The sequence below is a fragment of the Daucus carota genome, chromosome 1 (assembly GCF_001625215.2).
Source record: "Daucus carota subsp. sativus chromosome 1, DH1 v3.0, whole genome shotgun sequence".
NCBI lineage: Eukaryota > Viridiplantae > Streptophyta > Magnoliopsida > Apiales > Apiaceae > Daucus > Daucus carota.
This window is the reverse complement of record NC_030381.2, coordinates 16,470,845-16,542,933: the sequence shown is the minus strand read 5'-3', so window position 1 is coordinate 16,542,933 and position 72,089 is coordinate 16,470,845. Positions and strand designations below refer to the sequence as shown.

Genomic DNA, 72,089 nt, shown 5'->3' with positions numbered 1-72,089 from the left:
GACAAGAGATTTACCTCGATTCACCCTAGAACGAACAACAGGTTGCTGGGATAGTTGAGATTGTTGGGAAGATGATGAATCTGCCATTGAAATGCTTGGCACGGATGCTTGAGAGCCCAGAAAAGCCTTGAAGAAGATGAAGATTCAACGGAAACTGGGGAAAACCTTGAATATCGGCCAGAAACTGGAAAAATTTTAAGGATTGCCGGAGAAACACCTTAAAACTCGCCGAAAATCTAGAGAGAACTAGAGAGTGTTTGGAAAGTGTTTGGAATTGAGAACTTGTGAAATGTTTGGGTGAAATGAGAAATGAAACTCTCAGTCACTTGATTTATAGAAACTCATAACCGGTTCATTTGCCGGTAAACCCTAGGGTTCACAGCCTACAGTCGGTAAAATGGGCTTTGGGCCGGTTGAAAAGCCTTGACATAGGCGGGAATCCCATGAATTTAAAAAGACGAACCCATTCTAGAAGGATCTCCAGAATTCTGGGAGACATTTGAAAAATTAAAGGAAAAATAAACTATATAGGCCTGACCAGTTATAGACTAAGGCCCACAACATATAACACTACATTGCTACTAAAAACACGTCCTCTACGCATGGTACGCACCACGTCTCCTTGGAACATTCACTTACTGAGCAAAAATATCATTTATTATAAAAATAAATGATAATTTCAGCAAAATAAAATGACTATGTATCCTTGGCAAGGAAGCATCAACTTCATCAGCCTGTGACAGGCTAAACATAACCACGCCCAGGGGACATGTCTCCTAGGCGTTGTAGAAAACATGCCTCCTTGGCGTGGCATAGCACGCCAAGGGAGCATCAAGTTGATCAGCCTTGACAGGCCTAATACAACCACGCCCAGGAGACATGTCTCCTCAGCGTGGTACAAAACATGCCTCCTTGGCGTGGCAAAGCACGCCAAGGAAGCATCAATTTGATCAGCCTTGACAGGCTTAATACAACCACGCCCAGGAGACATGTCTCTTCGGCGTGGTACCAAACATGCCTCCTTGGCGTGGCAAAGCACGCCAAGGAAGCATCGAGCGAACAAGCCAAGACTGGCTTAGTACAACCACCCCCAGGAGACATGTCTCCTAGGCGTGGTAGGTTACACGCCAAGGAGACCCCTCGCAGCGGGAGGATAATTTAGATGATTAAAGAATTATTTAATTCTTTAATTATATTCTGAAAATTCCAAAAATTGGGATAATATGTGGGAAAGTCCCAACAATTTGGGAAAAGACAGGAAATTGAGATTTAATTCTCAAAAAGTATTTTGAAAATTATTTAAAGACTCGAAAGATTCTGGAAAATTGGAATTAAATCACAAAAATTCTGATAAAATAGAATTAAGCCTAAAAAAAGGGGAACGCCCGAGAACATTATCTTGGTGAGAAATTCGATAAAATACACGATGTACGGTACAAAAACCTCTATAAACTTTCGATAAATTGCTACGATATTTGTCGAAAGTTGGGGGGCAAATGATAGGGATTGGATTAATTAAGTATTACGACCCGATCCAATAAAAGCTCGAGCAACTGATTTAACCATGTGAAATCTTGCTTTGGCCGAATAACGGTCCAAACCAGATATATATGGGTCGTGAGGTAGACTCTGATGGGCTCGAGGCCCGTATGAAGGTCCAGCTACGAAGTTAAGTCCTATGATACGACTGACTCTCGTGGATAAATGTCCTAGAGTTCTAGATGCGCACTAACGCCCGAAGATAAAAGTTCTATCTTATCTATTGCTCCGAAGCGTACTTCGATACGAAGTCTAGTACGTAGAATCATACTTCCACCCGACTTCTGACTCTAGAGTGCCTATATAAATGGCTCTATCCCTCATAACTAGAACTACGTTTAGACTTGATTCTTCTCCGAGCAGAATATACGTAGGCATCTCGCGCACCGAGAGCAGTCTAAAGCACGAAGCTCACATCCTCATTTTCTATTCCATAACACATATACATATACATATATATAGACAAACAAACACAAGTTATATAAGGACCACTATTTCATTGGAGACCCCGGAGACCATACATGTAATGCAAGCAAATCATGTTTTACATATTAATATAATTTACAATATTCTGCTCGCAAAATATATATAGTATTATAGTTCTTTAATCATAAAATCATCTTTGCTAGAAAGGTTCCCATAAAACTCAATCCTCTCTCTTTACACACACACACAAAAAAAGTTTTATGGGAACCACAGTTTCTTTGAGACCATGTACGTTTTAAAAATAAAATATTAAAAAATGCATTCTTTCACTAAATATATTATATAAAGATCACCATCTCATTGGAATCCCATAAAAACCATGTATATTCTATGAGTGAAACATATTTTGTTACGTGTAAAGTAGCATCTGTAGAACAATACGTTTACAATATTCTACTTGCAAAACTTATATTATTTTCAAGATACTTAATGAAATAGTTGTGTTTCTAGCATATCTTTTTTAATATAATACATTTTATAATGTTTTAACATAGGAATTATAAGGTCTCCATGATCTTCGATGAAATTAAATAGTGTTTTCCACAGAACTAAACTCTCTCTCTCTCTCTCTCTCTATATGTATGTATGTATGTATGTATATGTATATATGTATGTATTATTCTTATACTTATAATATTTTGTAATGAGTTAGAAATTATTAATTATAGTTTAATGTTTTATTAAACGAATTAAGGAAATCATAAAGTGGGAAGAATTAAGCACGTGGTATCTGGGATACATCTGTCTGAAGGTTGGAGCAAAATTTGAGCGTTGCAAATCCCTCACAAAATAAGAATTTTTCTGTGGAGGTTCTGCAGAAATACTATGCCAGTCAGGTACTTAATTAGAGGCAGAGGAATCGTAGTTCCAATCTATTGTCCGATGTGCACTGGAGATGTCGAACACCTCTTGCATTTGTTCTTTGATTGCGACTTCGCCAAAGCATGTTGGCAGAATGTGGGATTGAACTTTGATATGTGGTCAGTAGAAAATGCAGCTGAGTGGTTACTTGAGAAGTTGAGCACTGAATCCAGTGAGGTTTTGACAAAGATTGCAACAGTCTTATGGGGAGTCTGGTTTGCGAGAAACAAAAAGATATTTGAAGAAAGAACCATGACACCAGCTATTATCATGGAGTGGAGCAGAAAACAGGTCCAAGAGTGGAAAGAAGCAAACAAGAAAAACCATACAACTTCAGGACACAACTCATCTGGTTCACAGCAGGAAAGCAGATGGACACCTCCCAGTCTGGGTTCATTCAAGGTAAATGTCGATGTTGTAGTAAAGGAAGGCCAAGACTCTTTTGCAGTTGGTATGGCTCTCAGAAATAGTCATGGCCAATTCTTAGCAGGGAGAGTAATGCGATTTGCAGGCAGCACACATGTAGTGGAGGCAGAAATGGTAGGTATTGTGGAGGCTCTCATGGATAAACCAACTTCCAGTGACAACAGTAACCATTGAAAGTGATTCTCAACTTTGTGTCAACGCAATAAAAGGAAACAACATAAATCTGCTCGAGTTTGGTAATCTGGTGCAGCAATGTAAATTCATGATTCATAGTAGAGGTGGGGTGTTGGTAGATTTTGTTAGAAAACAAGCTAACAGGGTGGCACATAAGATTGGCAAAATCCCTTGTCAGTTCAATTGCTTCTTGGATTTTATGTCTTTTCCAGCTTTTTTGTTGGAGACGATTATGTCGGATAGTTTGATGAATGAATGAAGATCATCTTTTGCTTCAAAAAAAAGCATGTGGAAGCATATGGAGAATTTATTGGAAATTATTAATTATAGTTTAATGTCCTTATCTATTTCTCGATTTATTAAATGAATATTCAAAAAACTGTACGTCAAACAACACAAGATGAAAACAAACCATTTGTCTTATAGATGAACCCGTACAAACTTTCTCTACCAAGGTTTGCACAAACCTTAGCAGCTGCGTCGTAATTATAAACTCTATATATAACTCACCGTACAAACCGTATTCTTGAGCAGGGGTGTATCCATTGTTATGGTAGTGGGGGCAGATGACATCACTGAACTTATTATTTTTTAAAAATTTATATATAATTTTTTTCTCTAAAAAATTATAGTATTGTATTTTAATTTGACCCCACTAATAAAAATAATTTTAGTACTATATTTAATTTTGACCCCGATAGTTACAAAATTAAACTTAAATGTGACCATTATTGAGAACTTATAAAGATAAAATTATGTTTATATATTGATTGAATTTCAAGATTTAAGAATTATGTAAGGTTCAACATAATATTTTCTTACAAAAAGTATAAAGGAATGTACCGGAGGGGTTGAATTTTGCTTACTAGGCAAAACAAAAACCTTAGTCACTTGTTTATTCAGTTTGATAAATACTTTGTGAGAAATAGGGGAACAAAGAAAGAATATAAATAATACACTAATACTAGATATAGAAAAATATTTTATCAAAAAAAATCCTACTCCAAATTTAGCAACTAATCAAACAAAGAGAAATCAAGAAGAGGTTGGTGAACTTTTTAACATGGTGACAAATGTGGTAAACGTGGTTGGTGCTTCTTGTAAACGGCGAGATGCTCTGTTCAAACGACATGTTGTTCATATAGCTCAAGCATTAAAAGTTGGGGAACTTACAAACGAAAATGGATTTAATCGGGAAACAACTCTCACAAGACTAGGAGATACTCATTGGAGCTCACATTGTGGTACACTTATTTCATTAATTACAATGTTTGAGTCTTTTGTCGATGTTCTTGATAACATTGTTTATGATGACCTAAATTCTAAGCAAAGGGTTGAAGTTTCCACCTAGCTTGAATTTCATGAAAATAGTTCTTGGCATTATAAATGAATTATCAATTACCTTACAAAAAAAAGATCAAGATATTATAAATGCTATGAGATTCGTTACCTTATCCAAATAAAGGCAACTGATTTTGAGAGATGACGGTTGGGATGATCTGTTAGGTGAAATGTTGAAGATATGTGATGATATAAGAATTTAGAATCAGAATTTAGAATTAGATTTCATCTGGAGATCAGAGTTTAATAATCATATTACAAACTATGATATTCATTGCATGTATAAATAGAATGCCAAGTACTACTCTTAACTCCTGACTAAGGAGGTATAGAGTTGATACCTTAGTTGTTCCTACAAAAAGTTATAAGATGGTTAGGATTTCCACAGTTGTGGCATTTCTTCCTAGGAGCATAAGTAATAGGCATATAGTTATTGCTTTTATTAACGCCTTCTATGTTTTTCCTAGGTTCATTAACCTTGTCTACTTTCTTTATCTCCTTCAGCTTATGCTTAAGATGTTTATGAGATATTAAGCCAATATTTACTATTTTGATTTCATCTTGTTTTAGTTTGTCAGAGTTTAAATTTTCTTTAATCTCCAATTTGGAGCCATCCTTCTTTTCAGAGTTTGGCTTACCAGATTTTGGCACAAAGCTTATATGATTAATCATGGACTTTACAGCCCTTTCAATAACTTTTGGTTTAGCTATCTCATCTTCTTTCTTATCATTCTTTTCAGGTTTCTTTTTATCAGAGTAACCTAAACCCTCTCTCTCCAATAACCACTCTCCAAGATATTCTGAGTAGTCTTTATAAAATTAGTCCAAGTTTTAATAATATCTCTTTCTTAGCAACATCTGATTCAAGATAAGCATGCTTTTTCAATAATTCAGTTTTAACAAGTATATCATTATCTCTCTCTTTCTGAACTTTTTAGATTTGAACTAATTGAAGATAATCATTTCTCTTTTTAAGATCTAGACCTTCAGCTTTTAGTCTCTCATTCTCTAAAGTCTGATCCCTGTAGCTAACATATATTTTTAAGAAATAAACTTAACTTAACAATATCCTCAGTACCAAAACCAAGAGTAGAGTGAGGTACCTTTATCTCAATAGCTTCAGAGCTACTATCAGCATTTGCCATTAAGGCATAGTTCACCTAATCTTCAGAGTCTGAAGTGTCAGCTCAATCTTTCTTCTTTGTTATGTAGGCTTGGATTTTATCAGCTTTCCCTTTCTTGCACTTAGGTGCAAAGTATCCCTTCTCACCACAATTGTAGCATTTGACTTTGGGCTTGTCCACTTTTACAAATCTGCCTTCTTTACCCTCATCTTTTCTAAAACACTTTTTATTAGAGTTTTCATTTCTCTTTGAGAACTTCTTCCCTTTCCTGAAGTTCTGATAAGCCATCTTCTTGAAGCTTTTTACCATCAGGGCTGTGAGATTCATCATTTTAGAATCACTATCATCAGTGTCTTAAGAATTTTCAGAGTTTGAGTCATTATCAAAGTTTGATGACTCATTGTCATATTTTAAAATAAGACCCTTTCCTTTGGAATGGCTTTTCTTTACTACAGCTTTTGTAGGAACCTTTTCTTCGGCCTTTATAGCAATTGACTTAGATTTTCCACCATGTCTCTTGTTTCTTTGCTCCATCTCAAGTTTATGTGTGTTAAGCATGCCATATATTTCATCAAGAGACATTTCTTCCAAGTCCCACTTCTCACGAAGAGCCAACAGAAATTTCAGATTGGAGTCTTCAAGATCATACTCCTTATCTACTAATGACATATCATTCAGAAAACTTTAGGAATATATCACATAGATCCGCCAGAGACTCATCAGATTTTGAGTCAAAGTGCTCATACTCTTGAGTGAGTACTGTTTTCCTGTACTTTTTGATGGTTTTGGTTCCTTGACATCTGACTTCTATAGCATCCCAGATGTTCTTAGCAGTTTTGCATCCAATGACCCTGTTAGACATAATATTGTCAAGAGCACTATATAATAAATGCCTTACCTTGGCATCCTTGCTAATGGAGGAGATATCTTCGAGAGTATAATCCAAATAGCATCAAATATGTAACATAATATATCATGATTTTTTACTTGAACAAAATTGTATGAGAGTGATAAATTGATGGTCTATTGTACCCAAATAGCATTGTTCGCGGTTTTGTTAAGAGATGTCTAAAGTTCTATATAAGTCAATTATTTCTTTGGGAAAATACTAGAAAAAAGTGATCCATGGGAGTCCCAATATTCAAATGTAAAATACATACTAGAATTATTTGACCAACAAACCAAGTTTGGGGTTATAACAATGTATTTGTTATGCCATCAAGAAGACTATGCTTGGTTGAGAGAAATTTTTTACCTCATGCATCACTTAAGGCACCTAATGATTGCTATTAATTTTTTCTTGATTTCTTTTTAAGCACGAAGACTTGGAACATAGGCGTAAATTAACGTTGGCATATAATTGTAATATTCAGGTGACAAAAAAGAACAAACTGTCGATGCTCCTTATACCTCTTGCAGCATTTTGATCCAATGCGCAAGGGAAGTACTGTATCGATCACATGTCATCTTTTAGTCTAAAATATTAGTTTTCTTGGTGGACAAATTTGACGTTATTTAAAATAATCTCAGTCCTCACATATTATTTCTCTCTCCTCTCCCAGACCCTAGAGTTGCGCTGAATGGATCACCCGTATCTTCATCCTGAAAGAACAACTGATATGATTCCCTGCCATCCAAAGGATTTCGTCAATAAACACTATCTCCAAGGCCCGGTCTCTTTATTAATGTTGAAATGTGTACTATGTTAATATATGCAATTATATATATATTTTTACTTGACATTGAGGTAAATTAACTTTATTCCATGTTTTTCATTGGATGTGAGAACTAATAATTAAAAGAAACCATTTTATTTATTTTTAAATAGCACCATGCATTATGTTATTTTGAAATTTGAGAACGATAAGTATATTATTACTAATATTTCTTTGCAGGGTTCAATACAAAAATTGGAAAAAATATTAACATTATATATAAAATTACTCTCTTGTGGTGGAGAAAATAGGGACCATGCATGTATGTTGAAGGAGGATTCACTTGGCAAGTTGTGGTCAACCATTCTTTTCCTCTTTTTCTTGTCACAAATGAAAGATTTCATTAATTTAAACGGTCTTTTGATATAATACGTCGGAATTCCTGGTGGACATCCCCACCCTCCATATACCATCAGTTATAGAACTACTATATCTCTTTCTAAATAGTGAGATATATTGTTTGTAGATAATTTTACAAATCGAAGAAGAACATCCTTGTTCTTTAGTTCACCTAAGTATATTTTACATTCCTCAACAATCATGCTTACGACATAATTTTTTTGCTCTAAGTGGCCTAAACTATTAATAATCAGTCAACAACTTCCGGAACAACTTTGTTAATTTTGCATCTTGATAAAGACACAATAAGATCCCCATGATGATTACTTGCTACCAGAGCAAAACTATAACAGTTGCTCAACCTTTCTAAATTAGTACATTTGTCACAATTATTTTCAAACATCTAAAAAGATTTTAACAATCAAATCATATATTTTTTGGCTATTAAACGTTTGAATTAATGGTTATACATTTGAAAGACATGACAAAATAATATTCTATTAGAAACAATACTTAGAAAAAAATAACTGAAATATAGTTAGAGTTTTATTCTCTTATTTATCCACATAATATAAAAATAGTTAAAAATAACTGGAACATAGTTAGAGTTGTATTCTCCTTTTTATCAGCATAATATATATATACATATGTATGTATGTATGTATGTTCATATCAAGAAAATGAAACAATTGAACCATGGCAAGAGCATGCCTAGACCTCGCACGGGCTACAAAGATAGTTTAAAAAATGCAAATAGAATTGTGTCATAACTAAAATTTGAAATTTTAAATAAGTTTATAAGTAGAGTGAGCCGAAATGGAATCCCAAATGATGTGATGCAAGAATGTAACCAAAGAAGCACATAGGATTGCAAAACACAAAAAGAAACACTGCTTCATGTAAAAGTCAAGCAATATATGAGCCTAAGAGAGCTCACATGATGTTTACAGATATTTATATATGTTTTAAGAAAGTTTATAAATATTTCCTGGACTTTTACTTTCTTATCTTTTACGATTATTATTTTTTATATAGGATTTGTACTTTATTTTTTTACTTATTCATATGGTTAAGAAAGATTATAGTTCCCGGTCATATCTCAAGTGGTGACACACACAGCCGGTGATCAACTACAAATCAAATCTTAAATAAAAATTAAAAACCAATGCAATTTACGGATATTCACTTTAAAAATTAGTGATTTATGTTGCAGATTTAGTGATATTGTAGCTGAGTTTTTAATTTGAAGAATAGGGGAGTTTGTAGTAGGATAAGACTCTCTGTGTGTGTCGATATAATTAAATAGAATTCTTTTTAGAAAAATTTAGAGTTATATATCTATTATATGAATCTCATTAAATTTTTGTGAGATATTTATTTGTCAAAAAAACGAAATGTGAATGACAAAATATTGCACCTATATATTATTACATATTACATAGTAGTTTCTCAAATTATCTATCTAGCTAAATTGATAACGAAAAGATTAAATAAGATTTTATTTTTGAATAAAAAATATATCATAATAATATATGCCTCTCTCACACACACACACATATAAGCATATGTATAACGCAAATCTATCCTAAGTCTATTTAGTATAGATTTTAAAAATCAAATAATCTATGAATTTTAATATAGACGGTAGGTTATTTGATTTTATGAATTTTAACATATTATAGTTAATTTTAATTTAAACTGGAGTTGAGAAAAGTCTCGAAGAATTGATAGCAAATTTTCAATATTAAAACACAATCTCTTAAAATCTCAAGGATCGTAAGAAGAATTTTTTAAGATATAGATTATACTAATAAATTTGACTAAATTCATTGTGTTATAAAATCCATCCAAGAAATTCATTCCTCTATTAAATTTTAATTGATTTTAAATAATTCAAATCGAATATCACCATATATTAAGTAGGGAAAAAAACGTGTTCCGGGCGATGAAGAAGCTGATGTACTTCATTATTTTAATTTAATTCAGGTTTTGAATATTAAAAAATACGAAAAATTAGTATGAAAACAAATAAAATCCAAAACAAGAATATATCAAACAATATATTTGTGCAATCCCTAATGTATGAGTAAGTTGAATCTGATTTGCGGTTGTGGTAATAAACCCATTCCTCATCCTCGCAATTGCTCCTGATGCTTGAGTTAATTGCTTGTCCTGCATAATTTACATAAGCCAATGTGCCATAACTAAACAAAGTCCCAAGCTCAACAGGATGATCCTCCATCTCATCTGATTCTACTGAAAATCAAATTATGAACACTGAAAATATAAGAATTCCAATAAGCTCCCCAGCAGACTCAACCGCAAATCGAACGTCTACAATTAGAGGGAATTTCCATAAGCGAAATCGTGCCTTTTTTGATGTAGGTTTCTTACACAGAAAAATTATGTGTCAATATGAAATACTCTCCATTATACTAATATATCAGCTCAAAAGAAAATGACAGCATACATTAATACATAAATCCTTGAAGAGATAACTCTCGAGTGAGCCAGAATCGAAGCCAAAACCAGGATCAACAAAACCTATTAGTACAATAGATTGATCACCACTTTTCAGTACTTAAAACTTATTAAAAACACTAAGTGTGTAAATTGCAAATTCATGTTACAATAATTGAGCCGCAAAGAAACCTGTAATTCCAAATAAAGTGTGATAAGTAGCATCAATTCATTCAAGAAAACCTGATAATTAATTTGAGAATATTTTAACTGACTAATTTTAATCACAAACAAAAATCAGTAGAAAGCTTAAAAAATAAGAAAATAGGATAGAAGGATCAAAAGTTTTTACGGAGAGATTTGTGAAAAAAAAAAATGACAAGGATGGGGATTGAATCATTTTACTCAAATTGGTGGGTTGGAGGTGTATTTTATTAGATGATCAGGAACGGAGTGGAAGAAAGAATGAAATTTATAAATAAATGACTATAAAACAGAGAACAATTTCATTTCATTCCTCGTCAATTTCCTCAGCCCGGCCGAAAACAACAAATATTACTCAAATATAGAGGATTTCATAAAATATTCTGTGAAGCTGTTAACATAAGAACTATCTTGGATGATAGTTCATATTCTTATAAACCACAACAAAACCCATGATCCTTATAAAACCAATATTCTTCATAAATTTCAGGGAATTACATGATAATACACACTTTGAAGCACTTCGGGATTTTAGAAGAACAGGTAACTTAGCGGAAATAAGTTAAGAATTGGAACAACAATCATGGCCGGAGTGACAACATCATTTTGGTACAGTCACCAGTGACATAGAGATCATGATCTTGAAAGTAGCTGTAACGAGTTCAGCTTAATTATCTTGCTGACTCAAAGCACTGAATGCTGGAACATGGCTTTTCTTGAATTCCTGCAATGATCCAAAGCTCTGGATATATGTACACACAATCAATCAATGAAAAAACAAAAAGTCAATCACTAACTTATATATATTTTAATTTTAAACTATAAATAGCCTGAAAATTAGAACAATGAAATGGAGAGATCTCAGAGATGACAAATATATAGATATACTCCCTATGTTTTGAAATATAAGTCGTTTGACTTCTTTGCACGTATTTCTAAGTCTTTTGATCGCATGTTAAGAATCATTATTTTTGAAATTTTCTTTTTTTGAATAAAAATATAAATCATATATTTTTATTAAAAAAAGAAAATTTCAAAAATAATGATTTTTACCATGCGGTCAAAAGATTTAGAAATACGTGCAAAAAAATCAAACGACTTATATTTCAAAACGGAGGGAGTATAAGTTTATACTGGCTTATAGCCCGTGCAAGGCACGAGAGCTTTTTAATTATTTATAAACTTTTTAAATATATTGTAAATGGTGTGGAAAGAATTTAATTTATACATAATAAATTAAAATTTTCAAATAAATAAAATTTGAAATTATGATTTGTTTTTAAGTCAGACTTGTTTCTGTAAAAAAAAAACCCGTCACACATGTTGGATCATCCGACAGTGGCGATGCAGTATAAAATATAATGTCACAGCCATTAATGGATTCAAATAAACTATTGTAATCAATCCATTCCTTTTCTCCTATGTATCATGCCAAAGTATTAAATTTTTTCTATCAATTTTAATATATATTGAGTAGAATATGTGACATCAACTTCCATTAGATTATATATATAAATGTATTTTATATTAGAATTATTATAATATGATTTAAATTTGGCTTACTAATTTTAAAATATATTTGATAAAAATAATTTTGTGACGAGGCGATTTATATGATTTTACAATTAAAACTGGTAGGAAATATTTATTTTGGATTAAAATATCCGACTTATTAATTTTAAAAAAAAACTCCCTCCATCCCAAATTAGATAACCCTTTTGAGAAATTTTTTTATCCCAAAATAGTTGAGCCTCTCTCTTTTCAATGCACATTTATCACCAATCTTCCATCATTACCCTTTCTTATTTATCACTTTGAAAGGCATATGTTCAGCCTATTTGTATTTAAAGAGGTACAACTCAACTCAGATAAGAAAGCTCGGTAAATAGCAAGTCATCGGAATCCGTACGAAGAACGTCAAATGATTTATGGGAATTATATGTCAGATAAATTCCAGGATGCTGCTGCACACCACTGAAAGAAGTTCATTAATATGTTCAAGCCTCAGTGCACAAATAATCTTTTGTGGCACGTCCAGAAGTTCAGAAGATATAAAGTTTCTATGTTACATATTTGATGATGTCACAGGTATCTAACTTGTTTAGTGTGCAGAAGCAAATATCAGAGTTTAGCTGGAAATCAGAGTTTAACGACTGCCAGCTGAATCAGAGTTTAAGCAATGATCAGAGTTTGCAGGCGGCTGATTTTCAGGAGCATATCTGACTAAGTAAGGAAGATAAAGATCAAGAGAGATTGTGCGGATCAGGACAGCAGAAGGATAGCTACTGATTAGATTATTTTAGGAAGCAGATAATTGTAAATCAATCAGTAGATATCATGAAACTGTGTATATAAACACAGCTTAGGGTTTACTCTATATGAGTTATCAATTGAATATCATTCGTGTAACCTAGCAGCTCTTAGTGATAAAATATAAATCACTAAGAGATTATTTGTAAGCTACTGTGATTTGTGAATAAGAGTTTAGTTGAATTATTCTCTTATACTGGTGTTCTGTTTTTGATTGTGTTCACTATATTATCTTATATAGTGAGTTTATTCGGCCTAACAAGTGGTATCAGAGCCAGCTCTGTTGATATACCTACAGTGAGATCTTAATCACACAATCATGTCTGAGAAATCACAAACCAGTAGATATGAGTCACTTAGGGTTCCGATCCTTAAGGCATCTGAGTATCCTATCTGGAAGGTCAGAATGACTATGTTTTTGGAGTCTACAGATCCAGAATACCTGGACAGGATTTATGATGGTCCACACATGCCAACAAAGCTCTCTGTTGCAGTTGGAGATGAACCTCAGAAGATGATTCCCAAAGAGAAGAAAGACTATACTCCTGAGGACATCTTATCAATCAGTAAAGATGCAAAAGTGAAGCACTTGTTGCACAGTGCTCTTGATAATGCTATGTCAAATAGAGTGATTGGCTGTAAAACTGCAAAAGAAATATGGGATGCTTTGGAAGTCAGATGTCAGGGAACCAAAGCCATCAAGAAAAACAGAAGAACCATACTTACTCAAGAGTATGAACACTTTGATGCAAAGTCTGGTGAATCACTGACTGATCTTTATGACAGATTTGTCAAGCTGCTGAATGATCTGTCTCTAGTGGATAAAGAGTATGATTTAGAAGATTCAAATCTCAAATTTTTGCTTGCTCTTCCTGAAAAGTGGGATTTGAAGGTAACCACTATAAGAGACAACCATGACCTTGAAGAGATGTCTCTGGATGACATCTTTGGAAGGTTGAAAACTCATGAACTTGAAATGGAGCAAAGAAGCAAACGACATGGTGGCAAACCCAAACCAGTTGCTCTAAAAGTTCAAGAACAAACAGTTGTGAAAAGCAAAGGAAAAGCTCATGTCAAAAAGTCTGATACTGAGTCATCAAACTCTGATGATGACTCAAACTCTGATATACTGTCAGACTCTGATGACAGTGATACTGAGATGATGCAGCTGGCAGCACTGATGGTAAAAAGCTTCAAGAAGATGGCTTACAAGAACTTCAACAAAGGGAAGAAGTTCTCAAGGAAAGACAGAAACTCTGATAAGAAGGTCTTCAAAAGGAATGAAGGCAAAGAAGAAAAATCTGGAAAATCTGATAAGTCTAAATACACCTGCTTCAATTGTGGAGAGAAAGGACATTTTGCAACTGAGTGCAAGAAAGCTAAGAAAGAAAAGGAACATGCCTTTATCACAAAGAAGGGGAGTTGGGCAGACTCATCAGAATTAGAGGAAGAAGTCAACTATGCCTTGATGGCAAACATGGACAACAACACTGAGACTGTTGAAACTAAGGTACCTCATTCCACTCTTGCTTTTGATACTGAGGATATAACTGAGTTAAGATTGTTTCTTAAAACTCTGAATGTTAGTTATAGAGATCAGACTTTAGAAAATGACAGACTAAAATCTGAGATCTTGGATATTAAGAAAAGGAATGATTATCTTGAAAAGGAACTAGTTCAGATGCTAGAAGTTCAGAAGGAAAGAGATGATTCTATCTTTGTTAAAAATGAACTCTTAAAGAAAAATGCTTCTCTTGAATCAGAACTTGCTAAGGAAAGAGAGATAATCAGAACTTGGACTAACTCAGGGAAGACTACTCAGAATATCTTAGAAAGTGGGAACTGGAAGAAAGGGTTAGGTTACTCTGATAAAAATGAAGCTGAGTCATATAAACAAGAAACCATTAAAATTGAAAAACCTAGGGTAGTTCCAGTAAGATTTGTTGCAGAATCAAAGACTGATATACCTAAACAGGTTAACATTGGTTTGATGACTCAGAAACAACTTAAGCATAAGCTCAAGGAGGTTAAGAAAGAAAACAGGATTAAGGAACCTAGGAAAAATAGGAATGGAAAGGTTGGAATAAACAAAAGCAACAGTTATATGCCTATTCCAAATGCTCCTAGGAAAACTTGTCATAATTGTGGTAATCCTAATCATCTTGCTTCTTTTTGCAGGAAAAATAAGGACATAAATGCTATGTCTCCAAAATCAGAAGTTAAGACTAGGAATACTAGATTTAGACCAGAGAATGCTTGTTTTCATTGTGGTAGTTTATGGCATTCCATTTACACTTGTAAGGAATACCATAGTTTATATTATGATTATTATGAATTAAAACCTTCTTTGAAGAAAAAGATTGATTCTCCTAGTTCAGCATCTGTTAAAAAGTCTGTTAGCACAAACTCTGATTTAAACTCTGATAAATCTTCCGCTGCTAGTGTTAACAAACTTAACAAGAACAAAGGATCCAAGCAAGTCTGGGTCCTTAAAACTAATCATTAGTTGTGTATGTGATTGCAGGGCAACAGGAAGAACATCCTAGTTCTGGACAGTGGATGCTCAGGACATATGACAGGAAATAAAGCCCTGCTATCAGACTTTGTGGAGAAGGCTGGCCCAAATGTTTCTTATGGAGATGGCAACATAGGGAAAACCTTGGGATATGGCAATATCAATCTTGGAAATGTCATCATTCAATCTGTAGCTCTGGTCTCAGGACTTAAGCACAATCTGCTGAGCATAAGTCAAATCTGTGACAGAGGATATCATGTTGATTTCCTGGAGGAACACTGTGAGGTCATTAGTAAAACCACTGGAAAAGTTGTTCTAAAAGGATATAGACATGGGAACATCTATGAAGCCAAGCTATCTTTAAACTCTGAAAGCTCTGCAATCTGTCTACTTGGCAGAGCCAGTATTGAAGAAAGCTGGAACTGGCACAAGAAACTATCTCACCTGAACTTCAATAATATAAATGAGCTTGTGAAGAAAGATCTTGTGAAAGGACTTCCAAAATCAGTTTTTACTCCAGATGGACTCTGTGATTCCTGTCAGAAAGCAAAACAGAGGAAGTCTTCATTTAAAAGTAAAACTGAGTCCTCAATTCTTGAGCCATATCATCTGCTTCATGTTGATCTTTTTGGACCAGTAAATATAATGTCCATTGCAAAGAAGAGATATACTCTGGTCATTGTTGATGAATTTACTAGATATACATGGGTATATTTTCTACACAGCAAGGATGAGACACCATCTTTATTGATTGAGCATGTCAGACAGTTGAACAAAATCTCTAAAGATGCAGTAAAGATCATAAGAAGTGATAATGTCACTGAGTTCAAGAATTTTAAAATGGAGGAGTTCTGTAAAGCAAATGGCATTAAACAGGAATTTTCAGCACCTGGAACACCTCAACAAAATGGTGTTGTAGAAAGGAAGAACAGAACTCTGATTGAAGCTGCTAGAACCATGTTGGAGGAAGCAAAGTTACCAACCTACTTCTGGGCTGAAGCTGTGCAATCTGCCTGTTTCACACAGAATGCAACTCTGATTAACAAGCATGGGAAAACTCCATTTGAAATGGTTAAAGGCAGAAAACCAAATCTCAAATACTTCCATATTTTTGGATGTAAATGTTTTGTTCTGAAAAATCATCCTGAACAGCTAACCAAATTTGATTTAAAAGCTGATGAAGGAATTTTTGTTAGTTATCCTTTATCAACAAAAGCCTTCAGAGTTTATAATCTGAGAACAAGGGTAATCATGGAATCCATTCATGTGTCCTTTGATGATAAGAAAATTACTGGAATGGAAGATTTTGAAGATCATGAGCAACTGAGATTTGAAGATGAAGATGCATTCTCTGATTCCATAAACTCTGACTTTGAGACAACATCAGAACATGTCACTTCAACTCATCAACCTCAAGCACATGTTGAGGGGGAGCACTTTCAAAATGAAAATCTGGATGAAAATGTTGCAGACTCGGCAGAAAACTCAAACTCTGATTCTGACTCCTCAAACTCTGATCATTCTGCATCAGAGAATCATGAGAACACATCTTCAGGGGGAGCATCAGAAACTCAGAATGCTCATGGAGATAGCATGAATTATGAGGGAGAGACATCAGAGAATCAAAATAATACTGGCATGGATTATGGGGGAGGATCTAGTTCCAGAAATCAACTGCCACATGAAAGGAAGTGGACAAAGTCTCATACACCAGATCTGATCATTGGAGATCCAGATGCTGGAGTGCAAACCAGAACTGCAACAAAAAATGAGTGTTTATTCCATTCATTCCTATCTGTTAGGTCCAAAGTATCGTAGAAGGGGGGGTTGAATACGATACTCACTACAATTTAAAATTCTTTCGAATCTTGCGGATAAACAAATTGCAGTTCTGTAATGGGTTTCGTGTTCCGGATATTTATTGGGTCGGTTTATGAGGATATGAAAATATTAAACCAACACACAATATTTTCCAAGGTATATCTGTATATTGATAAATACCTCGAAGGGTGCTACAAATCCAAACCCGAAGGTTGGCTACAATGACCACTACTCTCAATATTACAAACTCTAACCGCTACGGATATTTCTATTACAAAGCTAGACTAGAGTGTATATATAGTGGGAGTAGCCGTGCAGAGCACTTGGCCATTTCATCCCGAAGGATGATGTAAATTGTGAGAACCACAATCACATATTTATAGGCTTTCATAAACTAACCATGGTTAACGAGTTCGTCCTGGACGACTTGAGTTCGTCCTGGACGGATTCGATTTAACAAAATAAATCTAACTCCAAGAAACTCCATATTGAATGTGCTCCCTTGTTCTCTCTCATCTCTTGGGGACGAACTTTGACTTGGTCAAAGTTTGCTCCTCAAGAGTGTGGATACTCCATTGTGATGTACTTAGAAAATTTTCTAAGTGAGGAAGAGCCTTTGACTTTTGGTCAAATGTTGCTCCTCACATAGCTTCCTTGTTCTCTCTCATCACTTGGGGACGAACTTTGACTTGGTCAAAGTTTGCTCCTCAAGAGTGCATTGTCTTCACTTGTGATGATACTTAGAGAATTTTCTAAGTGAGGAAGAGCTGTTGACTTCGGTCAAATGTTGCTCCTCACATAGCTTCCACCATAGTGTCTTTTGACTTAGTCAAAAGTTGCTCCACCATTGTAAAAGCTTTCCTTGTTATCACTCCTTTGACTGAGATTGACTTGAGTTTGCTCCTCTCCCAACTTAGCCAAATTAGCTCAAATCTTGAGTTGGTACAAATCATATATTATATATATTATATTATATTCATAATATTATATAAATATATGTATAAATAAAGATACATATAAATATATATAATTAATATTTATATAAACATATAGTAATATATATATATACATATATTTAAATATATTCTCATATATTTAAATATATATAATATACATATAATTATATGTAAATATAAATATTAATATATATATATAGAATATATATAATTACCTATACATATAAATATACATATATTTATGCACATAATATAATATATATATATACACTTAAATATATAAATGTTTATGTAAAATATAAATACATATACTATATACATATATATTTATTTAAATATATATACATATAAATATACATATACATATGTTTAAAAACATATATACATATATATTATATATATTATATTTAATTAAATATACATATATACATATATAATTATATTTGTACATATACAAATATATAAGTGCACACATATATAAAATGTCACTTCCTGATATGGCTTTATGTGGAAGCTTTGACATATGGCATTTGAGCAGTAAGCTTTGGCATAGCTGACATTTGGCTTGGCTTGGCTTTGGAACAAATGACTTGATATGACTAGATCAATTCTTCGATCGATAAATACTTTGCAAAGCTCCGTACGTGCTGACGCTTAGTGCACTGGTCTGGTTCACAAGCGACTAACACTGAAGTTAAACATTGTACCGTCTTTGTCAGCAAACATTGATCAGTCGGTTCCGGGTTAGTTTATGCTTCAGTTTGTTGATTATAAATAACCAACCAAGATATATAGAAATATCTTGCTTCAAGAGTTGCACTGAAATCTTTCGAGTACTTGGACAACATCTTCATTGCTTCCGCAATCTTGAATACTTCAATCTTTATTCTTCACTGAGGCATGAACATATTAATGAACTTCTTCCAGTGAACTTATTCCTTCAAGACTGTAGATGGCTTCTTCAACCTTTGTCTTCGTATCTTCCGATTTCGGTGCAGGCGTAGTGTTATTTACTTGTCCTGTTCTACTGTTGAGTTATCATCCCTATGTAACAGATAGGGTTGTCTTTACATTTAGACTTACAATCTCCCCCTATTTGTTTGTTAATCATAACAAGCAAATCCTCTGGAGGATAACTCAACTAACACTAGAAAAAGTAAAGCCCTGGACTAGTAAATAATGCTACAAAGTTTCTGGATCATATAATACATTTCCAGATTTCATGAATAGAAATAACAAATGTGCATATCACCTTTATTTCTCTGGTTCTTGCTTACCTGCCAGATAATCCTCATAGTCTGTCTTGAAGAGAATTCAAAACATTCCATTATGCAAAGAACAATCAGCAGCTTCATTGAATTCTTCAGTGGTAATGAATGAGTTCATGTCTACCACATACTGAAGAATAAATGTATCACCATGATTCCTCACAAGTAAAGAACAAGTCTTTGCTTATGCTTCTCCCTCTGTCAGAGATAGTGGTGAACCAATACCACTGTTTCTTAGGAATCATACCACGTACCACCTGAATAAAGATACAACACAGTGGTGAGGTGTACATGAGTTGTTATTACTTCTCCTCCCATTACCTTGATCAGGTACCCCTTGGTGAAAAGTAGCTATCTCCCCTTAGATGAAAGATCAATCCTCCTCCTTAGTTGAAAGAAGAATCTCCCCCTCAGTAGTACACAGCTAAATAGTAGTTTAATCCCCCTTAGTTGTAGACAGCAGAAGAAAGCTAACTTACTTTTTCTTCCCCCTTTCATATATTCTCCCCCTAAATATATTCTCCCCCTTAGTTGTGGAATCCTCCGAGGATATGTGGTATCAAATATGGTCAAGGAACGAGTACAATACTTCCTGTACCAAAAGATAATCTCCCCATAGAGAACTAAACAACGCTAAAGCTGGGGTCGAAGAAAGAGTTCAGAAGAAGGGTTTACTTTGATTGGGTTGGTCCCTATGCTGAAAGAATAGGTTCCAAACGGAAAAGTAATGAGTAAAAACTAACATTCCAGTAACAACATCCACTTTGTCTTTAGGTATAAATTTGGTAATTAGTGGGTGTCTCACTAAAATGTTCTGCAAGTGTATCACTCAACACTCAATTTTCTCTCGGTTTTTGGGTAAGGGTGTCACTCACGAGTTCTGTAAGTGTATCCCACCACACAAATACTGAGCATCCAAAATGCTGAGTACCTGCAAGAAAATCACCTTAGCCACCCTTAAAGGGGGTCACCGGTGGTGCAATGGGAGTTCGTAATTCCCAGTCCCTATACACTCATCAGATAAATCCGAATCATGGTCCACAAGTTGCCAACCACTAAGTGGCTTATCCAATTAAGGATCCAGAGTTGTTTGCTCTGGGAGGTTAGACAAAGGCTTAATTATGGCAAAGGCCTAAGTCCTCCTCAATGTCTGTGAAGACACTTGATTCAAGAGAATCATCAACCATAAATTCACACCGTGAAATGGAATGAACCGTAGTTGCTTCCGTCAATTCTTTCAACAACTTGTGAGCTTTCAATACCAATTATTATTATATGTACCTCACAAGTGTTTCACTCTTCTCAAAATCCTATGTGTTTGCACTCACTCATGCTCACATATTTCTCATTCTGATGTCTCACTGGTTCTTCTCAGAATCTCACCAAGTGTTTAACTCTCAGTGTTTGGCTCACAGTGTTTCTCTCAGCACTCAAAGTATGGTCTTCTGTACCTGCATGAGAAAATCACCATAGCCCCTTCAAGAGAGGTCACTGGCGGTGCAATGGGGTTTCGTAAATCCCCGATCCTCAACTGACTCATCAATAAATTGACTCATAGTCATAGAGTTGCCGATCTCCTATAAATAGAAAATCCATTCCGATTGGATCCAGATCTGTTCTTATCTGGGGAGGGAGACGAGAATCCTGAAGATTTGGCAATTGAGATCCTCGTTTCCTCCTTACACCTGTAAAGGCATCAACCATCTTATCTACCGTAAAATGGTAAATGAAGAAGTTGCTTCTGGAACAAAACCTTTAACCTTACTGTGCACTCTCTTGTATTGTGTCCATAAGATTTTTTGTTTAGGCTCTTCATCAGAGTGATTACTGATGATGTGCTTGACTTAATACAAGATGCTCTGGCTGATGAGCGAATTTCAATGGACTCATCCTGTTGAGAGAATGATTCCAGAGACTGTTTTATTGCCTTTTCAGCTCTATATTCTTTTGAGAGAATACAGATGAGCAACAGTTACCTCAAGTTCAAAAACACCTTTTTTCCTTGAGAGGTAGAGCTGTGGGTACACTATATCCCTCACATCCTTATTTGCTGCAACAAGTACAGTTTCTCCCTCATTGACCTCTAGTCTAATAAGTTCCTTATCACTCCAGGGGGAAAGTTGGGATGTGTTCTGAATTTGGTTTTATAGTCTGGGATAAAGATTGTTGGTTTTCAACCTTATGACTATCTAGGAAAGCCAAGAGGCTGATTAAGTTCCGAAGAACAAAATGAGATATAAATGCATTTTAGAAAATCTATGATTTTAAATGAAAGCAATTGCATTTAATCTTTTGAGAAAAATGAATCAGTTGTGACTGTAAAATGATTTTCATAAAGAATGACAATCACAACCGATGAAAGAATTAAAGTTTTCCATTAAAAACTGGTTTGAGTACGAGAGTCTGAATCTATGCATAAAAGGTTTAAATGAACTTGTCTTTTAAAAAGACACAGACTCCTGTTTCTCACTACAATTTTAAAAAGGAAACAAGAAAATTTATGCGCTATAGTGTATAAAGCACTCGCCACACTAATTAATGAAAAGGCCTCATACTAGCACATCGTCAAAACAGACGCTGCAAGTGACAAAGATCACCAAGTACACAAATACAAGATAATCAATGTCTCGTCCTATGACGCTACATGTATAGATGCAAAATATTCTAAGAAATATTTATGAGATAGAGTAGTGGATACCAATTGTTGAAATCTATTGATAAGAAAATTTCTTTGAAGAAACTCACCACTCCAGAACATAAATATGAGACAGAATAAAGATTATGTTGTCTCCCTTGTACTCAGAATATTAAGCACCTAAAATATATTAGCACCAGTGGTTTTAAGAAATATGCAACAATATTTCACCAGTGCCAATACATCACAATCAATTCACAAATAAAACATCAATAAAGCATCGAAAATAGATACCAATTGAATATTTCAAAAAAGAATTAATCATGCATCTATTATTCTATCAAAGTCAATTATGAAACAAATAAGCATATAATTGTCATGGATCAAAATTTAACTAAGATAAAATAATAATTACCTACGCAATATCATATGATTATCAGATGAGCATATAACAACTAAAATCATGACAATCATACAAAGATATTCGCAAGCCCGAGGGAAAGTTGAAGAAAAGTTCACAAGTCCTATACATGTAATCATTAAACACAAGTGAATTCACACAACTCCTCGCAGAAAAATATTAACAATTAATATTAGTGATCTACATATAAGCATGCAAAATATCACTAACACTAAAAGTATCACAACTATATGCAGTTAGACATGAAATAAGATATCAATTAATAAATCATCAAATATCCAACACAAATAGTTATGCTTCAAGTTTTTATACCTATATAAAAAAAAATGAATTCAACCTAGAAGATAATCCTAAGTATGTTCACAAATACAGATATATCACAACTGGATTATGATAAATTTCTCTACTAGATACCAATTGTTAAAGAGGTATTGATCAAGAAAAATAACATAATTAAGTCATGCTTCATGTCATCTCTAATCATTTAAATCATGAACAAATAAGTCACTTAATTATCATGCACCATAATTTAAATAATTGAGATAACAAACACTCATGCTAAAACATATAATCACCATCTAAGCATGCAAAGCAATAAACATGGCAATCACATAGAATAGCAAAAAGCACGAGGTATTGGATTTTATATAAATTCACAAGTCCTATGTATAGACAATTTAATACTCATGAATTCATTTAAGAAATACGATAGACATGCTCATGAAAGAAGTAATACCTTATAGAAAATATAGTATGCGATCTACTTGCAGTTAAGTAAAGTGATAAGTTGAATACCTCTGAGACTTGACATTTCAGTTGATGTATCTTTCTTGTACTGATCAAGTCCAGTGGTTGTTGGCATAAGTCTTGGCAGGTCTAGAATCTTCCAAAATGCGCATATTCAAAAGATCCTTGACTTCTTTTTATTGCCATCATTCTTTAGGCTAACTAGTAGGCCATAAAGAATTGCAACTTTCCAACAAACTCATCATATCACTAATCTGCATTCACTTAGCATTTATCTTGCACAAGTGACGTTAGTCCACATATAATATAATCATGGTATCACAGCACAGATAGTTGTATTGTGTGTGCCTTGTATCATGAGAGGTAATAATTTGGATACCAAATATGACTCTAGCAAACAGATATTAAAATAATATGCTAGTCAGAAGTCATACCATGTCCGTGACGATCATCAGGTGTTGGACAGCAACTCATAGAGAGCTGGTGAAGAAAGAGAATACAAATTCCGTTGGATCTGCAACTGCAAAGTCCTTGAAATGTTTGCATGAAGCATCATCTTCTAGCTCACTATAATATCCTGAACCCGAGCCTCGTCAATGGTGCTTTAGTTCAATCATGAAGGTCGTTGAGTCCCCTAAGATGTAGAGTCCTAAACTTGATGATTCTGTTTCCATCATCTTTATGACCTTCTCCTTTGAAGTAACTCTAAGCAACCAAATTTGGCTTGTCCCTCGTAACAGAGCCAAAAACATCCAGTTGGAATCTAAATACCCGACAAGTACTAAGTACTGAATTGTCATTAGGTCAGGTATTAGAATCTGCACAATCTGCTTTCAAACTGATTGAGATCATCTTGCTGTGCAATCACTCAATCTGGATCCATTTAAGAGCTTCTGAATCTTCCTCAAGTTTCACTTCAGATTGAAACCTAAAGAAACAACATTCTCTGAGAATAGCTCTCCCAGTCTTCACTTCACCATTAGGAACATTTAAGAACTAGAACCCGGGAATGATATTGACTTCAAACCCTTTGTCTAAGCAGATACGTTCTTGAATTGTCCTGTTCATCTCCAATGTGGTGTTGAGTTTGACTAGTGGATCCACCAAATGCTCCCCCTAAGCTGTTGATGGGATTTTTTTTAATAATCCTTATCCTTGCAAAGAGATTCTGCTTGGATCTGAATTATTATTATGTCACTAATATCACCTTTAACAGCTTGGAGCAAAGTGTCGTTCAATGTTCTGTCCAGACTTACAATCACCTTCTGTTGAATAATCATAATCACCCTGTAGACTTGTACACTCCATTGAGTAGCCGAGGAAAATATTCTTTGAGCTTTAGATGCAAGACTTTCAAAGATGCATTTTCCTCCAAACACATACCAAAGGATAGTGTTTGCTTCTAATTGGCCACTAACAAGAATGGTGTCTTTCTAGATTTATCAATGATCAGGGTTCATCTTGATCAACCTTCATTTGTGACGTCTTGTCCTTCGAACACATACGAACAACACGAAAGAATCTAGAGTAGTCAATGATCATCGCAAAAAGAAATCTGGATTTGTTTGCAGACATGACACTAGCTGCTCCGTCGAAATCCATACGTATCATCTGAAACGGCTCAGTAATGTTGATCATATCTTTGCTTCTGTGCGATGCTCCTTCGACTTCCCTATTGACATACCTCATAATCTTCATCCATAATGAATTCCAGATGAGGTAGTCCTCTCACCAATTCTCTTCTTACTAATAAAAAGAGCTCCTTGTTTTGACATACAAGTTTGAGAGCTTCAAGTGCCATAGCTAATACTCATCTGATGAAGCTTCACTATCAAAACAGCTCACTCCATCTTCAGTTGAAGTTCCATATTAGCTACGAGTAAAATTCACATCCTTCTTGATTTAAGATAAAACACTATTCCATGAACTGACATAATGTCCTTTGTCAGAGAACCGTCTGATACTAGGAATTTGTGTGCTTTGACTCTTTCAAGAAATATATGTTTCCATGATGGCATTCCAGGAAAACAGGCATGTCCCGCAAGAGAATCTTTGTTGTCTCTTTCAAAGATTATTGACGGAACTGCTCACACGATCACATTTGCTAACAGGGTACTTTTGGTGAATCATATGATTTCAGCTACTCAGCAAACAGAGTGCACCAAAAATCATATGGAACATATGTAACCTGCAATCACAAATGGAAAGTGTTCTATGGTCCCCAATCATAACTGGGTCCGGATGGATTAGAGATTTTTCTTTAACAGTGGTAACAACAGAATCAACCTTAACATGCTAATTCTTATTTAGACATTGCCCTAATGTGATTCTCAAACATGCTTTTCTAAAATCAATGCAAGTACAAAGACATGCATTCATGACATGAAAATAAGCAGACATGATGTTGAATACACATGGCAAACAATCAAAGATAAGACAAGAGCAAGACAGGCAGTTATGCAATTCAGAAGATTCAGTACTCTCTACTTAAACCAATTAACACAAGTGCAACAGGTATAAAGTAGAATTACATATATTCAATAATCTTCTAAGAGCATAAGGGTCTGATTCCAATCTGTTGTCATATGGCATTATACTATCTCTATTACCTAAGTCAGTTTTAGATCTAACATGAAGTTCTAAAATTTCTACTAACACAAGGTAGACATTCCATCATAGAACAAATAAATTCCTTAACAAACAATTCAGATAAATAAACAAATCTAATTGTACTAGGGAATCTGAAAGTAAATGTTTTAACAAAGTTATATATGCTAGGATCATAACCCCTAAAACTAAGAGTTGTGTTCCAAAGGAAAGCTTCTAATCTCACCATTGCAAATAATCAAATCCTAAATATTCATACACATGTTAAGAATCTGCTAAAGACACATGCACAAGATTATCATCAAGCCTAGTAACTAGAACAGTCATCTAGCATACTAGTTTAACATTTTCTACTGTGATGCTATCATGCTTGTGCTTGTGTGTTAAACAATTCTACTCAGAGATTTATAACATGCTTTGAATATAAAGAAATATGTATTGCATAGTTAGAAAGAATTCGTACCTGAGATGTGCGAGTTGAGTCATCTTCAGAGAATGCTAGGATAGCCAGATAACCATAATCATCCTTCTCATCAGCAACTGATCCAGCTCACACCTTTCCTAAAATAGCATAAGAACTTGTTGTGATGTTTCTTTCAAAACATCCACTTGAATTTCAGACAAGCCCTATCATCCTTGTTTGTCGAGGCATCAAATATATATAGCAACCCTTCTTTGCTAAAAATACCAATCAATATTGTGTGTACTGACCAACTCAGTTTTCAATAAACCTGTCGAACTGAACCCCGAAGAGTCTCCACTTGAAACCAATGGATTCCATCTGAATCTGACATGACTAAACCTCTCAGACAGTGTTATACTAATCCTTGAAGTTCTGTCCTCACATTCTTCAAAAGTGTTAAATTTCGTCGACTTGAGCTTCCTCAAATTCAGCAGTTACAAACTCTTCTGTTCAATCCTAAGGTTCTGACATAAATGCACGAAACTGATTTGGTGTGGTAGTAACTCGATAATTATATCCTTAAACCTCCACAGTTCTCTATCTTTGGTTCAGCTGATTCCAAATAGATTTAGCATCGGTACAATTCACTGAGTAATTGTATATCCCTGAATCACTGAGTTAGATTGAAATCCCTTGAAGATTCTTCTGCAAAAACTTCTCTTTTTCCTACTACTAGTGGTGCCATTCAAAGTTGACATTCCGAGCCCTGGAAAGATGCTTCATTGTAGATGTAGCAAATTCCCATCCTGATCTGGTGATCTGATAATCAAGTCGGAGTAATTACTCAGATCAAGGCCTGAAGTACCTTCTTCACAATCCACTTTTAGTAGTACCAAATTAGTCTTCAATAGAATCTTCTTCGAATCACAATCAGCTTTGTTGAACATAGAAAAACTGCTTCTAATAATCCTTTGAGAAATCAATTGGATTGGGTCATCAATGTACTTCCATTACCGGTTCTGAGAATCTGGTTTTTGAAAGGCCGGTGTTTGTCTTGTAATCTGTCAGCCTGATCTGTCTCAACTAAATGTCAATCTGATTTGTCTTGTAGTAGATAATTAAAAAGGTTACGGGACACTTGATTATTTAAACTAAGTTTAAATTATAAAGAAAATAAATTTAAAAAATAAGTTTTAAAAGATGAAAGGAAATAAAGTATAAAATAAACTTAGTTAAATTTATAAAGTAAATTTAATTATATTTAAAAAATAAATTCAAATAAATTCATAATAAACTGAATAAGTTTAGAACAAATTTATTTCAAATTCATTTAGTAAATATATTAAAATTTATTAGATAAATTTAATTTTTGAAAATATTCAAGTGTCTCGTCTCCAATTAAATCATAGCTTCCAGAACAAACTAAATTGAACCCTTGAACTTGAACTTATATCCATAATCAGTAAAATCCTCTTAAATTTATATTCCAGATTTTAACTTAAATTTAAATCATAAACTATACAAATTTAAATAATAAATTTATAAAAATTTATGATAAGCTTGGTAAAGTCTAAGAGTAAACTTTACAAGTCCAAAATAAATTTAAACAAATTTAATAATTGAATTTGGTAAAGTTTATAAAGTAAATTTAATTAGGTTTATAAAATAAATTTAATTAATTCATAATAAACTCAATTAATAAGTTTAAAATAAATTAAGTCAAATTTATAAAATAAACTTATTAAAATTTAAAGTATAAATTTATAAGTCCTGGTCCAAAGTTCAGTATCCGACAGATAATCCTTGCTTGGGCCTACGGACAAATTCAGCAACACAAACCGGAAGAACATTTCCCCTAATCAAATATCAAAAGCTAGGTTCTTGATTTTCCGTACGATAAGGATCCTGATTTGTATATCAATCAGCCTGCTCTGATACCAATTGTTAGGTCCAAAGTATCGTAGAAGGGGGGGTTGAATACGATACTCACTACAATTTAAAATTCTTTCGAATCTTGCGGATAAACAAATTGCAGTTCTGTAATGGGTTTCGTGTTCCGGATATTTATTGGGTCGGTTTATGAGGATATGAAAATATTAAACCAACACACAATATTTTCCAAGGTATATCTGTATATTGATAAATACCTCGAAGGGTGCTACAAATCCAAACCCGAAGGTTGGCTACAATGACCACTACTCTCAATATTACAAACTCTAACCGCTACGGATATTTCTATTACAAAGCTAGACTAGAGTGTATATATAGTGGGAGTAGCCGTGCAGAGCACTTGGCCATTTCATCCCGAAGGATGATGTAAATTGTGAGAACCACAATCACATATTTATAGGCTTTCATAAACTAACCATGGTTAACGAGTTCGTCCTGGACGACTTGAGTTCGTCCTGGACGGATTCGATTTAACAAAATAAATCTAACTCCAAGAAACTCCATATTGAATGTGCTCCCTTGTTCTCTCTCATCTCTTGGGGACGAACTTTGACTTGGTCAAAGTTTGCTCCTCAAGAGTGTGGATACTCCATTGTGATGTACTTAGAAAATTTTCTAAGTGAGGAAGAGCCTTTGACTTTTGGTCAAATGTTGCTCCTCACATAGCTTCCTTGTTCTCTCTCATCACTTGGGGACGAACTTTGACTTGGTCAAAGTTTGCTCCTCAAGAGTGCATTGTCTTCACTTGTGATGATACTTAGAGAATTTTCTAAGTGAGGAAGAGCTGTTGACTTCGGTCAAATGTTGCTCCTCACATAGCTTCCACCATAGTGTCTTTTGACTTAGTCAAAAGTTGCTCCACCATTGTAAAAGCTTTCCTTGTTATCACTCCTTTGACTGAGATTGACTTGAGTTTGCTCCTCTCCCAACTTAGCCAAATTAGCTCAAATCTTGAGTTGGTACAAATCATATATTATATATATTATATTATATTCATAATATTATATAAATATATGTATAAATAAAGATATACATATAAATATATATAATTAATATTTATATAAACATATAGTAATATATATATATATACATATATTTAAATATATTCTCATATATTTAAATATATATAATATACATATAATTATATGTAAATATAAATATTAATATATATATATAGAATATATATAATTACCTATACATATAAATATACATATATTTATGCACATAATATAATATATATATATACACTTAAATATATAAATGTTTATGTAAAATATAAATACATATACTATATACATATATATTTATTTAAATATATATACATATAAATATACATATACATATGTTTAAAAACATATATACATATATATTATATATATTATATTTAATTAAATATACATATATACATATATAATTATATTTGTACATATACAAATATATAAGTGCACACATATATAAAATGTCACTTCCTGATATGGCTTTATGTGGAAGCTTTGACATATGGCATTTGAGCAGTAAGCTTTGGCATAGCTGACATTTGGCTTGGCTTGGCTTTGGAACAAATGACTTGATATGACTAGATCAATTCTTCGATCGATAAATACTTTGCAAAGCTCCGTACGTGCTGACGCTTAGTGCACTGGTCTGGTTCACAAGCGACTAACACTGAAGTTAAACATTGTACCGTCTTTGTCAGCAAACATTGATCAGTCGGTTCCGGGTTAGTTTATGCTTCAGTTTGTTGATTATAAATAACCAACCAAGATATATAGAAATATCTTGCTTCAAGAGTTGCACTGAAATCTTTCGAGTACTTGGACAACATCTTCATTGCTTCCGCAATCTTGAATACTTCAATCTTTATTCTTCACTGAGGCATGAACATATTAATGAACTTCTTCCAGTGAACTTATTCCTTCAAGACTGTAGATGGCTTCTTCAACCTTTGTCTTCGTATCTTCCGATTTCGGTGCAGGCGTAGTGTTATTTACTTGTCCTGTTCTACTGTTGAGTTATCATCCCTATGTAACAGATAGGGTTGTCTTTACATTTAGACTTACACTATCTCAGACAGAACCAAAGAAAGTGGAAGAAGCTTTACAGGATGCAGACTGGGTAACAGCAATGCAGGAGGAGTTAAATGAATTTGAGAGAAATAAAGTCTGGACACTTGTACCAAGACCAAAGAACAGATCAATAGTTGGTACTAAGTGGGTTTTCAGAAACAAAACAGACAGTGATGGTGTAATTACAAGAAACAAAGCCAGACTAGTAGCTAAGAGATATTCTCAACAAGAAGGAATTGACTATGATGAGACCTTTGCCCCAGTTGCCAGATTGGAAGCAATCAGAATTTTCTTGGCTTATGCAGCACACAAGAAATTCAGAGTTTACCAGATGGATGTAAAAAGTGCTTTTCTCAATGGGGAGCTGGAGGAAGAGGTATATGTTGAACAACCTCCAGGATTTGTGGACACAAAATTTCCAGATCATGTCTACAGATTGGATAAAGCACTGTATGGACTAAAGCAAGCACCAAGAGCATGGTATGAAACTCTGGCTCAATTTCTTTTGGACAGTGGTTTCAACAGAGGTACAATTGATAAAACTTTATTTTATCTCAACCATGGTAATGATCTGCTTTTAGTTCAAGTCTATGTAGATGATATCATTTTTGGATCTACTAATCCTAAACTCTGTGAGAGATTCTCAAAGCTTATGCAGTCCAGATATCAGATGAGCATGATGGGAGAAATGAGCTATTTTCTGGGACTTCAAGTCAAACAGACTGATGAGGGTATTTTCATTAATCAGTCTAAATATACCAGGAACCTGCTAAAAAAATTTGGCATGCAGGATAGCTCAGCTGCTACCACTCCAATGGCAACAGCCACTAAGTTAGATAAAGATATTGGTTCACCAGTAGAAATTACTAACTACAGAGATATGATAGGCTCACTACTATATCTGACTGCTAGTAGACCTGATATCATGTTTGCAACCTGTCTCTGTGCAAGATTTCAAGCAGATCCAAGAGAACCACACCTTGTAGCAGTCAAAAGGATTTTCAAATATCTCAAAGGAACAGTTGAGATGGGACTCTGGTATCCCAGAGAATCAGACTTTACACTGATTGGTTACTCTGATGCAGATTTTGCAGGGTGCAAAATAGACAGAAAAAGTACTAGTGGGAGCTGTCAATTTCTAGGAGGAAGATTAGTTTCTTGGTTCAGTAAGAAACAAAAATCTATCTCCACATCCACTGCAGAAGCAGAGTATATTGCTGCAGGAAGCTGCTGTGCTCAGATTTTATGGATGAAGAATCAACTACTGGACTATGGGTTAACTCTGACTCAAATTCCTATTTATTGTGATAACCAAAGTGCTATTGCTATGACAGGAAATCCAGTACAGCATTCCATGACCAAGCACATCAGCATAAGGTATCATTTTATCAGAGAACATGTGATGGAAGGAACAGTAGAGCTTCACTTTGTTCCAACAGATCAGCAGTTGGCAGATATCTTCACCAAACCTCTGGCTGAAGCAACATTTACAAGGCTTGTAAACGAATTAGGGATGATCTCTGGTCCTCTCTAAACTCTGATACATTGTATGATACCTTATCTGTTAGTATTTGTTATTATAAATCTGATCTACAACTGCATCTGTTATTCTCTGATCAGATTCTGATAATTATACTCTGATTTGATAAACTCTGATATTTAAACTCTGACCCGACAAACTCTGATGACTTGAATTTTTCATGATGAAAGATACTCCTGTGCAGAATATGTTGCAAATACCTGAATTAAGTCATAAACGTCTCTAAAGTCTGATTTTTGTGATATTACAGCTGTGGAAACTTTTGACACACAACACATGATTTAATTTGTTACTTAGACTGTCTTACTTCTTAAATATTAGACATGTACTCAGTAAAGAACTTGTTTTACTCCTCTTATGAGCTAAGAGTTAATTAGTTTCAGTTATGGATCCTCAAGATATTTCTTCTCAGAAAAAGAAAACAATAGAAAACAATCTCAGGTACTCCTTTGAGATCTTAGAAAATTTGTGAAAGGAAAGATCCAAGTGCACTGCTGGTATTAAGCAAATGCATCAAAAATTAAAATAATTTTTGGGGACTTTTCACATTCTCTGATTACTGGAGAAATACTCTGAGAAAACAAAAGTCTGATAAAGGTTATGACTCACTTACCATGAGGAGTTTCCTTCCAAAAGACAGGTGCGATTCAAAAGAGAAGAAATGGTTTACTCTGATCCATATTATGAGAAACTCGGCTTATGAGGTGTTTAAAACATTTTCTGATTATCTGATTCTTTCTAATATTATTTAAGAAATCTGACAATCTCTGTGACACAAGAGAATTCATGTTAACACACACCTCACTCCACTTCTGTGATTAACAATTTTTTTGACTTCGAGTAATTTTTGACTGGAGTTAAATAAATATTTGCAAACCCTGAGGAGCAAGTGTCATGTAGACCTTGAATATTTATCTCTCATTATTACAAGATTCTATGATCACTCTTTGGATTGTCATATTATAAGTCATTTATTTAAACTCTGGTCGATGGTCAGCTTCTGATCGAAGTCAGAGTTAAAATAAATAATTCTTTGGTTGAGTAAATATTAGTCTTTATTATCAAACGGTATAAAATCCATTTGAATTCCTGAGTGGAGAAAAACACGGTGAATAATTATGTTTTCTCGGTAATTGGTGCACAGTAATACATGCGTACACTCCACTATCACGCCTGTCATGATTACACTCCACTACCGCTTACTCTGACCACTGTGCATCTGCCACGTGCCCCACTAACTCAGAGATCAGAATTTCGTGTTTACACTCATATATATATCGATTTTGAATTTTTAACTCTTCACTTTTCACACACGATTTTTACTCTCTCTCTCTCAAACCCTCTTCTCATTTTCTCTCCAACACTTTGTCAAACAACATACCTGCATAACCTCAAACTCTCATTTTCTTTTCAGAAATCATGTCAACAACTGCTTTCGAGTTCGATGGAGCAAAGTTTGTCACCAACAACTACTCCGCCATCCTGGATAACGATGAAGCCCCCAAAGAGTTTCATCTTATTCAAGATTTCTTGGCTCACAGTGAGCTGATGTATGCTCTGACCCAGCCAGAGCTAATCTCTCCTTCCCAGGTTCTCACCTTCTGGAGGACAGCAAATTACGATGATGGAGGTGAAAATGGTTCTCCATCTCTCACCTGCGATTATGAAGGTCAAGAGTATGTTGTCTCACCAGCGACTGTTAGGAAGGCTCTTCATCTTCCTGAAGAGAAGAAGTATGATGCTTCAGTACCCACTCAGACCTTGCGAGACATGATGATTTTTCTTGGGTATTCTGCTAGCACAGACAAGATGGGGGAACTTAAGCGTCCACACCTCTGCAAGGAGTGGAGCTTTTTCTATGACTGCATAACCAGGGCTTTTGGTAACAAATGCAGCAATTTTGATGCCATTCCCATCTTCAGTCAGCAGATCGGGTATTCTCTAATCCACAATCTCAAATTTGATATTGCCACATCTATATTGAGATTTATTGGTGATAGGAGAAAAGAAAATATGAATATTGTCTATTATTCAAGATTTTGTCAGCTCATATTTTCTTACTGCTTCCCTGATGTGCCCATTCCTGAAAATGGAAATGAACTCCCATTTAAGATCACCAAAAGAGCTTTTACTGATCTGATTAAGAAGGACAGTAAGAAAACCAATGTACCTGTATTTGCTATTCCTGTGACTGTACAGGATAAACTGAAAGTAGCTTTACCCGACAAGTATGAAGCTTTATTCTCTGATGAGAATATCCCACAGCCTCCATCTCCTGCTCATGAACCAGTAGCAAAATCTGATCCCAAACCAACCTCTGGTTCTTCTCAACAAGGACCAGTTGAAAAATCTTCACCAAAAAGGATACTCAGATCCACCAAAACCCCAACCAAACCCTCCCCTCCTCCCAGAAAAAGAAGATTTCTACAGAAAATTTCAGACTCTGAATCAGATGAAGATATTCCTCCTCCTCCACCAGCAAAGAAACAGACTTGATATTGCTGCAGCTGACAAACAAATGTTAGAGTCAACCTCTGATCACAATGATCAGACATAGGGAAACAAGTCTGTTGAAGAAAGAATTGCAGCTGATACTGATATATCAGAAAAACCCTCTGATGCACCAAGCAAATCAGAGGATGCATAAATAGAAATGGTACTCCAGCTAATCCAGGATTCTCTGGTTCAACCTGAAGATATTGTTGCAGCTCCTGCTCAGGAGATTCCCATGGCTGAAAACTCTGAGGCAGCTACTGAAGCTCTGGAGTCACATACTCTGAGTGTTTTTCTTGCAGACATTGATGATGATGAAGGAACAGAAGTTACATCAACTCCCTTTCAAGCTCCTGGTCTACACTCTATAATCTCTGAGCCAGTCAGAGAGACCACCACTCAGAGAATCTCAAAAACAGAAATCTATGAAATTGACTGTTATAACTCAAGCTCATAGTATAAGCAAAGCAGTCAGAGATTCAGATGTTATATCTAAAGAGATAAATCTTGTGAACTCTGAGGTGGAAAAGAAGAAAGAAAAATTGATTGCTGAAGCTGAAAAGTTGATTGAAGCTGCAGACCCTGAGTCTCAGAAATTTTGTCAAACTCTGAAGTTCAGAGGCAGAGAAACCACTCTCTTCTATAAATCTCCTTCCTTGCAAGCAATTGATGAAGCCATGGCAAGGAAAATCTTTGAAAAAGAAAATCCAGGAGTAGATATTGAGGCCATCAGACTTGAAGAAGAAAGATTGGCTGCTGAGAAGAAGAAGATCAGCAAAACAAAGTCTGATGAGCAAAGACAGATTACTGATTCCTCTCAGAAACAGAAGATTCCAAAGCAAAAGGGAATAGTAATCAGTGAGGTGAACTACACTGATATCAACAGACCAAGAACCAGATCTCAAACTCTGTCTGAGTCTGACTCAAAAGACAAAGGAAAGAAACCAGTTGATGTAGTTCCTCCAGTTCCTACTATGCCAAAGAAGTCAATAATCACATTAGCACCAGAGAATCCTACTAAGAGGATGATCAAGCTGAGCAAGAATATACACATAATTGCTAATGTCTCTGATCAAGTAGAAGGAAAGGAAGCTGGATTGGTCAGAAGAAGAAAAGGTGAATTCAAGTCAATTCCTGAGAAAACTTTAACCTCTGACATTGCTCAAGTTAAAGTTCCAGTAACTGAAGAAAGGATTGAAGACACTAAAGTTTCCTGGTTGAATTTAAACTCTGAGAAGACTCAAGATGATCAGAAGAAAAAGAGTTTATATGGGAGTCTTGGTACAAATTTATACAAGGAAAGTCCAATGCTCACCAGAGTAAGAACTCATGGTACCAGAGGGAAAGAAGCTTATGACTCAATTGGTCTTGGTCACAGAAAAGAAAAGATTCAAACAGGCTCAGCAACTACTTTCAGAGATCCTTATCCCCTGACTGAAAAAGTAGGAGAAGCTGTTACACAGAAGGATCTTGACAAAGTTGAGTCAGTACAGATTTTGATGGACACTCATGATGGGCCGGAAGATAAAGAAAAGATTGCTATATTTCTGGAATCTGGCAGAGTGTATAGAATATCAGAAGCTGATTTATTGCTGAAATCTTTGAGAGAGCTGGAACATTTTCACTACATGTTGGAGATCTAGAATGAAGCTACTCAGAGGTGGTCAGATCTGATGAAGAGAACAATCAGTGAAAAGAGAAGATTCTATGGAGTAAAGTCTGATGATGAATATATTCCACAAATAGCTCAAGATGATGGTTCTGAAATTAGCATGGAAAAGAATAGCTCTGTGATGGAGACTATTGCAAACACCAGAATCTTGGGTTATAACAATGAAGCAGACAGGCCTAGAGTTATTCAGCTTGGAGAAGCAATGAAGAGAAGCAAAGTGAATGCTTTGAGAGCAGCTATCTATCAGACTGGGGATGAAACTGAAGAACTCAGAAATGTCAAAGCCCAGATGATCCAGACTTTGAAGCTGAAGGAAGAAAATCTGATCAACCAGTTTGTCAGAGAAAGCTATGGATATAGGTTGATTTGATAGATAGTTCTGCTGGTTCTGTAAGTTGTAAATAGTCTGTGAATTATTTATGTTATGCATTTGTCCTTGATTGTTTTTGACATCATCAGTAAATATATAGAACTGAATCAGAGTTTAAGCAATGATCAGAGTTTGCAGGCGGCTGATTTTCAGGAGCATATCTGACTAAGTAAGGAAGATAAAGATCAAGAGAGATTGTGCGGATCAGGACAGCAGAAGGATAGCTACTGATTAGATTATTTTAGGAAGCGGATAATTGTAAATCAATCAGTAGATATCATGAAACTGTGTATATAAACACAGCTTAGGGTTTACTCTATATGAGTTATCAATTGAATATCATTCGTGTAACCTAGCAGCTCTTAGTGATAAAATATAAATCACTAAGAGATTATTTGTAAGCTACTGTGATTTGTGAATAAGAGTTTAGTTGAATTATTCTCTTATACTGGTGTTCTGTTTTTGATTGTGTTCACTATATTATCTTATATAGTGAGTTTATTCGGCCTAACATTCTATACTTTATTTTATCAGAAGATTCCATTTAATGAAGAAGTACTTACAAGACGAAGACTCGATGAACAAACCAAATTCTTATTGTTTATTTGACGAAGAATATTTGATTTAACTAGATACAGATGAACCAGACAGTACATCTGTGTATCAGTTATTCAAATTAAATATTTGAAGTCAAGCAGAAGTGGTAGTTCATTCGTTCGACAAATCAAGAAGAAGTTATTAAAGTTTAAAGAAGACCGGGAGCAAATCTGCTGAAGAATGGGTGATTAAATATTTAATAGATTATTATTTCACTTCACAAATAATTATATTAATTATGTAATTTATTTATTAAATTAATTCACTCTCGAATTAATTTAATTTATGAATTTATATGATTAACTTGATTATGTGGATAATTTTCTATTTTTTATATGTCAAAATACTTTATTTAATCACATAAACCATCTCAGCAAGACAATTCAGGATTGTCTTGCCGAGTGGCTTCATCTAGCTTTCAAGACAATTCTTGATTGTCTGTCCGTGTGTCCAATTAATAGAAGCAGCAAGACAATTTGTGTTTGTCTTGCCGAAATGTTGATGGACCGACAAGACAATTAGTTTGTCTTGCCGTGTGTCTCACCTCTGCCAAGACAATCCATTTGTCTTGCCGATTGGTTGGAGCTATGCAAGACAATCCTGAATTGTCTTGCCGAATCTACTGATTGTCTTTCTGCCAATAGAATTGTCATACCTTCCCTTCAATTGTCTTTCTGACATGTTTAAAGCTTGGTAGACAATCTGTAATTGTCTTTCCTTGCCTTATATTGTCTTGCCCAAGCCTAGATTGTCATACCTTCTTTATATTTGTCTTTCCTAGCTTGTAATTGTCTTGTCTCGTGATTGTCTTTCATGTACAAAGCTTTGTGGCTTAGTTTCTTCATTTGAAAGTGTTCATCACTTTGTAATTCAAAGCATTTGTAAAGCTTTCAAGTTGTTCGTAACTTGCTTGATCGTTATATCCACAGTTTTCTGTGCTTTGATAACCCGGTTGTTTTAATCACTAAATCTAGAATATACCCTGTCGAATTTATTCTACGAACTTTAGTGGACATTAAAACTGAACCATATTAATTATATAACGACTTAAAACATTGTTATATTAATTAATTATAATCTGATTAACGAGTCATATTCCAATCAGATTCACTTCCGCGATTATTTGGTATCGATTGTATTAAACCCCCCCTTCTACAATCGTATCTGGACCTAACAATTGGCATCAGAGCGGTTAATACAAATACACCGTATTAGATCCTATACACACTCTGTAACGTTTCAAATATTTTTTATTCGAATTAATTTTATTCCAAAAATTAATTCTGATTTAAAATATTTTTCTTTCAGTAATCCAAATCTCATCCAAACACTATTCACTTTAAATCCTTAAAATGAGTACACAAAAGATTAGTAGCATTAAAATGCCACCGTTCAGCAAAGAACACTTCGGTCTATGGAAGAGGCACATGTTACTATTCCTCCGCACTGCGAACAGGAAATATATCGGGATATTGAACAAGGGTGTTTCTACTCCGATGAAGCTTATAATAGCACACGAAGAGGATGGTGTGTTAATGCCTCATAAAACTGTTCCGAAAGAACTTTTTGAGTACACGGATGAAGAGAGTGAACAGATGAACCTTGATGACACTCTCCAACTGATCTTAGTTGAATGCCTAGATCCTGTCATGTACAATGCTGTTGTTAATTGTACGAATGCGAAGCAAATCTGGGATACGCTTGAAATCATCAATGAAGGCTCAGAAGAAGTAAGAGAGAACAAGAAAGAAATACTGATGGCTCAGTATGAACAGTTTGGTTCCAATCCCGGAGAAGGGATTTCAGATGTATTTATCAAACTTAATAATCTGATTAACAACTTAAATCTGAATGGAAAATACTACAACAATAAAGAGGTCAACATGAAGTTTCTCTTAGCCCTTCCTGAACATCTGGAACATAGAATCACTGCAATCAGGGAAAGCCGAGATCTGAATGAGATATCTCTGGAAAGACTCTACGGAGTTCTGAAAACTTATGAACTGGAACAAGTTCAGACAAAGCAGAGATATGGATGGGGTAAAACACAGAACCACTCAAGAGCTCTAGTTGTTGAATCACCTACACCGGAAGAAAAGAAGGATGTTGTTGTTCCTTCTAAAACCACTCAGGATTTTGTTGTACCTGGGATGGGTCAGACTACTTCTTCCAGTGGTGATGATGAGTTCTATACAATGGAAGAGCTAGAACTGTTAGAAGATCAATCTCTATCTCTGTTTGCCAAGAAGTTTGGAAACATGAGATTCCGGAAGAACCCTTCCTACAAATACAAACCTACTGCTAGTAAGTTTCAGAAGGGAGGTTATTCATCTTCTACAAGCAAAGGAGGATACAAGACTGGGATGGTGGATCGAAGCAAGTTTAAATGTTTCAACTGTGGTGAACCGGGACACTTTGCAACTGAGTGCAAACAGCCCAAGGTTCAAGGAAAAAGAAAAGATTCGTACGATGAGCTGAAACAGAAGTATGATGCCTTAGTGAGAAAGCATCAGGGAACTTCTGGAGGTCGAAACTTCAAAAGCAAATCTTATCTGGCAGAAGGCAAAAGCTGGGATGATACAAATAGTGATGAAGAGGAGCAGCTAGGGAATGTTGCTTTCATGGCTAATACTGGATCATCTTCACCTCCTCCTGTTGGAAACTTTCAGGTAGATCCTACATGCCCTAAACTATTTATGCAATTAGGACTTGAAAGAGATGATGCTATTAAGAAGTTGAAAGCTGCCAATCTTAATATTGATACTTTAGTCTTAGATATTCATGCCTATAAGATGAATGAGATGAACGTATTGAAACCTAAAATTGAACAACTGACTATGGATTTAGGATTACAAGTTGCTAAAGTCAAAGTTCTAGAAAAAGGTGAGATTACTTTAAGACTTCAGCTAGATGAAGAGAAAGTGAAATGTAAAGCCTTTAAGGATGCCTCCACTATAGTTAAAGAGCTTAATGATAAACAAGAGATCAAGAGAACTGTTGGAATAGGCTTTGACTATAACAAATCTGTAGGTAAGGCTAGTAACATTACTCCCTTTAAGAAGAGTGCTGAGGAGAGAGGAATTCCTTTTGTTTTGAAAGATTCCCCTCATCCTTTGTTTAAATCATCAGTAGCTGAACCTCTTTTAGAAACTCCTGTCGTCATTAAATATGAACTCAAACAGGAAGACCTTAAATTGAAAGAGAGTAATGAAAAGAGAGATGAGATTCTGACAAACCTTAAACCAATCAAAGTGAAAGGCAATGTTAGGTTGCCTAAAGCTGGTTTAGGTGTCAACTCAGAAAGAACCAAGTTCAACAAGCCTAATAACTTTGTGAATAGTAAGAACAGAGATAATAGATGCCATTCTACTGAGATTTTTAAAACTGCTAATAATGTTAGAGTAGAATCTGTTGATGTTCCTACTATTGTGACTGATACTCCTATTGTCCCTATATTTGATGCATGCCATAAACTTTGTGGTGTTGATAATTGTATGCTTTGTGCTTTCAATACTATGTCTTATTTTAAGAATTTGCATGCTAAAAATGAAAACACGTCACCAAGACAACACACAAACAAAAAGTATGCTAGGGCAAAGACTGCTAGTCCTCCTCGTGTCAGGAAGGAGACTTATGTTCCAAAGCCTAAAACTAAGGTTTATAAGGCAACATATTCGTAGCTGATTTATCTACTGGACCAGGAAATGAATATCACTGTTTCTATGCAAAAGCATCTTCTGAAGATAGTCAGTTATGGCATAAAAAACTCTCACACCTCAACTTCAAAACTATAAACTCTCTGGTCAAGAGAGATTTGGTGAGAGGTTTGCCTTCTCTGGAATTTACATCTGATGATCTCTGTGAAGCTTGTCAGAAAGGAAAAGCGAAGAGAGCATCTCACAAAAGCAAAACCATCAATAGTATCACTGAACCATTGCACCTGTTGCACATGGATTTATTTGGCCCAGTGAATATTACGTCAATTGATGGAGGAAGATATGCTTTGGTTATTGTGGATGACTTCTCAAAGTTTACTTGGGTTTACTTCCTAGCTTCCAAGGATGAAACTCCCCTGACAGTAATTGATCATATCAAGCAAGTTGAATTGGAAAAGGGTGTTCCTGTAAAAGCTGTAAGATCAGATAATGGAACTGAGTTCAAGAATCAAACCTTAATCAACTTTTACTCTGACAAGGGAATCAACAGACAGTACTCAGCACCAAGGACTCCACAACAGAATGGAGTTGTCGAAAGAAAGAATCGTACACTAATTGAAGCTGCTAGAACAATGATTGCTGAAGCAAAGCTTCCTCTGTACTTTTGGGCTGAAGCTGTGAGCACTGCCTGCTACACCCAGAACAGAACTTTGATCAATAAGGATCACATGAAAACTCTCTTTCAATTGTATAACAACAAGAAACCATATGTCAAACATCTTCATGTCTTTGGAGCGAAGTGTTTTGTTCTTAAAGATGGTGAAGGGAACTTAAGTAAGTTTGAGCCAAAGGCATATGAAGCAATCTTTGTTGGTTATACCAAAATTGCTTATAGAGTTTTTGTGATTGACACTCTGTCAGTAAAAGTTAGTGTCAATGTTACATTTGATGATACTAAACTTCCAAGTCTACAATCTGCTGATCCATCTGAGTCTTTGAAGTTTGACAACTATCCAGACTCTGATTCAGATGATGATATACCACCTGAGGTTGCAACAGGAGATGACAACAATGATAGTGATGATCCAGGCAATGGTGGAGGAAATGGTGGAAACATTGGAGATTCCACTAATGCCAGTGGTGGATCATCAAGTCAACCTGGCAACAACTCAGGGGGAGCTGGTGGATCAACTAGTCACACATTTCATCTTAATGATAATACTGCTGAATCATCAAGGACACATCTTCCAAAGGAAAGGATTTGGAGCAAAGATCATCCCTTTGATTTAATTATTGGTGATCCTGATGCTGGTGTCAAGACTAGAAATGCTACGACAAATGAATGCCTATTCTCTGGGTTTCTATCTCAACTAGAAACAAAGAAAATAGAAGAAGCACTTGCTGATCCTGATTGGGTTCTTTCCATGCAAGAAGAACTCAATCAATTTGAGAGACAAGAAGTATGGGCCCTGGTTCCAAGACCAAAAGGAAAATCTACCATTGGAGCTAGATGGGTCTTTCATAACAAGTTAGACGGTGATGGCATTGTTGTAAGAAACAAAGCCAGACTGGTTGGAAAAGGTTATTCACAAGAAGAAGGAATTGATTACGATGAAACCTATGCTCCAGTTGCTCGTCTTGAAGCCATCAGAATATTTCTTGCATTTGCTGCACACTCCAACTTCAAGGTTTATCAAATGGATGTGAAAAGTGCATTTCTGAATGGAAAGCTGGAAGAAGAAGTATATCTGGAACAGCCTACTGGCTTTGAAAATCCAGAGTTTGCTGATTTTGTATACTTTCTATTCAAAGCTGTTTATGGACTCAAGCAGTCACCAAGGACATGGTATGACACTCTCTCTGAGTTTTTAATTGAAAACAATTTTACTAGAGGTGTCATAGACAAAACTCTCTTTTACAAATTGCCTAACAAGGATATGATATTTGTACAAATATATGTTGATGATATTATATTTGGTTCTACTAATGATAACTTGTGCAAGAGATTTGCTAAGTTGATGCAGAGTAATTATGAGATGAGTATGATGGGTGAGCTATCCTACTTCCTTGGTCTTCAAGTAAGCCAAAAGGAAGATGGAATATTCATTTGCCAATCCAAGTATGTCAGAGATCTTCTTTGAAAGTACAATCTAGAAGACTCTTCACCGGCAAAGACACCCATGGCCACTGCCACAAAGCTTAACCAGGATAAATCTGGTAAGAAAGTTGATATCACAAGCTATCGAGGTATGATTGGCTCCTTACTTTATCTTACTGCAAGTAGACCAGATATCATGTTTCCAACATGTTTGTGTGCTAGGTTTCAAGCTGATCCTAAAGAATCACATCTTATAGCCGTCAAAAGAATCTTTAGAAATCTTAAGGGTACACCTGGATTAGGTATTTGGTACCCTAAGAATACTGGTTTTGACTTAACCAGCTATACATATTCTAATTATGCAGGATGCAGGATTGATAGGAAGAGTACGTCTGGAAGCTGTCAATTTCTAGGACGTCGGTTGGTTTCCTGGTATAGCAAGAAGCAGCACTCAGTGTCTACTTCGACTGCTGAAGCTGAGTATATAGCTGCTGGTAGCTGCTGTGCTCAGATCTTGTGGATCAAGAATCAACTGAATGATTATGGTGTTGTAGTAAACAAAATTCCTATATTTTGTGATAATACAAGTGCCATAGCCATTTCCAACAATCCGGTTCAACATTCAAGAACCAAGCACATTGATATCAGGTATCATTTCATTCGAGAACATGTCATGAATGGAACAGTGGTGTTGCATTTTGTACCCACGACTGAGCAAATTGCTGACATCTTCACGAAACCACTGGATGAATCCACTTTCTCTAAGCTGGTTTGTGAGTTAGGGATGTTAAATATGACATAGTTCTCTTGTATATATTATTCATATGTATTATATATTTTTGTATATTTTTTGTGAATTTTCTGTGTAATTATTTCTATTTTATTAGACTTTATATGATATTTTGTATATTATCTGATAATATTCTGAGTAGCTATGCATGCTTGTATATTAGTCTGTAATTTTCTAAGTGCTCATATACTCCCCTGTAATTTTTCTCTAAGCATTTAGATAATTGTTTGCATTTATTTTGTATTTTTCAAAATTAAATAAGCATAAATATTTGAGTTTAAGTTAATTCATTTTATTGAATTAAAGTTAAATTCATAAATATTTATATTTAACTAGAGTTGAAATTTACAAAATATTCGTGTAATATATATAGTATTGTTTTATTAAAGGTTTTTGATTTTAATTGCAAAATGTTTTATCTTTTAAAAATAATCAAAAATCATATTATTATTTCTTTATTTCAGTAAGACAATGTAATTGTCTTCTGTTTGGCTCGGTAAGACAATTTATTTGTCTTACTGGACCGGTTTTATCATATCAAGCTCGGCAAGACAATTTTTCCAGGATTGTCTTGCCCTTTATCTTGGTTTTTATACGCACGGTATGACAATTTTCAGTAAGACAATTGTATTGTCTTATTGACTACACACACACGCATTGCCTCGTCTCGGCAAGACAATTTCAAATTGTCTTACCGAGACACACTTTCTCATTATCTTACTGTGACTTATATAAATCCCCCTTAGACATTCCAGCAAGACAATTGTATTGTCTTGCCCGATTGTCTTCTTCATCTTCATCATCTGCATACACCAATCACTTTCACAAACTCGAACTCGAACTCTCATTTTTCAAGTTTTAGAGTTAAAAACTTGCTGGGTTCTGTTTTTTCAAGCTATACGCTTGCTGGTTCCGTTCAAATCGCCGAAACTAAGTCGGAACTCTGCCGAATTTTCGTCGGTTTTTCGAGCTTTTTGACTGAGTTTGCTCGGAGTTACTCGCCATTGATTGCTGTGACTTGTCTAGGGTTCGATTAATCTGTGTTGCTTGTGTAATCTTCGGACTGATTTGATCTAATTTGGAGTTAGGGTTTGTGTTGAATTTGGGGGTTTTGATATTAAGGCCTTGTTTGGTTTGGAGTTAATTGGACTTTTATCTAAGGCTGCGTTTGGCTTGTGACATTTTGAGTTTGGATTAATTGATTTGGAAGTGCCATTTAAATTAATTAAATTTTAATTCGATATTATTCTAATATTTCGAATTATTAATTAATTAATTCAATTTTAATTATTAATTGAACTTTGCGAGATATTTGAGAATTAACATTTTATTTGAAAAATTCTCGCTTAATTCAATTTTTAATTATTAAAAAATGGCCGGAGAATTTGAGATTGCTGAGACAAATTATTGCGCTAATCTGAACTTCGAGGATTGTTCTGATAGATTCAAGAAGTGGATCCGTTTCCTGACTCGACAAAGTCTCGTCAGTACCGCACTAACTGCTGATATTCCAATACAAGTGCAACCACTATAGGACTTCTACTCTAATGCCGTCAACTCTACAACTCTCGAGAATTATAAGTTGATAGGTGATCTGCCAAATGGACGAAGGATTGTTATAACTGTTGATGATGTGAACCGGATTCTAGGGTTTCCAAGGAACAACTTTCAAGTGGAACCAACCAGTGAAGAGATTACTCAATTCTTCCAAGACATCCACTACCAGGGACAGATTTTTCTTCCCAAAATGTCTAAGAGCAAATTGAAGGCTGAATGGGATGTCTTCTTCGATACCTTGGCAAAGGTGTTTGCTCCAACCACAAGGCAGAATTTTCACAATATATCTTCCATGCTACAAATCTTTGGATTCTCTGTAGCTTATAATCGTCGAATTAACTTCGGGAAGATATTACTCAAGGAGATTATCAGAAAAATGGGTTCTGTCACTCAGAGATCCATTCATGAAAATGCAAAAGTTGAGTGCCACTTTCCAAGATTCTTAATGTTGTTCTTGAATGAGAAAATGAATGATGCAGATAGAGGCATGTACGTTGATTCTGCAGTGGTGCCTATTCTAAGGACTTGCACCAAGATTCAATCCAGGCTTGCTAATCAGAAGAAGCATGAGAATGTGCCTCTTGTTGTGACTCCCTACATGCTGGAACAGTTTAATGTTCCTCTTCAACCTGTCCAAGTTCCTGAGCCTCTACAGCAGCAACAATATCATCCTGAACAACAGCAACCGGATCAACCTGAAATTCAAGAAGAACAACCTCAACAACAATCTCCTCCACAAAACTTCCAACCACTTCAACTTCTCCAAGAATACCAATCCTCCAGCCAATCCTCGCATTACTCTCCCTACAACCCTCCTTACAACTCACCACATCAATCACCTCACCAATCATCATACAACTCTCCTCACCTATCTCCTAACCAATCCCCTCCACATTACAACTTCTTCCCACACCAACAAGCCTCCATCTTTCCTTCTCAGTCTGAACCAACACCTTCACCTACACATACACATAACATTTCTCAACCACAATCCACCTCTCAGCCTCTGCCTGCTGATTCTGCTATCAATCCAGAGCTACAGGACTTCAGGACAGATTTACAGGTAGCTCAGGTACTTTCTAATCTCACTGATACCTTTAATATTGATATTGCAGATTTTGATTGTGATACTGGATTTGATTTCCAGACTCCCAGCAATGAACCTGAAAACACTCAGGTTCATAACCAAGCTGATGTTTCCATTTCAACAACTGATTCTTCATCAAACAATTCAAACAACACTACTTCTACACCAGTTGTTCGAAAGGTAGCCCGGAAACGGAGTGGGAGTGCTATTCTGAGAGAACCCGCAGCTCTGTCTCATAAGAAGCAAAGGGTGGCAGAACCAGAGACAACTGCAGCCGCATCCATTTCCTCCCAAAAGGATTTGGACACTGAAATGGTAAATATACAGTCTCTAGATTCATTCTCTCCACAGAATGCGTTTATTGAAATTGGCCGTCCGACCGCGGTATCCTGTAAAGAGTCAAGCACACAACTAGCACTCACGCTAGTAAACACTGAACCTTTATCTTTTGATTCTTCACTTAGAGAGAGCACAGAATTTCAAAACAGGTCATATGAAAAATTTTCTGATCACTCTTTCTTTTTGGATCAGGATCTACTTGGCAACCTGCAAGTACATCAGCCTTCACAGGCATCTGAAGGACAATTTGTTCCTTCACATCCTACAGTTCCATCTCAGGGAACTATGGTTGTATATACAGGTACTGGTGATGGTGTGATAAACACGAGTGAAATCAGGCAAACACCGAGCGAAACACATGCACGAGAGGATAGTGACAAATCTTTGAGTGTTCGTGAGGTGAGTGCACACACCAACACATATCTGATTCAGGAACAAATGGCTGCTATGAAAGCTGAGATTGAGAGGTTGAATGCTGAAAATGCTAGATTCAAAAGTGGAGAGCTGGTGACTCTACAGGAGAAAATTGCTGATACTTCCTTTACTTCTCTGAAAAAGGAATTGGATGATCATGTCAAGGGTATTCACTCTAGGATGGACAAATTTGACAAGAATCAGGAGCTCTGTATGACTAAGCTTGATAACTTGGAGCAAACTTTGGCTCAAGTTGTTCAACAGTTGAAGATCAATCAGTCTACATCTCAGTCTACTCCAGAGGATCCCTCAACTAAGGGGGAGAAGGACAAGGAAGACAAAGATGATAACAGCAATGCTGATGCTGCAAATAGGAGTGATAAGGATGGTGATGCTGATAGGAGTGACAAGGGTGGAGAAAGAGCAAGTGGCAAAGAATCTTCTGAAGCTGATAAAAGCTACGAAAGGTCTAAAGGAAAAGAACCGTTACATCAATCTGAAAATGTCTTCAACACTGACAATTATGATGATTATCCCAAAGACATGGATGATGATGACATATTCGATGCTACCTATCGTCAGGCTGAAGAAGAAGGTAAATTTGACGAAAGTTATTTGTTTCAGGAAGAACCTGTTGATCTTGAACACGAGGAGAATGTCCAGAAGTTCAAAGCAGAAAATGAGGCTAGGAAGCGTAAGCTTCATGATTATCAGAAACTTCTGGAAGACAAGTTGATCACAGAGGAACAAATCAAGATTGAAAAACAGAAAATCTATGATGCTGCGATCAAGCAGAAGAATCTTGAGATTAAAAGAAAAGAAGGAAAAAGCTGGGACATTGCAAGAAGAATATTCAATGGACCTCAAAGGGAAACTTTCGATGATAGAAAGTTCTTATCTCTGATCTCCGAGAGGTAAACCCTGATGAGGATATTTTTATGCATGCCTTTGCTTTAGAGCTGGAATATGTAACTGTTGCTGTTAGGGGTTTGCTAGAAGAATGGGAGCTGATTGTCTATACACAGAGGAATGGTTCATTCAGACTATCTGTCGAATTTCTCAAATCATTCTCTGTATCTGAGCTCTGGGTACTTCGCAACAAAGTCAAGCGTTGCTCCAACTTGAATGAACTTCTTCGTGACAAACTGTTGGATTGTGCTGTATTCAACAGTCCTCAAGTTGTTAAGAACCCATACTGTGTCAAGTTCGTTCATCAGGAAATCCTCTGCACTGTCTATCTAAACGAAGAGGCTTTGCCAAAGTACCCTGCCAAACGTCTGGCTCTAGCATCCACCTTACTAAGGACCAAGGGCTTCGCTTCTAAAGCCAAGTCTGATGCTGATGATGTAATCTCATCCTACTGCACTCGAACAAATATTTCTCAATACTTTCGGAGGATGAAGGGTGTAACAAAATCTCAGCCATCAGACTTGCGTGAAGACCCTGTGGAATTGGAAGTACTTCACCAGCTAGCTCTGGCTCGTGAAAGAAAGAAGCGTGGAGAATCCACTCCTGCTGAAGAGCCTTCTCAGAATGAACCTTCTACTCCAATCATTCATGTCTCAGATATAGAAGAAGGAGAAGTCACTCGTTCTGAGTGAAATAGATTGATTAGGATATTTATTAGAAATGTTCGAAGAACATCCTTTTGTAATCTATTAATGATCATGGTTTAATGTTTAATGCAAAACCATAAACTTTTGCTATTTACATTCCAATGTTTAAATCTTTGTCTTATCTATTAGTTGAGTTATCCTCTAGGAAATTTGCATGTTATGTTAACAAACAAATAGGGGGAGATTGAAAGGTATATGTTCAGCCTATTTGTATTTAAAGAGGTACAACTCAGATAAGAAAGCTCGGTAAATAGCAAGTCATCGGAATCCGTACAAAGAACGTCAAATGATTTATGAGAATTATATAACAGATAAATTCCAGGATGCTGCTGCACACCACTGAAAGAAGTTCATTAATATGTTCAAGCCTCAGTGCACAAATAATCTTTTGTGGCACGTCCAGGAGTTCAGAAGATATAAAGTTTCTATACTTTATTTTATCAGAAGATTCCATTTAATGAAGAAGTACTTACAAGACGAAGAATCGACGAACAAACCAAATTCTTATTGTTTATTTGACGAAGAATATTTGATTTAACTAGATACAGATGAACCAGACAGTACATCTGTGTATCAGTTATTCAAATTAAATATTTGAAGTCAAGCAGAAGTGGTAGTTCGTTCGTTCGACAAATCAAGAAGAAGTTATTAAAGTTTAAAGAAGACCGGGAGCAGTTCTGCTGAAGAATGGGTGATTAAATATTTAATAGATTATTATTTCACTTCACAAATAATTATATTAATTATGTAATTTATTTATTAAATTAATTCACTCTCGAATTAATTTAATTTATGAATTTATATGATTAACTTGATTATGTGGATAATTTTCTATTTTTTATATGTCAAAATACTTTATTTAATCACATAAACCATCTTAGCAAGACAATTCAGGATTGTCTTGCCGAGTGGCTTCATCTAGCTTTCAAGACAATTCTTGATTGTCTGTCCGTGTGTCCAATAGAAGCAGCAAGACAATTTGTGTTTGTCTTGCCGAAATGTTGATGGACTGACAAGACAATTAGTTTGTCTTGCCGTGTGTCTCACCTCTGCCAAGACAATCCATTTGTCTTGCCGAATCTACTGATTGTCTTTCTGCCAATAGAATTGTCATACCTTCCCTTCAATTATCTTTCTGACATGTTTAAAGCTTGGTAGACAATCTGTAATTGTCTTTCCTTGCCTTATATTGTCTTGCCCAAGCCTAGATTGTCATACCTTCTTTATATTTGTCTTTCCTAGCTTGTAATTGTCTTGTCTAGTGATTGTATTTCATGTACAAAGCTTTGTGGCTTAGTTTCTTCATTTGAAAGTGTTCATCACTTTGTAATTCAAAGCATTTGTAAAGCTTTCAAGTTGTTCTTAACTTACTTGATCGTTATATCCACAGTTTTCTGTGCTTTGATAACCCGGTTGTTTTAATCACTAAATCTAGAATATACCCTGTCGAATTTATTCTACGAACTTTAGTGGACATTAAAACTGAACCATATTAATTATATAACGACTTAAAACATTGTTATATTAATGTTAGATATAATTGATGATTACTAATGTTCTTAAAGTTTGTTTTAGAACAGAAGTGATCCGAGTTTAAACTAGAAGCTGATCAGAGTTTGATGAAGCTGATCAGAGTTTAGTAAAGTCTGACCAGAGTTTGATAAAGTCTGATCAGAGTTTACATAGTCAAGACTCGTCAGAGTTTACACGTGGAAAGAGCTCAGAAGCGGATATACTTCAAGGAAGGATAGAAGCGGAGGAGTGATTTGCTGACTATGGAAACTAAACAGAAAACTGGAGCAATCTTTGATTGATAGAATACATAGCTGATTTATAGGATATCAAATCAGAGATTGATTTTGTAACTGTGTCTATATAAACACAGATTAGGGTTACTCTATATGAGTAGAGTTATCGAGTACATTGTTAAGAACCCTAGCAGCTCTTAGTGATAAAATATAAATCACTGAGAGAGTTTTTGTAACCATTCAAGCTTTGTGAATAAGAGTTTATTGTTTTCAATCTCTTATATTGTCATATTGTGTTACATATTGTGATCACTATATCATCTTATATAGTGAGTTTATAGGACCTAACAAGTGGTATCAGAGCCAGCTCTGTTAAGATTACTACAGTGAGATCTTAATCACAATCATGTCTGAAAAATCACAAGCTTCATCCTTTAGAGTTCCAATTCTTAAGGCATCTGAATATCCAGTCTGGAAAGAGAGAATGATCATATTCTTAGACTCTGTTGATCCAGAATACCTTGACAGGATCTATGATGGACCACATATGCCCACCAAGCTCTCTGTTGGGCTTGCAGATGAACCTCAGAAGATGGTTCCAAAAGAAAAGAAAGATTATACCCCTGAGGACATCTTGTCAATTGGTAAAGACTCTAAGGTGAAACACCTTCTGCACAGTGCCCTTGATAATGCAATGTCTAATAGGGTGATTGGGTGCAAAACTGCTAAACAAATCTGGGATGCTCTGGAAACCAGATGTCAGGGAACTCAGGCCATAAAGAAAAATAGAAAAACAATCCTTACACAGGAGTATGAGCACTTTGACTCAAAATCTGGTGAGTCCTTGACAGATCTGTATGACAGATTTGTCAAACTGCTGAATGACTTATCTCTTGTGAACAAGGAATATGATCTTGAAGACTCAAACCTCAAATTTCTTCTGGCTCTTCCTGAAAAGTGGGATTTGAAAGTCACCACAATAAGAGACAATCTTGATCTTGGAGAAATGTCTCTTGATGATGTTTTTGGAAGACTGAAGACCCATGAACTTGAGATGGAGCAAAGAAGCAAACGTCATGGAGGCAAATCAAAGTCTGTTGCTCTGAAAGTTCAAGAGGAAGCTGCTAAGAGCAAAGGAAAAGCTCATGTCACAAAGTCTGACATTGAGTCATCAAACTCTGATGACTCAAACTCTGATGTCTCAGACTCTGATGACAGTGATGGTGAAATGATGCAGTTAGCAGCATTGATGGTGAAAAGCTTCAAGAAGTTGGCTTACAAAAAGTTCAACAAAGGAAAAAGTTTTTCAAGGAAAGACAGAAACTCTGACAGAGTTTATGACAAGAAGAACTTCAGGAAGAATGAGGGCAAGGAAGGGAAAGCTGGAAAAGCTGACAAGTATACCTGTTTCAACTGTGGTGAAAAGGGTCACTTTGCTTCTGAATGCAAGAAAGCCGAGAAAGAAAAAGAAAAAGCCTTTATCACCAAGAAAGGAAACTGGACAGATACATCTGACTCAGAGGAAGAAGTCAATTATGCTTTGATGGCAAACACTGACAACAACTCTGAATCTACTGTTAAGGTACCTCATTCTACTCTTGCCTTTGATACTGAAGATATAACTGAGTTAAGATTGTTTCTTAAAACTTTGCATATCAGCTTTAGAGATCAGACTTTAGAAAATGAAAGATTAAAATCTGAAACTCTAAGTGTAAAGAAAAGGAATGATTATCTAGAAAAAGAATTAGTTCAGATGTTGGAAGTTCAGAAAGAAAGAGATGATGCTGTCATTGTCAAAGATGAATTATTAAAGAGGTATGCATCTCTTCAATCAGAACTTGCTAAGGAAAAGGAGATTATTAAGACATGGACTAATTCAGGCAAAACTACTCAGGATATCTTAGGTAGTGGAAACTGGAAGAAGGGACTAGGTTACACTGATAACTCAGAAGCTGAGTCATCAAAAACAGAGTTTGTTAAAACTCAAAAACCTAAGGTTAAACCTGTTAAATTTGTTGCTGAATCCTCTAAGTCTAAACAGAGTAGACCAAAATCAGAGATTAACAACAATTTAAAATCTGATAAGCCCAAACAGGTTAACATAGGACTGATGACTCAGAAACAGCTTAAACATAAGCTTAAAGAGATAAGGTCTGATGACAAAAACAAGGAGCCCAGGAAAAATAGAAATGGCAAGATTGGAATAGACAAGAGTAATAACTACATGCCTATTCCAAATGCACCTAGGAAGACATGCCATAACTGTGGAAATACTAATCATTTTGCTAATTTTTGCAGGAAGAACAAAGACATTAACTCCTTACCTACAAAGTCTGGAGTTAGAAAAAGTAGTATTAGATATAAACCACAAGATCCATGTTTTCATTGTGGTAGTTTATGGCATTCTATTTATACTTGCAAAGAATATCATAGTTTGTATTATGATTATTATCAATTGAAACCTTCTTTAAAGGTTAATAAAAACTCTGCAAGTACAAACTCTGTCTCTAGTACAAACTCTGATCCAAAGTCTGTTAGCTCAAACTCTGATAATGATAATTCCGCTGCAAAAGCTAACAAACTTAATAAGGCCAAGGGATCCAAGCAAGTCTGGGTCCTTAAAACTAACAATTAGTGGTCTTTGTGATTGCAGGGCAACAGGAAGAATATCCTAGTCTTGGACAGTGGATGTTCAGGACACATGACTGGAAATAAGACCCTGCTGTCAGAGTTTGTAGAGAAGGCTGGCCCAAGTGTTTCTTATGGAGATGGCAACATAGGAAGGACTCTGGGATATGGCAACATCAATCTTGGAAATGTCATCATATCAAATGTAGCTCTTGTTCAAGGGCTAAAACACAATTTACTCTCTGTCAGTCAAATCTGTGACAGAGGATATCATGTTGATTTCTATGAAGAACACAGTGAGATAGTAAGCAAGTCAACAGGCAAGGTGGCAGTGATTGCTCACAGACATGGAAATATTTATGAAATCCACTTGCCTACAAACTCTGAAGGAAAAGCAATTTGCTCGTCTACAAGAATCTCTGCAGAAGAAAGTTGGAAGTGGCACAAGAAGCTCTCACACCTGAATTTCAACTCCATAAATGAGCTTATAAAGAAAAAGCTTGTGAGAGGACTCCCTGAATCACTACTCACATCTGATGGATTATGTGATTCATGTCAAAAGGCCAAGCAGAGAAAGACATCCTTCAAGAGTAAGACTGAATTCTCAATAAAGAAGCCATATTATCTTCTACATGTTGATCTATTTGGACCAGTCAATGTACCATCCATTGCAAGGAAGAAATATGCTCTAGTCATTGTTGATGAGTATACCAGATATACTTGGGTATATTTTCTTCACTCTAAAGATGAAACAGCCTTGCATCTGATGGATCATGTGAAGCAACTAGATCATGGATCTGAAGACAAAGTGAAGATCATTAGAAGTGATAATGGAACTGAGTTCAGAAATTCAACAATGGAAGAGTTCTGCAAAGAAAGAGGTGTAATACAACAATTTTCTGCACCTGGTACACCACAGCAAAATGGTGTAGTTGAGAGGAAAAACAGGACTCTTATAGAAGCTGCCAGAACTATGCTTGATGAGGCTAAATTACCTACTTATTTCTGGGCAGAAGCTGTTCAAACAGCTTGTTTCACTCAAAATGCAACCTTGATTAATAAGCATGGCAAAACCCCATATGAGATGGTGAAGAAAAAGAAGCCAAATCTGAAGTACTTTCATATATTTGGGTGCAAATGCTTTGTATTGAAGACTCATCCAGAACAGCTTACCAAGTTTGATTTAAAAGCTGATGAAGGCATTTTTGTAGGTTATCCTCTGACAACAAAGGCCTTCAGAGTCTACAATCTCAGAACCAAGGTGATCATGGAATCCATACATGTGTCATTTGATGACAAGAAAATTATTGGCTTAGCAGACATGGATGATCATGAAAGATTGCATTTTGAAAATGAAGAAATATTCTCTGATTCGACAAACTCTGATGAACAGTCAAACTCTGACTGTGAACAAAATACAGCAAACTCTGATGAAAATTTACAAGTTCATGATGATGAAGCACTTGCTGAGGGGGAGCATCAGAATGTTTCAGACTCTACCCAAGACTCATCAGAGAATGCTAACTCAAACTCATCAGAGAATACTGATTCAAATTCTGATAGCACAAATGCAGGGGGAGCTACAGAGAATGATCAACAGAATCAAGAGAGCATGGATCAAGGGGGAGGATCCAATGATGAAAATGGTCAACTTCCACATGCTAGGAAGTGGACAAAATCTCACACACCTGATTTGATAATTGGAAATCCAGAAGCAGGTGTGCAAACAAGGACAGCTACAGCAAATGAGTGTTTACATCATTGCTTTCTGTCACAAACAGAACCTAAGAAAGTGGAGGAAGCTCTTCAAGATGCTGACTGGATTCAAGCAATGCAAGAGGAGCTAAATGAGTTTGAGAGAAACAAAGTATGGACCCTAGTACCAAGACCTAAAGATAGATCCATAGTTGGTACAAAATGGGTTTTCAGAAACAAAACTGACAGTGAGGGTGTCATAACAAGGAATAAAGCAAGGCTTGTGGCAAAAGGGTATTCACAACAGGAAGGTATTGATTATGATGAGACATTTGCTCCAGTTGCAAGATTGGAGGCAATTAGAATCTTTCTGGCCTATGCTGCTCACAAGAAATTCAAAGTATTCCAGATGGATGTCAAGAGTGCTTTTCTTAATGGGAAACTGGATGAAGAGGTATATGTTGAACAACCTCCAGGCTTTGTGGATCCAAAGCATCCAGACTATGTCTATAGATTGGACAAGGCACTTTATGGACTAAAGCAGGCTCCAAGGGCATGGTATGAAACTCTGGCTCAATTTCTTCTTGAAAATGGATTTACTAGAGGTACCATAGATAAAACCCTGTTTTATTTGAATCATGGTAATGATCTGCTTTTAGTTCAAATCTATGTTGATGACATTATTTTTGGCTCCACTAATGCTAAACTCTGTCAAAGATTTGCCAAGCTCATGCAGTCTAGGTACCAAATGAGCATGATGGGGGAACTCAGTTATTTTCTGGGTTTACAAGTTAAGCAGACTGAAGATGGGATTTTTATAAATCAAGCCAAGTATACCAGAAATCTTTTGAAGAAATTTGGTATGCAAGACAGTTCAGCTGCAACTACTCCTATGGCAACAGCAACCAAACTAGACAAAGATACTGGTGCATCAGTGGATATCACAAACTATAGAGGAATGATTGGATCTTTGCTTTATCTGACTGCAAGTAGACCAGACATCATGTATGCCACATGTCTATGTGCAAGATTTCAGGCAGATCCAAGAGAGCCTCATCTGATTGCAGTAAAGAGGATATTCAGATATCTCAAGGGAACCACATCTTTGGGATTATGGTATCCTAGAGAATCAGATTTTAGTCTAATTGGATACTCTGATGCAGATTTTGCAGGTTGCAAAATTGACAGGAAAAGCACAAGTGGGAGTTGTCAATTTCTGGGTGGAAGACTTGTTTCTTGGTATAGCAAGAAGCAAAAGTCCATTTCAACATCAACAGCAGAGTCAGAGTATATAGCTGCAGGCAGCTGCTGTGCTCAAATTCTTTGGATGAAGAATCAATTGTTGGACTATGGGTTATCCTTTTCTAAAATTCCTATTTATTGTGATAACCAAAGTGCTATTGCTATGACAGGAAACCCAGTTCAACATTCTCTGACAAAGCACATCAGTATAAGATATCATTTTATAAGGGAGCATGTGGAGGAAGGAACCATTGAACTTCACTTTGTTCCCACAGAACAGCAGCTAGCAGACATATTCACCAAACCACTAAGTGAAGCAACCTTTACTAGGCTGGTGAATGAGCTAGGAATGATATCAGGAACTGAGTAAACATAATGGTTAGATCTTTCAAATTTAAATTGTCAATTTACCATATGTATTGCTCACACATCTGCCATGATATACTCTGATTGATAAATTCTGATGCCATTCTCTGATGATATACTTTGTCTGTTATACTCTGATTGACATTCTCTGACGCCATTCTTTGACGATATTCTCTGATGTTTGTAAACTCTGAATCTTGATTAATGATCTCATTTTTATTTCTCTGAGACACTTAACCTGTGAAGATACTATGAAGCATGATCTGAATTAGTAATCATGAATCTTAGTTAAGTTCCTTAATCTTGATCTCAATTTTGTGCTACTATTTTACACTATATGCATATTGATATCATTGAGACTCTATTACTTCACATATCTTAATTATAAGTGAGACTGATTAATTTGCATTTTCTCTCAGTAAATTAGACAGTGTTTATAAACTCTGATGCTATACACACCCCTGGAAATAAGCATAGTACTCCTTTGAGATCTTAGATGTCTATATGACAGTGACTGGGAAGACCCAAACATTTACTGGTATTAAGTAATTGCCAAGATTCTATAATCTATGGTGACCAGTCACAATCTCTGATTACTGGAGAAATACTGTTGCTAAATTATATTTAAAGGTCGTGATTCATTTACACTGAAAAGCGTCCTTGAAAAAAAAAAGGGGGGGGGGGGTTAGTTTATTTTATATATTTCTCCATCAGAGTATGTCTGTTGTCTATGTCTTGAGAGTTTAAATAAATTATTCTTGTCTACCTTATAATTACGAAATTGTGAAATTCTCTAGTCTCTGATTTAATATGTTAAATCACACATTATTTCACAAGCACATTATTGAGCTATGGATTTTATAACAAACTCTGATTTATTGATGAATATTCTGAAAATTATGTCTCTATTCTGAGGTACTTAGAAATCTATTTTCTTTGATTTAAATCTCAGAGTTTAAAATTCGAGAGATTTGATCTTGATTTTTTTAATCTTGTACATTTCAGGAGTTCAAATATTCAGAGAATGTGAAGAGAGTGTTTCAAACGGATGTATTATTAGTGGGTTTGCATGAAAAACATTTTAATAGGAGAACGTGTAATCAGCATTTATTACTGCACATGTTTTACTGCACTCATGATTACTACTCTCGTTTCTACATCCCACTAACATTCATCTACCAGTTAAAATCTGACAGGTGTCCAAGTGAACAAAGAGCCCAAGCGTGTACAGCTAGACAAAATCTGAAGAGTTTATTATCAGATTTTATTGCTTATTCTTCACTTATACACTTAATCTTTACACACACTCTCTCAACAAACTCTTACGCTCTTCTCTCTGAAATTCAAATCTTCTCCTACACACCTTCTCAAACACCTTCATTCACAAACTCTGTTCTAATGGCCACTACAGCTTTTACCTTTGCAGGTGTGGAATTCGTTCCAAACAACCACGCTGCCATTCTCAACACTGCCGACGCTCCAAGGGATTATCATCCCATCCAGCAATTTTTGGCACAGAGTGTCCTTGCTAACGCCCTTACCGCTCCTGCCAGACTCTCAGGAAGCCAAATCATCAATTTTTGGAGGACGGGTAAATATGACAATGGTGGTGCAGATGGATCACCATCAATTGTGTTTTCATATGACGGGGAGGAGTATTCTGTTACTCCAGCCACAGTTCGTCAGGCATTCAACCTGCCAGAGCATACTGCTTATATCACTAATGGAGATGCAAATCTGAGAACAATGATGACTGATTTGGGCTACAGTGAATCACTTGAAAAATTGGGACAACTGAAGCGTCCAGGGCTCAGAAGGGAATGGAGTTTCTTCTTTGACTGCATCACCAGGGCCTTTCAAAAGAAGTCTACAAACTGGGATGCAATACCAATGGACATGCTGCAGATTGGGTATTCTCTGATCTACTCTACTAATTTTGATTTTGGTAGATTAGTTCTTAGAAATATTGGTGAAAGAATGCATGAGAATAGACAAGTCATATATTTCTCAAGATTCTGTCAATTATTGTGTAATACTACTGTTGGTGAGGTAGATTTTGATGTTGATGATGAGATCAAGCCATTCAGGCTTCATAAAAGAGTGTTTAAAGACCTCATCTCCAAGGATGAGAAGTATCCAATTCAGAGACCTCTTCTAATTCCAGCTCAAGTTAGAGCCAGGATGGATATGCCCCCAGTACAACAACAACAACAACCACAACCACAACAGCCTCAACCTCCAGTCTCTCCTACAATCCCCAAACAACCCAGAACTTCTGCATCCAGATCTAAAAAGGCTACAAAGTCTGATGAAAATCCTTCTACTAAGAAGACCAGAACCTCTGTTGCAACACAAGTTCTGAAGACAAAGTCTGATAAACCAGCAAACTCTGATGCTGTAAACTCTGATGCTGTAAACACTGATCCTTTAAACTCTGCAGCTGCTTCTCCACAAAAGCAGAAAAGAAGGAGACTGGTTGCAGCCTATGATTATGATGATCTTGAACCTGCACATGCACCAAACTCTGAACCTTCTCCTACAACAAACTCTGAACCTGTTCAAACCAGTCCTCAACAAAAGCCAGCTAGATTCAAAAGAAGGGCTAAAAAGCCTGCGAGGGCAAAGGTACCCATAAAAGAGATCACAGATTTTACTCTTGAGGAAGAGCGAGCACCATCTACTACACTTCCAGAATCTTCTCAAGCTCTGATGGTGCATCCTCTTCAGGCTGTTCCACTCTCAACTGCTACAGCATCTTCTACTTCATCTGAAGTAGATGAGGAAATTATATGCAAGGAGCAAGCTACAGCTGAAGCTGAGACTACTGTATCTGATTCTCAAATTCCAGTCTCTGATCATGGACCCTCCACTCCAATTCCTCATTCTCCAATGAAAATTCCTGAGGATGCCATTGTTCATGATACAGCTCCAGAAAACTACAAGTCAGATGTTGTAGTTGAAGAACCTGATAAGGTAGCAGTGGAAGCACTACAATCTCTTGCTAAGGCTGGTGAAGAGCCTAGCAAATCAAAAGTTGATGCTCAAGAAAAATTTGTTCAAGATCCAGTTGAGAAAGTTGCTAATCCTGCATCTGATAATGATGAGGATGATGACAGTTCAGATGATGACAATGATGAAAATGATGATGAAGTTCCTTTGTCACATCTACAGCAAAAGTGGGAGTCTACCAGCCAATATAATGCCAGGCTGCAAACTCTGAACACAAACTCTGAGCCACTTCCCAGGGATCTTCAGGTTGATCCACCAAGTGAAGTATGGGACAAACTCTGGCTGAGCCACCAACATTCTCTGGAGCCAGCAAAAGCTGAAGATTTTCTATCTATGGCAGAGAATAAAATCACAAACTCTGATGTCATGTCAAGCCTCAAGGCTACAGTTCTTTATCTAAAGACATTTCATCCTGCTCAAGCTCAGACATCTAAGTCTATAGATGGTCTTAGAACAGAGGTAGCCAATCTCAAGGAAACTCAAACTATGGAGAAGAAAAGGACTCTACTACCTCTGAAAGATCATGTTAAGAAGCTGGTGTCTGCAAATGAATCTCTGGAAAAGAGGATGACCACCATTGAGTCTACTCAAGAGAAAATGTCCAAACAGCTTGAAGCCATCCAATCTTCACTTTCTCTGATCACATCAATTCTGATTCCTGATGAGGATGATGTCAAAAAGGGGGAGAGAGTAACTAAAGTCAAATGCAAGTCTACTACTCAAACTCTGAAGAGAAAGAAGAAGGATGATGATGATGATAATGATGTGGATGACTTCACTAAGCACAAGAGATTTCAAGCAGGAACTGGTGGAAAAGCTATAAACTCTGACAGTTCAAAATCTAAGCAAAAGTCTGTTCCAGTGCCAACACATAATGTCACATCTGGATCAAAGCACAGACCAGTGGCTGGATCAGATAGACCATTGACTGATGAAGAACTTGCTAGATTTATCTTTGAACAAGAAAATCCAGAAGCCAAATTGGATTTGGAGTTGATTGCTGCAGAGGAAGCTGAGCTGAAGAAAGAACATGTTGAAGCTATAAACTCTGGAAAAATTCAAAAGCCTGCAAAATCAACTACCAAGCCAAAAGAAAAAGGGATATTGATCAAGGGAGCTACTGTTGCTGATCAGAGTTTACCAGTCAAAAAGGTATACTCTGAAGATGAGTATACATCCAAGGGAAAAAGCAAAGTAGATGAACACCTTGAGAAAGGATTGATTAAGAAGAAGCCTACAACCTCTGACAAGGCTCAAGTTGTAAAGGAAAAGAAATCAGAAGCTGCAATCTCTGACAAAGCTCATGTTGCAGAATCACAACAACAAAAATTAACCTCTGACACAGCTCAAGTTAATAAGGAAGCAAAGAAAGACACAACCTCTGACAAAGCTCAAGCTGTGTTCAAACCAACAACTACTCCACTGGCAGGATTTGCAAAGCCAAGTCTGATGACTGAGATAAACTTTGAAAAAGGCTCAATTCAACCAATCTCTCGTCAAAAGGCAGGAAGAGATAAAGGAGGGCTAGGATCTAAATATGAGAAATTTGATCAGAGTATAGGATCAATGTCAACAGACCCCTCATCTCTCTGTGCTCCCAAGACTGGAGCATTGCAAGAAAGAATGGACAAATTAGATTCAGTCCAGCTGGTGAAGAATGACAGAGGAGATAACATTCTTATCTACTTCATGTCTGATGGAACAGTGTTTAGAGTAATTGAAGCTGATCTGTATGCTAAACACTGGGAGGAATTGAGATATGTCTCACACATATTTCTAGTAAAGAACAAGTCATTTCAACACATCTCCAATCTGCTCAAAGATCAAATCAGAAGAAAGATGGGTATTACAGGAAACAAAAATGCTGGACCTTTCATTCCTAAATACCTCAATCATAAAGGACAGCTGGTTGAGATGAAGAAAAATTCAGCAAAAATAGTGACAATAGCTGGAATCAGCACTCTTGCATTCAATGAAGAGTCTGATAAAGCTTACAATATCAGACTGGATAGAGACTTGAGAAGAAACAAGATATATGATCTCAGAGCTGCAATTTACCAAACTGGAGTTTCAGATCCAGAGCTGAGAGAGATCAAGAGACAGATGATTACAGTACTTGAAGAAGCTGAAAGAGAACTCCTCAGAGGATATCTAAAGACAACAAATGGTGTCTATGAAGCTAAGGAGTAAAGTATCTGTAAGTTTTAAAAGTTTTCTGTTATATAGTTAAACTCTGTTGCATTTGACTTATTTGTTTTGACATCATCAATTATCTGTTAACTTGCACATAACATATTTATGCACAAGTTGGGGGAGATTGTTAGATATAATTGATGATTACTAATGTTCTTAAAGTTTGTTTTAGAACAGAAGTGATCAGAGTTTAAACTGGAAGCTGATCAGAGTTTGATGAAGCTGATCAGAGTTTAGTAAAGTCTGACCAGAGTTTGATAAAGTCTGATCAGAGTTTACATAGTCAAGACTCGTCAGAGTTTACACGTGGAAAGAGCTCAGAAGCGGATATACTTCAAGGAAGGATAGAAGCGGAGGAGTGATTTGCTGACTATGGAAACTAAACAGAAAACTGGAGCAATCTTTGATTGATAGAATACATAGCTGATTTATAGGATATCAAATCAGAGATTGATTTTGTAACTGTGTCTATATAAACACAGATTAGGGTTACTCTATATGAGTAGAGTTATCGAGTACATTGTTAAGAACCCTAGCAGCTCTTAGTGATAAAATATAAATCACTGAGAGAGTTTTTGTAACCATTCAAGCTTTGTGAATAAGAGTTTATTGTTTTCAATCTCTTATATTGTCATACTGTGTTACATATTGTGATCACTATATCATCTTATATAGTGAGTTTATAGGACCTAACAATTAATTAATTATAATCTGATTAACGAGTCATATTCCAATCAGATTCACTTCCGCGATTATTTGGTATCGATTGTATTCAACCCCCCCTTATACAATCGTATCTGGACCTAACACACTTCCAATGTAACATCTTACTAATACTATAGAAATTCAACACAATAAATAAGGGCATAGATGAGAAAAAGATGAATCATTTAATACTTCTTAATATGTGTGAAATGAGTAAAAAGCTCATCTAAATTGGGATGGAGGGAGTATTAGATAAAATAATTTTGTGACGGTGCGATTTATATGATTATACAATTAAAGCCAGTAGGAAATATTTATTTTGAATTAAAAAAATCATAAACATGTGAAAGACAGAATTTGTTTTGGATTCAGAAAAGAAATTATAAACATGCACGTAGATGTCAGTTGCCTTATAGAATTAGAAGTTAATTTTGTTTAAATCTAACAGTGCTTATTTGTTGAATATACGATCCAACGGATGATAAGGTTTTGGATCATGTGACCAAATTATCTCCTTTACGCTTATTATTATATATAAGTAAGAGTTAAGTTCTATAGAGTACATAAAAACATTGGAGTATTGGAGTACGAATCATAATGTTTTTAGTTTGATCATAAATAATATCATTCATTATCCAAATCTATATATAATCTATCATTTATAAGTTGTCTTGCACATAATTGTTTATCAATCATTAATATCTTTCAACTTTAATAAGTATTAAGATTATTGTTCTGCTTATTAGTTATATTGCAGAACATAGAGTCCTGTAATTTATAAAAGTGATTATTTTGCTTTTTGATTTCAATGTTTATGTTGCAGAACATAATGTGCAAGTTGTCAAATGTTTACAAATATTACTGAACAAAAAAAATTAATTTTTAAATAAATATATTACATTTTATCAACTTTGTACTCCAATACTCCAATATTTTGTGTACTCCATAGAACTTAACTCAGTAAGTATATAATATTAACAGTTTGATGATATCTCTTTTTTCACAATACTTTAACAATAAATTAACAGTACGTTTTCATGATATAAAATGCGAAGAATACTGCACTGTAGATTATCTTTCTGCCTTGCCCGAGTCTCGCTGGTTAGCACAATCACATGGTTTGATAATTTGATTTGCCTCATTTCGATCATTTATTATGGTTCCAACTTCCAATTATACTAGCCTACTCTTATTTACTTTGTTCGACTATATGAGTTGAAATAATTTGACAGGTGGGTATAAATGATTCAACATATGAAATTTATGCAGATATAGGAAATTAAATCTTTTGCAAAAATCCAAAAATATCCGAGCAAAAACTGTCATCTTTGATGTTTCTAACAAATATAAATCATATATGTAGCTTCTTTCTCTAGTTTACCGCTCGATGAACACAGATTCTGATCAGAATTAGATGCAGCTGAATAAAACTCACCAGTCCGGTCAGGCTAATTTTCGCACTTAGAAACTACATAATCATTTGCTGAATGCTGTTAAATGACTAGGCAAATTCTTCAAGTATTCTAAACTTTTGGTGATGCCCCCCTGCGCAACTAAGGTGAAAAGTTGATTAAAATCTGCTGCTATTGGGATTCTCCAGAAAATTGATCAGTCCTGTATCATGGGAAGGCTAAGGCTTTCTTTCAGGAGGCAAATCCCAAGGCGCTCCAGTAATTTCTGAAAAGTGTTAAAATAAGTTTAGGTGCGATAAAGATATATATCATGTACATTTGCAGGGGGCAGGGGAGTAATGACTACAGATTTGAAACCACTCTAAGAAAATACTAAACAGTAGTATAAAAATATTTGAGTATAAAAACTAAAGCAATTAATGAAATTTCTACAATTTTTGAGTATGAAGAGATACATGCAGGATGTGCTTACCCTGGAACTTTTACTAGTTGTCTTGAAAGGTTTTGATGGCTTCTTCAAACCTTGCAGCATTAAGGGGTTTGGTTAAGTTGTAATCCACTCCGGCTTCTTTCATCTGCCTTATCTCTGGGCCATCCGTATGTGCACTCACCGCAAATATGGGTATGTGCACTCCAAACTTGGCTTCTTCTTCTCGGATTCTCCTGGTAGCCTCAATTCCATTCATAACTGGCATCTAATTAAATATGTAAGATCAGCATTATATATGTGCGTTCATGTACGTCTTGGGCATATAATATGCATGTTTCATATGTAATGTTGGCTCAAGATCAACATGCTTCAATTTATATATGAGATGTTTTATAATATTTGATAATTAGCCACAAGAAATGAAAACAAGACCGCCATATAATTACCTCACAGTCCATGAGAATGCAAGCATATGGTAAAGCATGAGATGGCCCCTGGTCATTTAGGGCTTTGCAGACGGTCTGCACAGCCTCTTGCCCGTCAACACATATTTCAGTAGTTACCCCAAGACTGGATAGAACAGCAATAGCTATTTTACGTAGTAATGGCTCATCATCTACAAGCAACACTTTCATCCCACTTAAAGGTTTATCAACATCTCTGTTCTCTACAATCTGATGAGGTTGGAGATTTGATGCAGAAGGAGATTCTACTGGCCTTTGCTGAGATGCAGAAGTACTAGCTTCGTTGGCAGCATTATCTGTTGCTGAGCTGATTGTTAAGCTATCACTATTTACCGATGGTGGGATGGGCTCTGGCATTTCTCCACCAAACTCAGGCAGAAGCTTTAATACGTGATATAAACGCGACCCATGGAAAGGCTTGGAAATGATGATATCAGTGGGAGGAAGTTTGTCTTCATTGAGGCCTTGTAGCTGAATAAAACCAGATCCAGGTCTATCCAACCAAACAACACTGTCACAACCAGGAGAAATGTTTTTCCTGAACTCAGCTACAGTTCTACTGAGCTCATGAAATGGTCCACCACTCGTATCAATCACAACTAGTATGAAGTTTGGCACAACACTCCCTCTGGCACTTGACCTTCTATGTGTAGGAGGCGTCTCTTGATCAGTTCCATCTAGAGAACTTAATGGAACTTCTTTTGATCTTGTGCTTGTGTTGCGTACTACAGCTATACTTTGAAGAAGTGCATCAGACCTCTTGGAAGAACGGCTTTGAGAGAGAACTCTCCTGTGTCTGATTCTCTTTAAATTAGTGGAAAGTTCTTCTAAGTTCCTAGGAGCATATACTTTGACTCCCTGTCTTTCAAAGAACTTTTTACATACTTTTCGCCTCTCTTCATTCTGGACGAAGAGTACAACTTGAGATCCTTCTGTGCTGGGGCTATTTGATTGCATATTTCGTACTGAATATGATTCAGCAGATGACCTGTAGCCACCAACATTTGATTCAATGTCCTCATATTGAGCTCTTGAACTACTAGTCCTCAGGTCTGTTTCACATGTGAGAAGATATGTATTGAACTTGAAGCAAGTTCCTTTTTTCCCTACTTCTTTATCTACAATCTCTATATCCCCGCCCATTAAACGTACCTGATGAAAAAGAAACCAATTTAAATAAGTTTCTTAGTGATGCAAAAAAAGTGCATTATCCGCATATAGAAGAATTATTACTAGTGTACACTGTATAGCTCTGCAAGCGAGTTAGAGTTATACGTACCAGAGACTGAACAATGCCTAGTCCAAGGCCCGTGCCTTCTTGTTTAGCTGCTGTCTCCTTAATTTGAGCATAATTTTCAAAAACAGTTTCTCGCTTATCTTTTGGAATTCCAGCTCCAGTGTCATCTACTTCAAAAACATACTCCATGCAGTTTTCATCCCCTCGAATATTGTTCACAGTTACTTCGTCCTCGGTGAATGAATCAATATTTGGAAATTGGAAGCATGATAACCATGACAAGGGACCTTTTCGAGTTGAATTGAGTCTTGAACTTAAACTAGGCTTCCTCGCATAAGCTCGGATAGATACATACCCTTCTGAGGTAAATTTGACCGCATTACTAACTATATTTGATATTATCTGTATTAGCTTTTTGCGATCACCTATAACACGATCAAACTTGTTAACAGAGCCATCACTGAGATCCAGCACGACATCTACGCCTTTCTTCATGCCAACTGCATGAAACAAGTCAGCGACATCTTCAATTAACTTTGACATCTCAAACTCCTCTTCTTCAAGTGGCACTTTTCCTGCTTCTAATTTACTTCTGTCGAGGATGTTATTGAGAATACCTATAGATAAACAAAGAAACATTACTCATCACTCTGTATTGTAGTTATAGAAACTAATTAAATGTCTTATTACCTAAGAGATCACTTGAACAAGTTTTTATATGCATTATATTTGCCTCCAGATCAGATCCGTGATCAACTTGAGTCATGCATATTTCTATCAGACCGATAATCCCTGCTAGAGAACCCCGAACATCATGACTTGCGCTGGCATAGTTAGTACTCCTCTTGATACATTTCCTTTCTGCTTGAGCTGTTGCTTCCCTTTGTTTCACTAATGCAGCACGCAACTGTATCAGTCTTTGTGATGCTCCAAAAATCATGATGACAAAAACAACAGTAAAAAGGAACATTAGGCAAATTGCCCCAAGAAGATACTGATAGGATTCATTGAAGTTCTTGTGTAGGGATCTCTCTGGTCCCTCAAGTGGCATCACCAATACGAAAACCTATAAAATTAAATGATCAGTAAAAGTCCGAGATACTATAAATTTTATATTTCAAGAAATCTGTAATAACGTTCACTTGCAATATCAAAATATTGTTTAAAGCAAAATTGGTTAAAGAATACTTACCGCTTGCACCCCAATGATTTCAACTTGTGAACAATATGCATCATACTTTGTTTTAGAAATGGTGATCGTTTTCGGTTGTAGGGTGCCATCATTTTCTCGGCATGTCAGACTGCCAACAATATCGCCTACTTTGGCACTACCTTGATTCAACTCAAACGAAACAGAACCGTTATCATTAGTAAGTATTTGAGTGTTCTGAATCTTTGCCTGATTTAGTACTTTCCCACCCGACGCAGCCAAAAACAAAGTTCCATCATTGCTTATGCCCTTAGATAAGGATTGTACTATCGCCTTTCTTTCAAACCCGATTGAAACCGCTCCTCTCCCATCCACAAAAGCTGTGTTAAGGAATAACAGATCTTGGCCATCAATCCATGAAGGTCCTACTGAAGCATTTCCATTTGGACTTTGCAAGGCCAATCGAAGCAGTGACGGATCAATCAATCTGCTAGGAGTCACAACTCCGTATAATTCTCCAGTGTCGCGATTTACAGGCTGTGAGTAGCAAGTCAAGTTAGAATTTGCTGCAGATGAATTGTCCGCTGAAGGCAACGAGGTGTTTGTATAAACTGCAACTGGTTGCTGATTCTCCTGGTTGTAGTATGAGAATAACAGACCATCTTTTCTTATGAATGAGACTTGCGAGACATATGGAATCGTTGAAAACGCTTGGAACATCAAAGGTGCCACCTACACATATGAAAGACAATTGCAAAATTGATCCAGACATGATACATTATTGAAAAAAAAAAAACAAAATCGGATACATGCTATCTAGGAAGCATGAGTGCGGGTGCGGGTGCAGGTATGAGAGTTCGTGGTACAGGGATACGAGAATTCAACAAATTTAAAAATATAGGGATTCGGGTGCGGGCCGGGAAATTCGGTAATTAATATTGATATTATTAAAGCGGATGTTCGGTTAAAACATAGTCGGCAAAGACAATTTTGATCCACTTAAAAGCCTTTACACAACGATATCCAACGGTCGATTTTATGCGAAAAGACAAACCATAATTTTGTTTTGGCGCCTTGGCGGTCGGTTTTGTCATGTTTTGTTGTACTACTAATATTCGGAAAAAAAAAAACCATGCAGCAAGAGGGCGAGATAGAACCATATTTACCCTGGATTTAATCTTGGAAAACGAGAGTTCTGGGTCATTCACATTGGAGCTAAGCATTCTTGCTAGATCAGTTGTGGAAGAATGCAGTGGTGCAAGCAATTCGGCATTCACTTCAACTCCAGAAAGTATTTGTTGGTAAAGCTTTCGAGTAAACAGCTCCACATCTCTTTCCATGGCCCGAGTTCTGCTGTGCCACTTCTTAAGCACCACACTTGGGGGCACCATCACTACCCCTGCCTGGAGTACATGCACGCTAATCATTAGTTTCAATATTTCGAAAAATACTCTGAACCAGAAATTTTATTTTTGAAATGTATCAGTGAAGCTGTAAAATTACCAGAATCAAGAAGAAGATTACTGGTCTCGTGACTATCATTTTGCTCAACATCTTCCTGCACTGCCATTAGAATTTTACAGGATAATGTTAATATTCTAACGAGACATCAATAAAATATATTAGTATTCAAAGAATATTTCATATCTTTTCCTATTTTGTCTAATAAATCCGGAGATGAAAGCCAAGAAAAGTACTTTAAATATAATAACAATGAGATGGTAATAAAAAAGCATGTAAAAAACATGATATGGCCGCAACCAGAGCTAAATGGAAGTTAATTAAGAACATAAGAGAACATGCCATATATAAAAAATATTACATATAGCTAGATCTATTTAATATCAAATTAAGAACAATTTGCACTTGTATATGTACACACAATCACAAAACCTTTTCGATAATTCACAGGCAGCTTATAAGTGTTTGAATCTGCAAAAAACAAAAACATGCAACGAAAAGTATGTCAGAAGAAAGTTTTATAAAGATTGTAAATAAGTTTATAAATAGAGCCAGGGGGAATCCAATCCCCAGAGATGTGATGCACGAATGTAATCAAACAAGTACAAAGAAACATACACAGAAACGTTGCTCCCTGTAAAAGGTTTTAGAAAACTTCAGTCTTTGATGCTTCAAGCAATATATGAATGAGTCTGAGAGAGCTCTTATGGTGTTTATATATAGATATTAATATATTCCTTAATAAAGTCTGTAGATATCTCTTGGATTTTAAATTTCATATCTTTTATGACTATTATTTTCCATATCAGATTTGTATTTTACTCTATTTACTTGTATATAAATATTTTTAAGGCAGATTATATTCATTGATTAACATTTGGATCTGAATAAATGGTAGTCCCCATATCTTCAAATGGAATTCTTTTTATAAAATTTAGAGATATATATCGAATATATAGCAAAGATTGCTATCCAATATTCTCACAAGATTATATAGTGAATCTCATTTAATTTCCGTGAGATATTTATTCATCAAAAAGTGAAATGTCAATGACAAACGATTGTACTCATATTTTATTACATAATAGTTAATCAAAATATCAATCCATCCAAATTAAACATAAAAATTCAAAAAATACACACACATATACACACACAAGATATATAAGTGCGAGCATAACCAATCTGTATCTACTATATTCAATATAAATTTAAAAAATCAAAATATTTTAGTAATATTTTATGAATTTTAATATAGATGGTAGAGGATTTGATTTCATGAATATTAATATATAGTAGTTATTTTTTGGTTAAAGAGAAGTTGAGAAAAATGTGATAGAATTGACGCGAGTTCTTGATATTTAAAGATAATTTTTTAAAATTTCGTGGATTATAAAGAGATCTTAATAAATATAAACAATACTAATAAATTTGACTCGATAGAATTAAAAACTATACTAATATACGCAATCATGGTATGTTTTACCGGTTATTTTGGATGTTTTATATTGGTGGACTCTTGTGATGACAACTAAAAAACTGTGATATTATATATTTTGGTTCTTTATTTAACATATTCCTTCTTAATTTAATTTTAATTTTCATAAAAAAATCAATATTATTTGTGAATTATATTACAATATAACTAAATATCAATTATATGTTTACATTTTTAACTTTAAATAAAATATATTATTAAAATATTAGGATATTATTTTGGGCTGTACAAAAATATAATAAATTAATTTAAAAAAAATCATTTTTAATATAGTTTGCAGAATAGTATTTTTTTAAAATTTTATTTTACAAATTTACTGTGTTTAAATCCAATACAACCAAAATTAATATAAAACACAATCAGAAACGACTCTAATTTTTATTTTTTGAAAAGGTTGCTTTAGGTAAATTCAAGAAAAATTATTTATATGTAGATGCAGACAGTATTTTCGCAACAATTTTTAAAAGATCGTAAATATAGAAAAAATTAAGAAAACATTGTATTTTTGATAAATTTCCTCTTATGCTTATATTGTTGCTATTTTAATTTTAAAACTTCCATATTATATAATATGTAACGACCCCATTGGTTCCCAACCACGAACACGAGTCAAATGGAATCCGATAAATCTACGGTACCGTGAACTTACACCGTCACGGTACCATACTTCAGTCTTCACACACCTGTATTAATATTACAAACCAAAGGTAGCATAATATGTGTTGTAGACACCACTCCATAGGCCTCCACATCGAGATATCCACACTTCTTAACACATAGATAATAAGGTACTTGATACAGTCCAGGAGTTCAACCACTATTCAAACTTTCTGTGAAGGCACTAATCAAGTCAGAAAAAAGAAATTGCAGCTGTTTGTGCAACAATATGAAAGCTTTAATTCCAAATCTATGGAATCTCTGAATGACCTATTTAACATATTTTAAAAACTGTTAAATAGATTAAAGCTGTATGGAAGAATCTATCCAATCAAGGACTCAAATCTTAAATTTCTAAGAGTCTTACCTAGAGATTGGAAGCCTATGACTGTTGCCTTGAGACAAGCTCAAAATTTTAATGAAAACTCCTTGGACAAGATATATGGTATTCTTCAAACTTACGAGCTTGAAATACAACAAGATGAAGAACTGGAAAAGAACTCCAAAAAGGAGAAGACTATGGCCCTTGTAGCTGAAAAGAAAGAAGAAGAGGAGAAAGCATTAAAGTCTGTAGTTGCTGGTAAAGCTTCAAGCAGTACTGCTTGTGAAGGAAAGAATGAAGCTGGAAAGAACAAAGGAAAAATCATTGAAGAAATGAGGAACCTTCAACTCAAGATGAGCTGGATGATTTTGATGAGCATTTAGCTTTTCTTGCCTGGAAATTCTCCAAACTCAAGTTCAAAAGAAATGCTATCAGCTCTAGACCTTTCAGCAGAGAAAATCATTCTAAACCATCTGGTATGGTTGATAGATCAAAATTCAAATGTTTCAACTGTGGTCTAGCTGGACATTTCTCCAATGAGTGCAGAAGACCCTCTGTTGAGAAGAAGGGATCTTCTCCTGAAAATGTAGATTACAAAAGGAAATATTTTGATCTACTCAAGCAGAATAAAGAAAGGGCATTCATAACTGAGGATGGTGACTGGGCTGCTGATAAAGGTGACTCTAACAATGAAGAACATGTCAATCTGACCTTGATGGCAATTGGAGATGAAATTGATTCTACCACAACCAGCAATGGACAGGTAAAAACCACCAACACATCTGATCTTACTAAGATTGAATGCAAACAAATCATTGATGACATGTCTAATGAAATTTATAATCTTAGAGTCTCTCTAAATCTCTAACAAAAGAAAATGTTAGAATTAAAGGGACTAATGATTTGCTTGCTGAAAGAAATGGAAAGCTTGAGACTAAATTGATCCAATTGGATAAATTCAAAAAGTCTGCTGAGCTTGCTAAAGATGAGTTGTTGATTGTTCTAAAAAGAGAAAAAATTCTCAAAAAGCAATTGGAAAGAGAACAAGAGATAATAGCTAAGTGGAAAGATTCTAGGAATGTTCTTGAGAACATGTGTTCCACTCATATTCTTGAAGAAACCTGCAAGAATTCCTGTAAGAAGAACAAAAAGTTGTTAGACGAATCTGATCTTTTATTGGATAGTGATCATCCATTGATAGACATTCCATCAACAGATGAAAGCTATCCATTGAAGAATCAGACAACAGTTGATGAAGAAAAGCTTAAAAGTCTT

At 35.5% G+C, this 72,089-nt stretch overlaps 3 protein-coding genes across 3 annotated transcripts; 2 read left to right on the top strand and 1 right to left on the bottom strand.

Annotated features, from left to right (window-relative positions):
* The first annotated feature begins 2,907 nt into the window (after positions 1-2,907).
* On the top strand, positions 2,908-3,486 carry LOC108218183 (uncharacterized). The gene has a single exon (XM_017391103.1). It carries the CDS (start codon positions 2,908-2,910, stop codon positions 3,484-3,486), a length of 579 nt encoding a protein of 192 aa, XP_017246592.1.
* Positions 3,487-47,005: 43,519 nt separating this feature from the next.
* Positions 47,006-63,013, top strand: LOC135152914 (uncharacterized). The gene is made up of 3 exons (XM_064094160.1): positions 47,006-47,333; positions 59,029-59,452; positions 63,007-63,013. The coding sequence occupies exons 1-3, from the start codon at positions 47,006-47,008 to the stop codon at positions 63,011-63,013; spliced, it is 759 nt and encodes a 252-aa protein (XP_063950230.1).
* A 1,067-nt stretch (positions 63,014-64,080) lies between these two features.
* On the bottom strand, positions 64,081-68,267 carry LOC108218171 (histidine kinase CKI1). Its single transcript, XM_017391094.2, has 6 exons — positions 68,043-68,267; positions 66,919-67,608; positions 66,417-66,792; positions 65,769-66,343; positions 64,472-65,641; positions 64,081-64,290 (listed from the first exon to the last, which is right to left on the bottom strand). Exons 1-6 carry the CDS (start codon positions 68,265-68,267, stop codon positions 64,081-64,083), a joined length of 3,246 nt encoding a protein of 1,081 aa, XP_017246583.2.
* Positions 68,268-72,089: the final 3,822 nt, after the last annotated feature.

Bases quoted from the DNA above. Each gene is read 5' to 3' on its own strand.
- LOC108218183 (XM_017391103.1), top strand. From the start codon at position 2,908: ATGTGCACTGGAGATGTCGAACACCTCTTGCATTTGTTCTTTGATTGC.
- LOC135152914 (XM_064094160.1), top strand. From the start codon at position 47,006: ATGGCTGCTATGAAAGCTGAGATTGAGAGGTTGAATGCTGAAAATGCT. The intron at 47,334-59,028 runs GCAATGCTGATG...CAACTGCTACAG, and splicing joins GGAAGACAAAGATGATAACA to CATCTTCTACTTCATCTGAA.
- LOC108218171 (XM_017391094.2), bottom strand. From the start codon at position 68,267: ATGGTGCCCCCAAGTGTGGTGCTTAAGAAGTGGCACAGCAGAACTCGG. The intron at 67,609-68,042 runs GTAAATATGGTT...TCATATGTGTAG, and splicing joins TTTCCAAGATTAAATCCAGG to GTGGCACCTTTGATGTTCCA. The intron at 65,642-65,768 runs GTACGTATAACT...CTTTTTCATCAG, and splicing joins TAGGCATTGTTCAGTCTCTG to GTACGTTTAATGGGCGGGGA.